Below are 71173 nucleotides of genomic sequence, written 5' to 3'. Positions count from 1 at the left end.
GGAAGATTTGAGCTCAGAAAAGAAAATAGAAAATAGAGAAAATCCAGAAATTCTCCATTCTCTCTGCCCTAGCCTCTGACAACCAACGTTCTACTGTCTGTCTCTATGAATTAGGCTATTCTTTGGTCAGATCTGATATAAATAAAATCACATAGTACTTGCCCTTTTGTGACTGGCTTACTTAACTTTGCCTAATGTCTTCAAGGTTCATCTATGTTGTAGCATGTGTCAGAATTTTCTTCCTTTTAAGAATATTCCAGCCCTAGCTGGTTTGGCTCAGTGGATGGAGCGTCAGCCTGCGGACTCAAGGGTCCCAGGTTCGATTCCGGTCAAGGGCATGTACCTTGGTTGCAGGCACATCCCCAGTGGGGAGTGTGCAGGAGGCAGCTGATCGATGTTTCTCTCTCATCGATGTTTCTAGCTCTCTATCCCTCTCCCTTCCTCTCTGTAAAAAATCAATAAAATCTATTTTTTTAAAAAAAAGAATATTCCATTGTGTGTATATATTATATTTCGCTTATCCATTTATCTGTCAATGGATATTTAGGTGGCTTCCACCTTTTGGCTATGCTGCTATAAACATGGATGTACAAATGTCTCTTCTAATTCCTGTTTTCAATTATTTTGGAATTTTAACCCAGGAGTAGAAATGCTGGATCCTATGGCAGTTCTATTTTTAATTTTTGAGGAACATTCATAATTACTTTCCACAGCGGCTGAACCATCTTACATCCCCACCAACATTGCACAAGAGTTCCAATTTCTCTACATCCTCATTAATGCTTTGTTTTTCCTGGATTTTCTTTTATAATAGCCATCCTAATGGGCATGAAATGGTGTCTCACTGCGGTTTTGATTTGCATTTCTCTGTTGATTAGAGATGTTGAGCATCTTTTCATTCTCTTTCTGGCTATTTGTATATCTTCTTTGGAGAAATGTCTCTTTAGGTCCTTTACTCATTTTATAATCAAGTTGTTTGCTTCTTTTTTGCTGGGTTGTAGGGGTTCTTTACACATTCTGGATAGTAACCCTTTGTCAACTATGTGATTTGCAAAAATGTTCTTCTAGTCTGTGCATTGCCTTTTTACTCTGTTGATAGTGTCCTTTGATGGACAAGGAAACTTACTATGTTTTAAAGATAGTTGTCTTTTCAAAAACTTAATGAGCAAGGATTAAAATACTATGTGGAAATTAAACAAGATTATACATATAAAATTCTTAGCATATCACCTAACATGTTGTGTCCAATTGTTGTTTTAGTGTACTGCATACTTGCTCTAATAGTAAAGTTATGACTTAAAATATTCAGAACTTAAAAAAAAAAATCCTTTGGGATCATCTTATAAAAGACATTTTTAAATTTTCAAAAATAATCAGTCTCCTGATTTATAAACACAATTTATTTGAAGTCACCAAAATAAATAGTATTGGTTTGTTGGTTATTGGATTTTGCATTTACATTTTCTTCACCTGCTAAGTGTGAATAGTCTGGGATAGTTCCATACAGTAAATCTACCCTCAGCAAGAGAATACCTGCTGTCACTGCAGTGCACGAAACAGTAGTGCCATGTAGATTCTGGTGATTCCGAATCTTCAGTGTCACAGGTTAAATGGACCTTAGTTTAAATGCCCCTCCCCACTGGAAACATCATCTTTAAGAGAGAAAATATTCATTTAGAATAAAATATAAAAGTATACTTCTAGTACAGTCACTATGCAAACAGCAACCTCCTCCTTTCCTTGTATTACTCGAAAACTCCACTACTGCTTGGATTTGTCACTGTGGCATTGACACCCTCTGGTCCTCTGATGAGCCTGGATGTGAGCCATGTTTTTCCTCCTCCGCCCTATCTGTCACCAAGTCACACAGCCAGCATCACCCACCATTACCATCTGCAGGATTACATGACCAGCCAGATATATGGATGGGAAAGCTTCAGAAACCCAAAGGTGATTTTGATGCCATGCCATTATTGAGCTGTGATTGGCACTCTTTGTCACAGACAAAGCTCTGTAGAAACTTGTAGAGAAGAGAACGTTGTTCATTTATTCAACCAATAACTCTGACCCCTGGCAGTGCTTCATCCCAGACATCAGGTGTGACTGGGTAAACAGTGATTTGATCAAGCTGAAAATTCTGTGTGTTCTTATGGATACCAAGAAGGTCTGCACTCCTCTTGTTGTTAAATTGCACAGAACAGGAGAAGTCCTGTTTATATCTGTTACCTCAAGAAGAATATTTTTGACTGGTTTGGTTTATCCAGCCAATCATTCAATTATATGCTTCCTAGAGAATGATTTGCATAACTCCATCTGAAAACACAGAAATGAGTGAAGTTCGAACATGCTAGTCGTTTGATCTTTGTGTTCTTACAAAAGTGTTGCCTCACTAGCTTCAGTGCCTCTATTTGTGCTTTGTCTTCAGCTCCAAACCTTTAATAATGATATACTGTGAGAGAGGCGCTGGCACAGTCTGAGCAATGACACAGTATTCTCAGCCAAAATAAATTCAGACAAAGAAATCGAAGCCTGCCTGGTTGAAATGCTGTACGCTACACAAAGCCAGCGGTGTGCACAACTTACGGAATCGAAGCCAGTGGATTCCTCAGCCGACTCACCATCACAAAATCCCAAAAGCCCAAGAACTAGAAGAGCGCCAAAGAACATAGCTCATATTACATGATACACACAGGGTGCCAGGCGCAGGAGATCAAAGCACAATCTCCAGGAATGAAATGCAGCCTAATGTGGAAGTTGGCAACCAGAGTTTGAGTAAAGGTTGATGAATGAGATGATTCTTCTGGAAGCCATTCTATTACCTGTTTATTTTAATCCATTATCAATGTACAGAAGTGTATTTGGAGAGATTTTTTAAATTATTTCTGTCTTGAGACTAAATAAAAACTGGATAATATTCCATTTATAGTTGAGGAAGAAATATGCCACTGAAGAGGCAAGCTTGTTTTACACAGCAGTGGTTCCCAACACCACTCAGCCACAGAGTTCTCAACAGTCTGGGATAAATATAAGAAATCAGAAAAATGTAGTGTAGGTGGGTTTCAAGTTGCCAACCAAGCATGCTTGGAAAGCACTCGTCTTTCTTCTTAGATAACACTTTTCTATGGTTTGGAGGTTAAAATGTCCTGTCCTTTATAAAAGTTGATGATAGTATTTAATAGTAGTTGTGTTCTGGTTTTGTTTATTTTTAACTAGAGGCTCAATGCGTGAAATTCATGCAAGGGTAGGCCTTCCTTCCCCTGCTGCCAGCCCCGGCCCCACCCACCGCCTGCACCCGTCTTGGCCTGGTGCTGCCCACGTCCTCCACCACACACCTCTGGTTCCCCGTTTCCACAGAGCCCCCAATCTATTGCTCTGCAGAGGGTGGCCCGGGCCTCCCTCTTTGGGGAGATAGTGGAGATCCCTGATTGATCTCCCTGCCGACTGGTGGCCTGGGCCTCCCTCAGTGGGGCAATAGTGGGGCAATGGCGGGGCCCCCAACCAATTGCATGGCACCAGCTTTGGCTGGCCTGGTGCCAGTGCATATCCTAGCGTGGTCATCTGGAAGGTCGTCCAGATGGTCTTTCTGCTGTTCAGTCATTCGGTCAATTTGCATATTTTGCTTTTATTGTTATAGATGTCTTTTTTTTTTTTTTAAACAAAAGTTGTCAGCTTTTCATCCAGCCTACAAGAAAGACACTTATTTTATTTACCAGTTCTTGAAAATTTTGGTTCTAATCTATTCCTGGAGAAAACAATGTAAACTGTGGTACAAGAGCTTGGGTTTGAGCCAAGTGTGCAGAGACAGTGACGAGAAAGAGGCAGAGGGAGGCAGGTCACAGGAGGAGAGATGCTGGGCCAGGTCCTCATCCCTGTGACTATAGTCAGTCTCTGTGGACTAGACCCCTCTCCCTGGGCCATTTACTCCTCTCCCTGGGCAGGCCCTTGTCTTTGACATGAGAAAGATGCACTGAAAGGGAGAAGCTATGGAATTGGAGAGAGTCTATGGCACTGGAAAAATTTTGGCACATTGTTCCTGACAGATGAAGAGGTCTCACAAAGGGGAGACAATTCTCTTTATTTCAAGGGAAGTCAAGCACTTTTGTTCATCATTCCACACTTCAGGCAGTGTAGAGCTGACAGATAATTTCACAGCCTTGGTCACATACTACCAGAAGTATACATATCTGGTGGACCAAGTACTATCAGAGCTGCTTTGAAAAGCCAGCCAGCTCCACCATGAAAAATGTGGCCACCATGCTGGGTATGGAGCTTCCATTTAACCCCACAAACAATTTGACCAGTTATAGCAACCATAGTAGCAGATACAAAACACAATGCAGGAATATCAGCGACTTCCAAACTCTGATGCCAACGACCTTGAATTGCTTTGTGTCCTGCTGCTCATCCTCTCTCAGCTTGACCAGGGTCAGGTGGCCTTGTCACACGCCGTGGGACCCACTAGAGGTTAGCTCGGTTCACCAAGCTCTTGCAGCCAAACATACCATGTACGCTAAATTCTCTCATGCTATCATACTGTGTTGACTTGCCCAAATTTTCCCTTTGTGCTATCTCAGTGGATAGGACTTGAAAGGAAGAAGTGAGGGTTAACCAGAGAAAGCTAACAAGAATGGGGAACTCAAGCTTAGGCTGACATTCTTTACCCTCAAGTTCCATCATTAAAAATGTCATGTGGAACCATGGAGTCAGCTAGGAAGGAGGCTGAGCTCCCTTGCCAGCCCCACTGGGCTACAGACACTAAACCAGGAATAGACCACTGCTTGAGAGCCAAGGTCACACAGACAAGTAGACACCCTGTAAGCATCACACTGTTGGAGGGGCCAAAGGAGCATGGCCCCTCTCATTGAAGAAGCTCTTAGCAGATAAGGCCTTTTTCGAAGTTGATTATGGGAAGTTGCAAATGTCCATCAATCCTGGAACCCTGTTTATGGGAAGTCCTAGGAGGGACTTCTGACTGGACTCAACAGATCAAGGGTACTTCCTTAAACCATTCTTTTGGTTGTTATCTCCTGGACACATTACATAGCTAGTTTACTGTTTACATGTGTGTGTGTGTTTTTTATTATTGTTTGTTTTTAAGTAGATGATGAAAGCAGGAAGCAATGTGTGGGAAGTTTATCACTCCTGCCTCCTTCCAGTCCCATTCTTAACCACTTTTTGTCTCTCTTTCCCAGCCCTCACCCGTTGAATTATGCTAAATGTCATTTCATGTTGACTGGGAGGCACTTCACATTCTCTCAGGAACATCATGGGGCATAACTAAAGTGTAACTGTTATTTGAAAATTTGATTTGGAAATGTTTAGGGTTTAAAATGTACACAGGCAAGGAAAAATCACTGTTTGTATTAGGAAAATGTTACATATTTATCAAAAAATCAAATCTTGCAAATTGTAATAATCAGATAGCAACAAAGAAAAAAAGGGAAACTCAATCTCTCATGAATTTGTACATTTTGAATTTAAATATATTTTGTTAACTTCTTCCAGACAACACACAGCAATAGATGGCATGTGGCAGTGCAGGCATGGACCCACCAGCAGCCCCTCTGGCTATCACCCTCAGTGAACTGTTTTCCTGCTTAAAATATGGACATTTTATTTCCATCTAATTTATATTTCTTCCCATCAGCAAGGTTACAAACTTCTAATAGGTTTGCAGGCCAAATGTGTGGTTACTGCTGTTATGAAGTATCTGAACTTTGATTATTTTTCTATTTGGGGGTTTATGTCCTACATTTGTAGAGCTCTTTTTGTTGTCATAAATGTATTTTTCCCATTTTATTATTTATTCTCACTTTATTTTTTATTTATCCTAAGTAGACTTCAAAATTTTATTAGTCAAATTTTTATTCCTTTTCAGAGTCATTAAAATCCATATTTTAAATGCCTTTCCCAAAACCAGACCGATGTTACAAAAATGCACTTAATTTTTTTCCTGAACTCCTGTGGTTTCAATTAGAATATTTTATTCACCTTAAATTTATTATTTTTGTAAGATTAATATTTGTATTTTATCAGATGAATTTTTCACCTAATATGTATTTTTTTTCACATAATATATATATTTTTTCCAACCCACTAGTCCAAATTCTCACCATGGTGTAAATATCCTACCATTACCATTTTCTTGTTAACATAAGTGCCTCCTTTGTAATCTGTTTGATACCACTCTGTATGTCATCCTCCTTGGAGTAGGAATTCAGTTCTACTCATTGTTCTGTCTTTTCCTAGACAAGTGCTCTAGTTAATGACTAGAACTATTTTGTAAAGTAATACAAATAACCCTACAAGAAGTATTTAACAATAAGTCATCTATGGGTAAAAATATGTAATGACTTATTGAAAATCACCCTAAGCTGATAATAGAAAAGTCAAAGGGAAACATTTAAATCAACAGCTGGAAGAAGACACAGAGCCAGGATAATCAAGTACCTTGTTGACAGTAGTTGGGAGAGATCACTAATACTGAGGAACAGAATCCGACTCTGCAAAGCAAGCAGGGGGTCAGGCTTAGCAGGTTCAGGTCGAGGGATAACTGGAGTGCGATACACTTAGGGCTAGCAAACTGACTCCTCTCGTATTGGGAGGAAAAGCCTGGGATTAGCACGGCCTCTTGTGAGAAGACAGAGGGGTTTAACTCACCACAAGGGCAACATCAGCCAACAGGCACATTTGGGTGGCACCAGCAGAATCAGTCTTGGAGCAGACAAGAGCGGACCTGAGCTTCCCACTCCGTCTGGCCCTCATGTTGCCCCTACATGACATTTAACTTTGGATCCCCAGTAAACCAATAGCTTGGGGGCAGGGGTTTGCTCTCTCTTTCTAGTGTAGCTCTTGATAGAGACCCAATAAATATTTTTGGAAGTAATAATCTGTCTTAAGCTAGAACTTGCCTACAAGTGTTCTCTCAAAACTATGTTTTTAGAAAAATAATCCTTTTGCCAACTAAAACTATGATATTCAATAAGACCGCTAACTACCACCTAAATACCTTTTGGAAAGGGTGCTAAGAATACTCCCATCTCTACTTCCATCAACTAAGTTGAGGGCAGGTGGTAGGAAAATTGAGCATGACTTTATGTGTCCTGAAGGTAGAAAGCTGAGAGTTTATTGTTGGAAGGAAGGAAGGAAGGAAGGAAGGAAGGAAGGAAGGAAGGAAGGAAGGAAGGAAGGAAGGAAGGAAGGAAGGGAAAGTGAAAAGAAAGGAGAAGGATGAGAAATGGGGAAGGGGGAACACCAAATAAAACTATCAAACCAACTTATAAAGACCCTCTACATGCTCAGCTCCTGAACCTTGGTTCAAATATGAGCCCCCCAGACTGAGTGAACTGCTTCAATCACAAACTAGACAACACAGTCTTCTGCAGGCTACCCAGAATAGTGCCCTCCCTCATGTGGCTCATATGCCACCTTGGGCACTCGGCATCACCTTCCTTACCCTCCACCACATTCTCTAAGAATCATTGGGGCTTCGGCTAGAAGCAGTGGTGTCTCGTGCACCTTCTCCTACAATCAGCTTTAAGGCAGTCAACTGCATTGAAAAAGTCAAGATGAGTATGGATTGGCCCTGCAACCCCATTTTCTGAAACTTGCAAATGAACTTTTGGAATTCAATCCATTCATAAGCTGAAGCCTACCCATCTTTCCCCAGCCAGAGTGGCTCAGTGGTTGAGCATTGACCTATGAACCAGCAGGACACGGTTTGATTCCCAGTCAGGGCACATGCCCAGGTTGCAGACTCGATCCCCAGGAGGGGGCATAAAGTTAGCAGTCAATCAATGATTCTCTCTCATCATTGATGTTTCTATCTCTTTCCCTCTCCCTTCCTCTCTGAAATCAATAAAAAAATATATTTTTTAAATGTTTAATTAATTAATTAATTAATTAATTAATTTAAAAAAGACTGCCCAATTAGCCACGAACAAATTTGCACACTGCTGGGACAACCACTGCAGTGGCTGCGAGAGCCTCCTTTGATGTGAGCCAGTTGATTCCAAGTATTTCCTTTGAGAGCCTGGGGCTCAGAACTTTGAGTGGAGGTGCTAGGATCTTCTGGCGCTGAATCTGCTCTGAGTCCTGCTGCCTGCAGATGGGCTATGGATGTTCTTAGGGCCTGTAACCCAGATGTTAATGTGAGAGATGAATGTGGTCCATCCAATACTAAGTCACACAATTACCATGGGGGATCTCTTCAGAGCTCGTGCGCACTCCAACCCAGGCTTGTCATTATTTCAGCCATGTCAGCACTGCACTGGGCTCTGTTGCTCAATAGTTTTAAGTGACCGATAAAAGCCACACCGTTGCTTGTTTATTTGTCTCAACACAATTTGGAAAGTGTCCGCCTATAGTTAAATGTTTAATTGCTACCAAAATATTTGTGTCAAGTAAACAGTAATAGATAAAAGGAAGGCATTGTTCAGAAAATGGATTAATTAGCATTTAATTGCTAGAACTTGCAATTAATCTGTTAATATTAGGAATGCAAGCTTCTAACAAATTAGCAAGGAACAAAAGAAAAGCAACAAGGAATGAGAGATCCTTTGCAAGTCCCTAAGCCACCAGCTCCCAGCTCCTGCAGCAGGGACTCAGGCTGGTCAGGAATCTCAAGGTCTTCACATGGGTTAAAACTCAATTTCTCTTTCTAACCTCAAAAGGCATTTTAAATGGCTAAGGTGGATTTGGTACTGGTTTGGGTGACTCACCTGCAGGTGAGACAAGAGTGGGTGTCCTCATGGAGAATACATCTGAAAATAATTGCTTCGCCCGGAGGAAGCATTTAGTGAGGCGTGCTTGGGAGTACACAAAACCCTGAATGTTCACTGCCCACTCAGAAGCACTCTGGCAGGTCTGAAAGCTTGGGCTCAAACCAGGCACATCTTTCCAACTGCACCTCTGTCCTGGGAGGGGGCTGGACATCCTGCCCACGGGCCACTGCCGGCTCTGCTCGGGCTGTCCGCCCCACCTGCTCTGATGGCAGAGCTTGAGGCACTTTCGGGTGAACACATTCTCAGCGCCCATGCCAGGCATTGCCCAGGACACTGGGTGGGACCCCATCTGGCTTCACCTCACCCCGGCCCAGGGCCCAGCCTGACCCCTGCCTTCATCCCCGTGTGCTGACTTCAGCTGCTCATTAGGAAGCTGGAGCCCCCACACGACGGGGTTCACCGGCAGCCCAGCGGCTCCCTCCCACACGGTCCACCCACTGCCAGCTCTTAAAGGCCTCTCTGCATTGTTTGCTGTCAGCAAAACAAGTGTGTGCCCTACGATCCCACAGACAACAAAGCCCGCAGCAGCATTGCACACGGGTGATGTCACCCAGGTAAAATTGTACTGACAAGCTTTTAATTAAAGTTTTCCCACACATCTTTCCGCGAGTCCCCGGAGCGATTATTCACTATGCACCGACTGCCAGCCAATTGTGAGTTGGGAGGGAAGTGTTTTATTTTCAAAGCTCTTGCTGACAGCTAGAGAACACTTTGTTATACAATCTGTTTACGTTTTTTCACACACGCACTCACACACGGTCTTGCTAAAGGGGAAATGGCTACGCAGGGTGCTCAGCGTGCATGGCAGTAATTAAAGACATCTGGTGCTGAATGAACTGAAGAGGGGTGGCAGAGCTCCCTCTATAAACAGTCACCCCATCTCGACGAGAGCTCCCCCAGCTTGTCAAGGAAGATGACTCCAGGAAATCACAGGTTCAAACAGGTGCACGGAACTCATGGCTGGAGTGCGGAGGCGCCCGTGCTACCTGGGAGCAGTTACCAATGAGAAAAATGCACGTGCCGGTGGGTGCTGTGTATTGTGGAGCAATGGGCAGTTTGAAGCAGGCTCTGTCCACACTTGGACACTTCCCACATTTCTGCCACTGAGGATCTATTTCCATAGAAAGGGTCCCAGATCTGGAGAGCGGGGGGAGCTATGGATAGATAGGGTTCATGTGGTCCCTGGTTCCTGCTGATAGAATTTCTGCAGGACATAGACCCTGCCTGACACCTCTGCTTCACTCTCCAAAACCTGGAAAGGAAGAGGGGTGGCCCTGCCCAGGACAGGTGACTGGGCCTCCAGCCTTTTTATAGGAAGAAGTCACTTTTCTTGGTGACTGGGCCACTCTTGGCATCTTCTCTCTCGGCTGCCCGGCACCTGCCTTCAGGACTGGGCTCCCACTGTGGCTGTAACCATTGTTATATAAGAGACTTCATATGTAGCATGCCATCCTTAACCTCAGTTTCCCCACATGTAAACGGGACACAAGAACACCTGAGCCAGGGGCGGGTCATGACCTGAATTCAAAAGCGCCTACTAGTGTCCTAGTGGCATCTGCCAAGGCCACAGACACTGAAATAAGCACAGAAACATGTCTGAGTGGGAGCCCAATCCTGGGCGTCAGGAAAGGCTCCGACGAGGAGAGGCACTGAGAATGGGGCTGCGCTGCTGAGTGAGAATCACTCGTGTGAAGGAAAAGCAAGAGAAGAGGTCTCCATGCAAAGTTACTGAGGCCAAGGAGAGAGACAGAGAGAAAGACAGGATGGGGTGGGTGGGGAGGGGGGAAAGAGAAAGGAGGGAGAGGGAGGAGCAGAGAGGAGGGCATTGATCCCCAGTAAACACAGCACCACGTGCTGGGCTCCTGCCCTTGGCTGTTTGCCTGCCTGGCAGAATCCCTAAAAGTAATAAAGAGGCAGAGTCCACACAAAGAGGGGGACTCCATCACTCAAATTTTTACCACTGAGGGTCATATTTTCTGTCTGTGGAAGTGAAAGGCAGCCACAGGTGACAACCTCACATCCCTGCTGCCCGGGGGTACCACCCTGTGGCATTGCCCTATGACACAGCTCCCTACCCTCACCCCCGCCCCCCGCTCTGCCTTGTCCTTCCTTCAGGGACAGACTGAGCCATGATGTGGGGGCACACATGGACATTTGACACTGAGCACCTTGACTTCATGACCCACGGACTCATCATGGTCACAGCTGGCCAGTTTCTGGGTGTCCAGGTGGGAATGAATTCCTGATCGAACCACAGTGGTCTAAGTACAGTGGTTGGCAAACTGCGGCTCGCGAGCCACATGCGGCTCTTTGGCCCCTTGAGTGTGGCTCTTCCTAAGCCTTAGGAGTACCCTAATTAAGTTAATAACAATATACCTACCTATATAGTTTAAGTTTAAAAAATTTGGCTCTCAAAAGAAATTTCAATCGTTGTACTGTTGATATTTGGCTCTGTTGACTAATGAGTTTGCCAACCTCTTAGACTCTACGAGGACCCTGGCCTTGTGGAGATGTCCTCACCTGTCTGTCCACCCAGGGCAGCTGCTGATGTCCACCTCCTGGGAACCCTGGGCACTAGGCCTGGGGCAGCTGCCACAAGCAGCCTGGACCACAGACATGGCCTGAACTTTTGCTCTCAGGTGGGTAACTGCTGAGGTGGGGCTTTTCACCATTTTTTTTTATTTGTTTGCTTTTTGTGTGGTGAGAACTGCTTTTTTTTTCTTACATGCTTTCTTTGTTTCTTGCAAGAATACTGGAACCAAAAGCCTTGTTTTGGTTACTTTGTTATTTATCCATCAGATGCCTCCCTGGGTTTGGGCAGGCACAGCAACTGCAATCTCAGACTCATCGGCAGGCGAGGTAAGGAGTGAAGTATCCTTGGAAGTACCGGGCGTGTGGGTAATATCCAGAACCTGGTGCGAGGGGAAGTTCCAGGTGCAGCCTCGGACAACACCACTCCTTGGACTGAGTTTGGCTAAATGAGATCAACCAAGTTGACCTCGAAACTGGTGCTTTCTGAAGAACTGCCTGATATTAACTCCAAATTGTGACCTCCAGTTTCTCATCACTGATCCCATCACAGTGACAAATACCATAGAAAGATAAGAAGGGCAGGCTTCTCAGCTCCCCTGCTGCGTGTGAAATGTCCCCGTCACATCAGGGGGTGGACCCGAGGTGCCGGGCCAGCGGGCCTGGGGCAGGCATGTGCTCTACGCTCATGCGGCTGGCAGATGTGTCGGGGCTTTGATAACTAGGAAACCCCAAAACAATTCGTGGGGGGAAATGATCTGCAGATGTGTCGCAGGGAGAAGAGTCTAACTATTGCCAATAAATTAGTCAAAATTACATTTCCCCAGATCAGCCTTATCTTCTGAAGTAGAAATTATGGAGTAAGGCATGCAATCTAATTTTCCAAAGTCTTCAAACAAAAGGCACCCAGAGTCCTGGATGTTCTTGGCAAATCCGAGCTTTTCCTTAAAAGTACTCACAAGGGAACTAAGTGTGCTCCAGCGGCTTGCCATGTAATAATGGAGCTAGTTAGGCAACAGAGCAGGGGGGTGACGGGCTGCCCTGGGGGCAGAGCCAGGAGCTTAGCCTGAGTCACCCTGGGTCCAGCAAAAGCAGCTTCTCCTCCACTCCCAGGTGGAGCCAAGGTTTACCCACCTGACAGTAACCGTGCGCAGCTGGCACTCTTGCAGCTCAGCCTGTTTCTCATATGGCCTTTGTGTCAATCTCCCCCGGGGCAATGCTAGCCCTCATGCACTAATGCTACACTCACCCAGCGCCCCTGACATCATTATGGTGAACAGAGAGATTCCGTTTTTATTAATTCCCACTTTAAATGAGAGGAAACCAAAACACAGAAAGACTGAGGTCAAAAACCAGCCCTCTGGAGATATCTGGAATGAAGCTGGGCCAGTTTTTTTTCACGCAAGAAAGCTTTATTCTGGTGGGGACGATAATTTTTCAGAGCAGCGGCTCCTGATCTAAAATGCATCCATTATCTCAAAGGATTTTCAGATAGTCTCAAATTCCCAAGACAGAATGAAAAATAAAGCCCAAAGGAAAAAATTGAAGAAAATATGCACGCAAGAAATATTTTTTTACAAAATCCCTTTGACATGGGGTTTTAAATAGGTGACTTGAATTTCTGCCCTCGCCATAGAAACAGTGTTGATTGGTTTATTATGAAATACTTAACAAATTGACAAGATAAACATACAAGAAGAAAAACAAGAGCTGCTGAGGTCACAGCATTCTGACACCTCAGTAAGTCACCATTTAGGGCAACCTCACCATAGGGGGTCACAAAGTGTCCCTCCAAAAGATGCACTCACCTGGAACCTCAAAAGGTAACTGCTTAGTCTATTTCAGCTGCCATAACAAATTGCCACCAACTGGTGGGCCTATAAACAGCAGAAATGTATGGCTCACAGCTCTGGAGGCTGGGTGTTCAAGATGCTGCCAGGGTGGCTGGGTGTGACAGAGGCCCTCTTCCAGGCGCAGACAGCTTCCTTCCTGCTGTCCTCACCTGGCGGGAGGGGAGAGGGAGTTCCCTAGGGTCTCTCCTATAAGGGCACTAACCCATCCTGGCAGCTCCACCCTCATGATCTAGCCACCTCCCAGAGGCCCACCTCCCTACACCATCACCTTGGGGGTTAGGATTTCAACAGGTGAATTTGAGAGGGCAGTGACCTGATTCACAATAAGGGACTTTGCAGATGTAAATACGGTAGGGTTCTCCATATGAGACCTTCCAGAATTAGAGTGGGCCCCACATCTAGTGGTGGGTGTCCTTGTAAGACACGGAAAAGGAGAAGGCACAGAGGAGAAGGCGCCGTGAGAACCGAGGGCGAGATTGCAGTGATGCTGCACTGTCTCCATCCGCAAGGGTTGTTGGGTGAAGAAGAAAGACATCAAACCAGGCACTCTGGGCAGTGAGTCTATCTGTGGGGGAAGTGGCTGGGCCCTTGTGCCTCTCTGGGGTACCCAGCAGAGGCCACTGAGCCATCAGGATGGGTTCATTGAGGATGCAGAGAGCAGGGACAAAGGCGGGAGCTCCTCACTGTCTCCCTCCGCGCTGTGGCTCCAAGCTGTCCTGGGTTTGAGCTGACCTCATCTTTCTCACCCCTAATGAGGGAATCAGGGAAAACTTGGGATCAAACTTCTTAGGAAAATAGAGCAGAGAGAGAGAGAGGCGTGGATGGAAATTCGAGGCCTCCGAGGAGACTAAGCAAGACACTGAAAGGGGCGTGGTCAGACTCGAAGTTGCTTCATGGGGGGAAGGCCATCCCCAGGACAGCTGGTGCTGCCTGCCCTCTGCCCACCACACCTGTGGCCCATCCAGGGTCTGAGGTCGGGTCTGTTAGGGCAGCTGGGGTTACCACCCACACGGGAGCTTCTCCTTCAACTTGGGTCAGGAATTTGTTTTCAGAGTCGCCCCTGCACAAGCCTGTTCCTCATTGACCCATTTGTTTTGTGTTCTATTCATGTCCTGACACACAGGACAGCTCTCCCGAGAGGAAGGCAGGGGACTGACTGGGAAGTGGCAGGACAGGATGCACAGTGAGTAAGGGGCCCAGCAGTGCTACCACACATACAGAGACCCCAACACCCTCCAAAAGGCACGCAGCAGGCTCACCAAGAGGGTGCTGCTGTGCACTTCACGTGGTAGGGTCAGGGCATGTGCACCCCCACAGAGAAACCCATGGTTGGCACCTGGCCAGGGTTCCACATAAAAACAAGGAACCCCCAACCCATCTCTACAGGGCACCCTGGGAAGGCGTCCCGGTCTGCTCCCCATCCTGGCCCAGGCCTGCACTGACCCAGATCAAACCTTCCAGGACTGCTGGTATTCTTGCTTCCCCTTATCTCCCAGCCACGTGGTTCCCTCAGCTCCACACATCCAGGTACAAAGTCAGAATCAATGGGGACACATGAGCCTGCCATACCTGCATTTTAGCTGGAATAAAACCTTTCTTAGTAATGACTTGATGCGTCTGGCCCTACAGAGGTGGAAGCCGATCCAGCGAGAGCCCAGCAGTGAGTGGGCAGATTGAAAACCCACAGCTCTAAATTGGACCCATTTCCAGCTTTCACATTCAATGCTCCTTATCTCTCCCGCCTTCCCCCCTTCATCCTCACCCCATCCGAGCACACTCCCGGGCTGTGATGGTTTTCAATCAGCATGAGCTGGGAACCGTGCCTGTGACAGCACTGGAGGGAAGTCTGTCCTCCCCTCGGTAGTTAAACCTGACTCCCATGCCAGCCCTGCCCAGATGCCAAGAGGTAGTCCTCCTCCTGACTTTCCTTCAGGAGCTCATCCTGCCCTCCCCGCGCGGAGAGGTGCCTGGTAAGGACACTGCCACATTCACACCACAAAGCCTCTGCAACACCTGCTTGAGACAAAAAACGGGATTCTTTTTTCATTCCCTCCACCAGGAAGGCTTCCTGCCTCCCCATGCCTGGCAGACCCAAGCAATCCTTTCTCCTGTCCACAGCACTGCACCTGGATGTACGCCAGACCCTGGAATAGCACTCTTTTCTCAGCCCACCAGCTCCTTGAAAGAAAGAACACAGGGTGTCTGTGTTTGACTCTGGGCAATAGTTCCCCACTCATTCACTCATTCATTCAATCATTCATTCATTCACTCACTCACTCTTCCATTCACTTGGCCATTCATTCATTCACTTGGGTGGGCTTCAGTGGCACCAACTCCTGCCCTGGACATGAGAAGGAGCAGTGAGGAGACAGGTGAGGCACCACCCCTGGAGCTCACCCATGTCAAGAAAGCTGACACCCAGGTAAGTGCAGCGATGAAATTTATGCACATGTTAATGGAAAATGCCCAGCTCCAACGATAAGATGACTAGATCTTAACAACATACTTTTGAGAGAAAGAAAAGCAGGTTTTACATACACTTTGATCTCATGGGCATTAAACAAGGAAGATGAGAGTCTTTTCTATTGGCAACATGCATAAGCAGTGTGTGCCTACCATACGATTACACACATGCACAAATTCCACCCATTTATACCTCTAAGGTGTTCACCCACCTTCCCAAATGATCACAACCACATCAGCTAACGTTTGCTGAGGGCCTTCTCCACCAGACCATGCCCTGAGAAATGATCGTCTGCACCTCCTCTTTCTGTCACCATGTGAGGTGGCCCCAAGTACCTGACAACTGCCCCATCTCCTCAGGACCTGGACCAGGCCAGCCTGTCTCATAGGAGGAGAGTCCAACTCCTTTGGCCAGCACCCTCCCTGGTCTCCTCTTGTCCCTGAGACTCAAGGAGCCAGGCTGGCCTCACAGCCCAAAGAGCAGGACTGAGTTGGCCACGCTGCTGGACGCCTTCCTAACTTGTGCTATGGGAGTTTATGTGTGACACACACAGGGCCCAGGGAAGTCAGAGTGGCAACCTCTCCCCAGTCTCCCTGGAGCCTGACCTCAGAAAGAATGGAGCCCCAGCACAAGTGGAGGCCCAGCCCCCCAGGCCCTTGCAGCCGGGGGTCTTTCCAGACAAGACAGGCTGGAGCCGCGGCAGAGACCACACTTGGCACGTGGCCCCCAGCGCCGTTCTGCCCCATTGCCTCATGGCGAAATGAAAATAATAATAATTCCTAAGACTTTCAGATTCTGGCCCCAAAGTACTTTTCCAGGAACATACTCTGAAAGAATGCCATAGAAAATATGGTTCCTGTGACACTAGACTTCAGGCATCCTAGTGATTTAGGGGGCGAGATCGCTGAGGGGCTTCTGGAAGAATTTTTTTGTTTCTGACATTTCAGAAGAAAAAAAACACCTTTGAGCTGAGCCCATTCCATCAGCATTCAAAATTTCACGTGAGCGTTGCTTAGCCAGCGCCTGTTACAAGTATAAAGGAAGTATTGGCTGTGAGGGTCTGTCTGGCTCTCTGCAGTCACTCCCCTCCTAAGGGGAAGTTGGATCTCAAGGTGGTGTCTAAAGTACAAAGTCTTGTAAGATTTCTGTAAAGCACAGAAGAAAATATTTCAGCACAATCCATGTGTGTGAGTGAATCACAAAGCATTTCTTGGGGTATATGAGATGGCTCCAGGATGCGTGTACAGACTCTAGGTAGAGTGTGATTCACCCAAACATGCCCCATGCATGGAGCAGTTATTGAGTGCCCACTGAGTGCCTGGCTCATGCTAGGCTCCAGGGAAAAAGAGAGGAAGGGTGGAGGCTGTGCCCTGCAGCCGCTTGTCCATTCAGTGGGGACTCACACAGTTGCCTAGACAGGGGCCATGTGGAGTGAACGCCCAGAGGGACGCAGCGGGCACAGGGCCACACTTTCATCCTGACACCGGCCAGCACTCAGTGACACTTGAGTTCTCATATGAGAAGAGTTTTGCCTTGTCGGAGGGAGGAATTAAAGCTGCTCTTTTCTCACAAATTGACCACGAAGCTACAAAATGTTGGAGGAAGAACTGGCACTTCAGCCTCCCTGAACACAGCAGCAGTTCTGAAAATTCAATTCAAAAACCCCCGTCAGCTGGCAGGGTTTCCCACGGCTGTTGATCTAAATTCTCATTCCTACCCACACATCCTTTGCAGCAAAATGTTGAAGAGAATGATACCTTTAGCATTGCCCTCATCCTTCCCTGGGAAACAACATTAAACAATGAAGAAAAATACTTAATTCTCTCAAGAAAATCGCAAATATTTCTTGTGTTGTAGATGGTGGCCCTGCCTCCTCTTCCCCACATCCAGCCACACAGGGAGCAGTTGGGTCCCACTCAGTGGGTGCGTCGCTGGGAAGCCAGCTCTAGGCCCGCTGACGCCTCATCGAAGACCTGCCACAGCCGCATGACAGTGATACTGTATCTTATGGGTAAGGAGACAGGACGATGGGCTAGGTTAATACTTTGCCTTTTTAATCTATTAATCTTCCACCTTTGGGACATGATTTTAAATCCACTCCCGAGCAAAGTGACTGAAAATCATTCTGGTCTGACAGCTTTAAAAGATCACAAGTGAAATGTGTTAAGAAGATCTCAACCCGCTGGTGCTACACCAATGGCTTCTGGAAGTTTCCCTCACCCTGGCAATGGTTCTACACCCTCCCATTGGGAGTCTGAAGCAGACAATCATGCGCCGACAAGAAAATGTTCCTTTTAGACAGGGTTAACGGGAGGAGCGCCTATTTTGTCAGAATAATCTGGGTCCTGTGTGCTCATCACTGTGGGTGTAAAGATGCTCAGAGTTCCTGGGGACATTTGCTTCCTTCTTCCCCAGGTGGTTTCTGCTGTCACATGAGGCAGTTGGCAGGGGGCGGGGGAGGGGGGTCCAGGTCTCCCTTTGTGGACAGAGTCATGCTGTGTGACAACATGTAAAACATTTTTTAAAGCTTAAATTTTGATGACACAGACGCAAAATGTGTCTGCATTTTTTTAAAGATTTTTTAATTGTTTTTTCTAGAGAGAAAGGGAGAGGGAGAGAGAAAGAGAATCACCAATGTGAGAGTGAAACATCAATCAGCTGCTTCCTTCCTGGATTTTGGCTAATTTACTGAGGATCAAATTGAAACCCATGCATGTGCCCTGACTAGGAATCGAACCAGCAACCTTTTGGTGTATGGGACAATGCCCAACCCACTGAGCAACACAGGCCAGAGCTGCGTCTGTGTGTGTGTGTGTGTGTGTGTGTGTGTGTGTGTGTGTGTGTGTATATAGATCTCAGAGAGGAAGGGAGAGGGAGAGAGAGATAGAAACATCAATGATGAGAGAGAATCATTGATCAGCTGCCTCCTGCACCCCCCACTGGGGATCGAGCCCACAACCCTGGCATGTGCCTTGACCAAGAATCAAACCATGACCTCCTGATTCATAGGTCGATGCTCAACCCCTGAGCCACGCCAGCTGGGCAGCGTCTGCATTTTTAAAACAAAAGATTGGGCCCTGCTTCCCTGTTCATCCTTGTGTTCAACAGCTTCAGACGTCCCCGCGGCCATGGATGATGTCCCTGAACAAGTTCTGCAGCCTGCTCCTCCACTGTTGGAGATACACCAGGTGGTCCCCACACCACAGACATCTCCAGCCAGCCCTTAGCACGGGGTGGGGGGGGGGGGGGGAGGCGGATCCGTGAATAAATACTCCAGCTTGCTCACCTGCTGTGGGCCCCTGAGGCATGTCCCGAGGAGAACCAATCTTCTATACCTGACCAGGCCTCCTGGGTCACACCCCAGACAAACTCCCCACCCTAAACGCTTCCCTCAAGCTGCTCTGGGGAAGCCGAGTATAAAAGATTTTAAAGCATGGATGAGACATTGTGAAACTTTTATTAAAATGCCTCTTGGAAAAAAACCAAAAGGGTTAGTATAACCGTGTAGATGGAGAGTGGGGATGATGTGGAGTCTTCCTCTGAGGAATTCAGGGGATACTCAGAGGGAGAAGGGTCAGAGCAGAGTAGAGATACAGAGAAAATGTCCATTTTGTGACACTTAAAAAATTATGATGATGATAAAGAGAAAACATGAGAAATGCAATTACTGCAGTAGTCAAAATTACGTGACCTTATTAATAATAAGAAGAAAAAAGTTTGGATTAGGCCAAATTTAGGACACGGAGCCCTTCTATGATATCTGCACACTTTGATTCGTGAGTTTATGTGGATTTGCACACGTGAGTAACACCTTTTCTTCCATCCAGTCGCCCTGCGTGTTAAGAAAAACAATTGCTGTTTTCCCTTCTCTCTGGATGTATTCCTAATTAGTTTTCTTTTTTTTAATTAGAAGACACTCTCTCAACCTTCGCATCATCCCCCAACTTAATGAGCTCCTCCAGATGTTGAATGAGAAACAAAAAACCACAGGGGGAAAAAAAACAAACAAAACAGCTGGACATTAAATACAGCGAGAATTACCAGCAGCTTATTTTGGAAACCAGGCCACATTCTCACATATTCTAAGTAACCACTGGTGTGACATTCTCCCCCTAGAAGTGATCAGCAAGTGGCGCGGGCACGTGGCGAAGACGCGCTCCTGGTCCTGCGGCAGCTGTCCCAGCCTGTGTGAGACCTGCCTGCAAGGCTCTGCTGATGACATCGCCCAGATTTCTCACTTTCCATCACGAACACTGACCTCCTCCACCCGGCGTAGAGGAATTTGACATATTTTTTTCTTAGAAAACCAACTCTTTCGGGTGACAAGGGGGGCCAGCATGTGTGGTCACTAATGACTGGCTTGCATTGTTATGGAAGCCTGGAGTGAAGAGCCCCTGCAGGACAGGGCACCCCGAATCCACACTGCAGCTGTGGCAGCTTCCCGGGGGTGCTCAATGAATGGTGAGTGACTCTGTGAGCCCGGGACCCGCACCCTTCTTCCCTCTCAGATGGAGACCAGCTGGGATCCACAGCGGAAGCCCAGTGCCTCTAAGGCCTTTGTCATTGGTCACACGGGGTTTTCTTTGTCAGGGGACCCACTCATCCAAGAAGACGAGGAATGATCTGGTGGTCACTGTTAGTATCACCTCCTCAGAGCCTGGGACACTGCAGTGTGCGCATGGGATAGTACAACAGGTGGACACACCATGGCCAAGAAGCTAGGCCACTGGCAAACTCCATTATTCATGCGGTAAAATCAAAGATATGTTTCCATAGTTTTCATAAGTGTGTAACAAATATGTATAAATAAACATGTAAAAGTAAGTAAATATATATCAATATATTCAAGTTTGGCTCAGTTCATAGCTATAAATGAACTCATCCATTACAAAAATAAATTGGAAAAAAAGTAAAATCACCTATGTGATTTGACTAGCTCTTAAATTTAATCTCATGGCACACATAAACTAATTACTAAAATTCTTTGGTATACAACACAATATGTTATATTTTTTGCCAATGTGACAAAAAAATAGGTATAGTTTTGATTCATTAACACCAGACAGCTATTGTTGCATTGACTGTTTTCATTTTTTATTTGGTGATCTAAGGGAAAAGAGGTCAATGCCTCTAAACCAGGAGTCCTCAAACTACGGCCCGCGGGCCACATGCAATACAAATATGGTATTTGTTCCCGTTTTGTTTTTTTACTTAAAAATAAGATACGTGCAGTGTGCATAGGAATTTGTTCATAGTTTTTTTTTAAACTATAGTCCGGCCGTCCAACGGTCTGAGGGACAGTGAACTGGTCCCCTGTTTAAAAAGTTTGAGGACCCCTGCTCTAAACAGTCAGGCACTGCATGTTTTAAAATTCTCGAGGCACACCTGTTGCAAGTCATTGGCTTAGATCTTCCATTTCAGTGTCTTTTCTATATATGTACATGTTTCATTCCTTTTACTCACTCTTACTACAAAATTATATGTTAGGCCTTTGGCCAATTATTTTTGACTTAAAAAATGTCTTTGATGTTTGCTATCTTTTGCTATCTGATTTATTTTTAGTTTATCTTCTCTGGGAATCTGCAAGATATATTTATCCTGCCTTTAATTCTCCACATGGCTACTTTAAGTTTAGAAATTGCTTAGTTGATATTTTTACTATTAAAGTTAAAAATTAAAATCACTTTATCTCTTCACAAAAGATAAAATTTTTATTTTTAGAAACAAAGGAACCTTATTTACAGTCATGAGAGCGTCCCCCATGAGTACACAAAATGCACATAATGGGTACACATACAAGTGAACCTTTGAAGTCAATTCCTTGCCATGTGCCTGGGTGGCAGTGTCCTCATTGCCCTCTCGGCACCATCATCACTGTGACTTTGCCCCCAAGCCCAGCTGCACCACCTTGTGGGCCAGACTGTTGCAGGCTGCTTCATAGCGGGCTTGAGTGGCGGGCTTCCCTTCCTGGCTCTGGATCTTCTCATCCTCTAGGCAGACAAGATGAAGTTCACAGCTTCTTCTGGGGTAAGACCTTGAAGAGATAAAATTTTAGTCCATTTTTACAATCTCCCAATATCCCAGCTTTTCCTGATGAAACTTGAGAGCCAAGACACACACCACCCTCCTTTGAGGAACCAGGTTCTCCATCTTGCTCCCATTGGCCACCACCTCTCCTGCAGCATTTTGCATTTACTCAATGTCACTTTCCAATGCTCTCTGCTGAGTCTTGGCCTGTCCTCCCCATTCCTGTTTGCTTCAACACCTACTCTTCCTAGGCATCCTAATATCAAAAAGTTCTTTTTTTCAAAAAAGTAGCATTCTGTGTGAACCGTGTGATCCAGGTGGCATGCCTGTGTCAATGAGAAGTTTTTGGCTATAGTAACAAAGGCCCTACACCAAGGATGTCAAATTCTCAGCCTGCGGCCGGCCCACAAGGAATATTTTTGCAGCCCAGCCAATATAACGATAGGTAAGAAACGTTTTAATAAAAATTTCGTAACTTGATTTTTACAATATTCCACTACAATGTTTGCTAATGGCTGATTACTATAATCATATTGCATTCATTTCCCTTATGCGCCTTACACGCAGGCACACCATTTCTCTCCACTAATACTAGCAGTGAATATTTCAGCAGCCAATTGCCACATCATTAGTCTTGGACTGACTTGTTTGGTGTGCACAACAGGAAATATTTCGCTTTTGGAGAACAAGAAAAATAGGTTTATTTGTATTATGCTTATTAATTTGTGCAGTTATTCAGTGTCTAGTAAGTTAATGTTCAAGAAAAAATATCAATTTTTATTAAAATGTTCTATTATTTTATGTTAACGATTACTCATTTATTTCAGCCATTTGTATTCAGTATGTCTCTATTGAAATAAAACTACGTTTCTATGAAAATTTAAGCTTTTGGTTTTTTGCTGCCCACATAAACTTAAACCATGTTTATTTGACCCATGTTAGCCTTTGAGTTTGACATGCTTGCCCTACACTAACAGGCTGGAACAAGGGAGACCAACTAGCTGAGGTCTGATCTGCCTCTTGTGCTAAGACAGTGGTTCTCAACCTTCTTAATGCCGCGACCCTTTAATACAGTTCCTCATGTTGTGGTGACCCCCAATTTCATTGTTACAATTGAACATAATTAAAGCATAGCGATTAATCACAAAAACAATATGTAATTATATATGTGTTTTCCGGTGCTCTTAGGTGACCCCTGTGAAAGGGTCATTCGACCCCCAAAGGGGTCACGACCCACAGGTTGAGAACTGCTGTTAAGACATGGAGCATTAGTGTTGTCCCCGGCTGGAAGCCCTCATGGTCACAATGGGGTGGCCAGTGTCCTGCAGCACTGCAAGCTTCCTCCCTAGTCCTGCCCTCTGGATGGAAAATGGCTCTGTGCCACAATCAGAATGTTTTCCCAGCAGCCTCCACAAATCTCTCCTAAGGTCTCACTATCTGAATTGGGTAAACTCTCATGCCTCTTAGGGGTCAGGCACGGAATGGAGTTAGTCCTATAAAAGTCAGGCCTCCTGCCCTCTGGGCAAGCAGCCAGCCCTCTGAGCCTCATGGCCATACAGGGGAGGCACAAGGGGCCACCTGAAAACTCTGGAAAGGGGGAATAGGGAACACAGGCACTCTCCATGACAACAGTTTTCCTTTGTCTTCCTGCATAAGCAACTCATTGGGTATAAGATGTTAGAATTAGAGTGTATTTTCCTCAGTCTCTGTGCAACTTAAAATCTGCGGGTTTTTCTTCTTTTTTTTTTTCAAGAAAAAAAACAATTTTCTTTAATTTTATGTCTAATTATGCTTCTCTTTTATTTGCTTGAGCTTTTTCTATAAGGACATTTATAATTATTAGTCTAGATTCTGTTTCTTTACCTTTCAATCCACTTATATCATCATTTATTGACAAAGAATAAAACAATTAGCTTCATTTATCCTGCACATTTAAAAAAGTGTGTCCCTTATGAAATCAGTCAATACCAAAAGCTAAACAGTGAACACACTCCATTACCAGGGCAAAAGTAGTCTTACTATTATATCATGTACTTTTGCTCTTTGTTCTATGTGATAATCAATTCATGTGTTAAAACCATCATAAAATATTTCTTGACAACATATTATGCTGGCCCTAGACGATATTCTGCTGAGGGTATACAGAGTACAGTGCTTAAAAGTACTCAAAATGGTTATTTTTTCTTCCGTACTTATATTAGTTTGCTATACAATTGACCCTTGAATAATGCTGAGATTAAGAGCACCGACTATTCTGGCAGTTAAAAATCCACATATAAATTAAGTTGGCCCTTGATTCCCAACTGTAAATTGAAAATAAACATTTGTTCCTGTTTGTGTTCAGTTGTAGGGTTGTCCTTTATATTTTTAAAAATGTGGTTATATTTTTGAGCACATAAAACATTTTCTTCTTGCAAAAACCCTCATTCTTTGCAGAGTTCTCTCTTCCTTTCCATCCCCTCTCCCATCCCCACTCATCTCCTGAGTGATAGTTTCATCATCGGTACTTCATGTAGTTTAGCTAGAGAGTGCCCAATCCCCTCCATAGCGTAATAGTTCTCTTACTACAAATGGCATTAAATATATATCCATGTTTTAAGAAGAAATTTGCATGTTTTTTCAATAAAGTGTCACTTCTTGATGTTTGCACATTTTTCCATTGACCGTTTCACTCTTTTGTTTCTTGATTGCTTAAAACATATTATCAATTAGGGTTTTTATTAGTACCACTAATAAAGGGCTAAAATGAGGGTTTTGAGCCCTTACAGGAGGGCAAGAGCTGTTAGTACTTTCCTCAGTGTGCCATTGATTTTCATCATACTGTTCTAGGGTGGGAGGAGGGAGGCAAACATTTATATACTGTTGACTTCATTAAATTTTCTTCATTTAATCTTTATTTGAGTTCTAGTTGGAAGGTTTCACTACTCAGGTTTAAAAAAATGCCCATGTGTTCTTCTAATAGGCTTCAGGTGTCATTTTAATTTTTTATAGTTCTCTGACCATTTGTACTTTATTCTGTTGTCTGGAGTGAGATATGGATCAAATTTTGTCATTTTTTAAATTCCTATTTAGTTCCCTTGATGTTATGTATTTTTGCCTTGATAATATGAGATGCCACCTTTATCAGAAACAAAAGTCGCTTATTTTCTTGATCTGTTTCCTCCTCTGTCCCCCTGGCCCATTTGTCTAGCCATGCTCTAGAACCATATCTGGTAGGCCTGGCAATCCCCTTCCTTCTTTCTCGTCTTTTATAGAGATTTTCTAGAAATTCTTGCACAATTACTTGTCCATAAAAATTTAGAATTAATTGCACCGCTATGACAAATACTGGCATGTGTATTGGATTGGTGCTCAATTCATATGCTAACTCACATGGAATTGAGTCTTCCTATCCAAGATCAAGGGATACCTTCCCATTGGGTCAAGTCTACCACATAGGCTTTTGAAAGTATTTGAAAGTTTCTCCACATAGAGTTTGCAATTGCTTATCAAGTTTATGCATAAGAATTTCATGTTCTTAGTTGCCATTTTAACTGAGACTTTCTCTTTTCTTATGTCTAAGTGGTTGTTACAGGTCCATAGAAAGACTATTGATTTTTATGTGTGTCACTTTTTATCCTCCTAAATGTTCCCAAGGCAATTTTTAATTATTTAAATAGCTTACTCGTATCTCAAGGTCATGTTGATGAATGGAGATCTCTTTAGAGGCAGTAGATACACACAGACACGGACACCAAATACCAGAACAATCTCTACAACTTACACTTTAGACTATTAGTGAGCCAATCCCCCAAGAAATGAAGCAGACCCCTCCCTTCTGAAAAGTAGATTTTATCAGCTGTTTTTTTGAACAGTAAAACAAAGGTAAGAAAATATTATGCCAAGAGTCTCAGCACAACTTCCAGCCCGGCGACTTCCCAGCAATCAGATCCTTGGGCTTTCCTCACAGCATGGCCCCCAAACGCCAGTCCTCGCTCCCACCTCAAAGGAAGAAACTGACTCCAGCCCCCAAGCCAGACCCCTCAGGGCATGCCAAAGGGAGAAAAAGAACAGGAAGAAGCGACTGAACATATAGAAGTACAAAATGAAATGGACAGACTTAATGAACAAGCCAGTGAGGAGATTTTGAAAGTAGAACAGAAACATAACAAACTCTGCCAACCATTTTTTCAGAAGAGTTTAGAATTGATTGCCAAAATCCAAAACTTTGGGGTAACAACATTTGTCAACCATCCACAAGTGTCTGCAATGCTTGGGGACGAGGATGAGGAGGTGCTGAATTATTTGACAAGAGTTGAAGTGACAGAATTTGAAGATCTTAAATCAGGTTACAGAATAGATTTTTATTTTGATAAAAATCCTTACTTCGAAAATAAAGTTCTCTCCAAAGAGTTTCATCTGAATGAGAGTGGTGATCCATCTTCAAAGACCACTGAAATCAAAAGGAAATCTGGAAAGGATTTGACAAAACATTCAAGTCAAACACAGAATAAAGCCAGCAGGAAGAGACAGCATGAAGAACCAGAAAGCTTCTTTACCTGGTTTACTGACCATTCTGATGCAGGTGCAGATGAGTTAGGAGAAGTCATCAAAGATGGCATTTGGCCAATCCATTACAGTACTACTTGGTTCCTGACATGGATGATGAAGAAGGGGAAGGAGAAGAAGATGATGATGATGAAGAAAAGGAAGGATTGAAAGATATTGATGAAGAAGGGGATGAGGATGAAGGAGAAGAAGATGAAGATGCTGATGAGGGGGAAGAAGGAGAGGAAGATGAAGGAGAAGATGACTAATAAACACTGATGGATTCCAACCTTTTTAAATTTTCTCCAGTCCCTGGGAGCAAGTTGCAGTCTTTTTTTCTTTTTCTCCCTGCCACACCCCCCTCCCCGCCCTGCCCCGCCTTGTGCTCTGTTGCCCTGTTTTTTGAGGTCTCTTTTCTCTCCTTTTACACCATAGTTTTCACCTTATTTGTGGGGGAGGGGGGATGTACCTTGAGCATATACAGTGGGAAAAGAATCTTTGCCCTTTTCTGTTCCAAATTCATTTTTATCCCTTCCTGTCTCAAGAAAAAACTTAATGGAATCAACACCACCATGCTCTGTGGGGAAAAAAGAAAACCTTCTGCTCTCTTAGCTCTGCTGGGAGCTGGAGGTTGCTAGGCCCCTGTGTAGTAGTGCATATAATTCTAGCTTTTTTCCTCCTTTCTCTGTATATTGGGCTCAGAGATTACACTGTGTCTCTATGTGAATATGTACAGTTAACATTTACCAACATGTATCTGTCTACTTTCTCTTGTTTCAAAAAAAAACACCCAACTTTAAAAAAGGGAGGTATAGATTCTATAGAAGGTCAGCAAAGGGGTGGGCTTGAGATGTTTGGGTGAGTTAAGTGGGCATTTTGACAATATGGCTTCTCCTTTGGGATGTTGAATTGTGACGTTTAATGGACATCCTTGCAGTCGAAGATGATACTTTTAAAATAAAATTCTCTCCTAATGATGACTTGAGCCCTGCCACTCGATAGGAGAATCAGTAGAACCTGTAGGATCTTATTTGGAATTGACATCTCTCTATTGTAATTTTGTTCCTGTTTATTTTTAAATTTTCTTTTTGTTTCACTGGAAAGGAAAGATAATGCTCAGTTTTAAACGTTAAAAGTGTACAAGTTGCTTTGTTACAGTAAAACTGAATGTGTACAAAATAAAAAGAAAATATTATGCCAAAAAATTAGAAGCACTGGCCTCTCCCATTGTACGTGTAGAAAATATTTATAGAGAAAGCCTGTGCATGGACAGAGACCTTGTGGGCAGAGGACAGAGAGGGCATCCCAGAGAGGTGGACACAATGCAAATCTTTGCCATCAACAGAGGGAAGAAAGGTCTGGAGTTAGGGTACTGCCCAGCCCCTGCCCCAGCCACCAGAGATCTCCCCAGTGCTGCAGACAGGAGGGCTGGCTCTGCAGTTGCATGGACCCAGAGTGTCCTGGAGGGAGCTGAGAGCCCTGGCCACCCAGCTCACCAATGCTGGGATGGGCTCCTGAAGTCAGAAATACACTAATACAGCACATTAGTGTATTTAAAATATGCTTTTTCCAAGGTGGCAACTCAGCCAGGGGCCCTCCTCCCTCCACAGGCACTAAAGGACCGATGACAGGAATCACTTGGCAATTGCTCACGGACCCTATTCAAGAGCATGATATTAAAGTTGAGAGTATACCTCTGCCCTTGGTGTTATTTGCAGATTTAAAATAACAAAGTGCTAAAAATATATATTATAACAAGTTACTCCCTACCATAAATGCATCAAGGCAGCTGGAACTGACTATATTTAAGGTATTAAAATTGAAGTTGATGGTGACCCCACATTATTCATTACATCAAATGGAGATGACTTTAAATTTATATTAAATTCAATTTAAATGCCATCAAAACCATGGTTGACAAAGTCCTGACAGATGAATATTTTAGTATGATTCAATAGCAGTAAACTTTATTTTCTTACCTTGAGGCAAGGTGATGCCATTTTATATGCAGTAGGGTGAACTGGGATTGTAGTAACATGGCTTATGATTTCCATAAAATAAAATTTTATCTTTAAAATGATTTTAAAGGGTTTAAGTCTTGAACTCTGAAAACATCTCTTCAGGGTGTTTCTTGCTTTGCTCATTACTTTATACTATGAAATCCATTAGCTCCCTTAGACCACTTTTCAAAATATCTTCTGGTTTAGAATTAACAATTAGTCATCTTAAAGGTTTTATGTTTGATGTTGACATTCAGTAATATTTCACTTTGACTTTTCCACTTACAGCTCTTGGTCATAGGAGGAAAATTGCCTTGCCCAGAAATTCACTTGTCATTGGTGTTGAATTCTTAGGTGTTTAATGAATAAATGAAATGATTAATTAATTGATTAGTTAGCTAGTCTTTGTAACTGTTTCCAAGAAACAGCCTCCTGTCTGCCCACTAGAATAGTTCTTGACATAATAGTTTACAAGCCACGGCCATTCTCCCTAAAGTGTTTATTAGTGAGATACATTGACTCTATATCAATAAGAGAAATAGCTGACCATCTCTGCACTCATAGAAGCTTGGAGACCTCAGGGAAGGATTTTCTCTTAATATTTGGTTCCTAGAACTGAGAGTCCTAACTTCCCAGTCTGTAGCCTTTACTGGAGATTTACAGAGGCTCCCTGGGTTGGATCACATCCTATAAAATACCCTTAATGTACTGGGATTGTCTGTAGCCCAGTGAATTTTTAATTTCTGTGAATTTGTGTCTAGCTAATGGCCCATTTCTCTCTAAGCCAAAACAGAGGAAGTGCAGCTTTAGAGTCAGAACAGATGAAATTAAAAGTCAAGAAGCCATTGCTCAGCTTTTAAAAAGCAAACAGCCTTTAAAAAGCAAACAAACAAAACAAAACAAAAGGTCCCCACTGGATTTGGGAGCCAGAAGGTCAACTGCAAGAGCCAAGTCTTGGAGAAAGAAAAGGATTTCTTGAACTCCAAAAATTCCCATGAAACACCAAGAATCCAAGTCTGGTGGGCAGAGGACAGAGAGGGCATCCCAGAGAGGTGGACACAATGCAAATCTTTGCCATCAACAGAGGGAAGAAAGGTCTGGAGTTAGGGTACTGCCCAGCCCCTGCCCCAGCCACCAGAGATCTCCCCAGTGCTGCAGACAGGAGGGCTGGCTCTGCAGTTGCATGGACCCAGAGTGTCCTGGAGGGAGCTGAGAGCCCTGGCCACCCAGCTCACCAATGCTGGGATGGGCTCCTGAAGTCAGAAATCCTGTGTGCTCAGAACTCAACCAAGCAGAGCAGCAATCTGGGCCAGGAGGGGCCGAGTCTTGGGTTGGGTACAGTAGCTGAGGTGTGAAGTCACACATGCCAGCTGCAGAGGCTGCCAGGGCAGAAGCAGAGAGAGGAAGGAGAGGAAGGAAGAGCCAGACACTCTGAGAGTCTCTTATGCTCTAGAAGAGTCTGGAGTCTGGGTCAACCTGGTAATGACTGAATACAGCCCAAGCTAAGAAGTTACCCTCCCACCACCCACACACATGTGGCCATCAGCAACAGAAGCAACTTCTAAGGAAGTTGATCTGATACAGAGAATGGAGCTCCTTATCTGTGTGATGGGACAGTGACTGCCAATTTTAACTCAAAAGCTAAAATCTGAAAAGGAGATGGCCCCTTGCTTTTTTGTCTCATCTCTGTCATGAAGGAAGGCAGTACAGAAGCCCTGGCTGCTTGAATGTCAGGGTGCGGGTGGAGATCAGAGAGACAGAGGATGACCAGGTACCTTCAGACCCAACATTCCTTTGCATCTGAATAATGGTGCCCAGCAGGCCATCTTCACATGGCACACTGGTGCTATGTGTGCACACGTCCCTGTGCCCTAATGTCCTGGTGTCATCTTTGAGGAAAATATTTCTCCTCTGGGAGCCTCATCATGAACTTCAACTAGAGCTATTTCAGAAACAGCAGGGAAGAAAATGCAGAACTAAGTTTATTCCTTTGCTAAAAGTATTTCCTGAACACCCCGAGAAAAGAAAATGTGGGGAGGTAACAAACACAGCTGCAACCCACATTTCAATAATAACCATGTGATGAATGTGCGGTGTCTTCTGCCTGTTCTCCTCAATGCTCTTTAGGTATTGACATGAAACTCAGATTTCACAGACTCCATAGAAAGAAGGAAGTGGAGGCTGAGGGTGAGGAGGCATCTGATGATGTCAGCCACAATCCTCTTGCAAGCTGTGATTGGCCCTATAAATGTGCCAGACCAAGTAGCGGCCCCACTAGGCCCACCACTGCCTCTCTCCCAGGGTCACAGGTATAACATCCCTGGTAATGAAAGCTTGACCATTTTATGGAGATACTATGCAGACAAGCTTTCATTTTACTCCCTGTCCTACGGACTCCTTAGGAATGCCTCCTGCCAATAAATGATCATGATCATTGTTGCAATTAACATCATTCATGATTTCATCTCCAGAACAGGAGGGGTGAGTCCTGGTGGCCCAAGGCAGGTTTTCGATTCTGGAGTTCCACACTGTTTTCAAGGCTAATCCGAGGGGCTGCCCAGTTGAAAGAGCAGCCGCTGATCCAACATAGTTTTCAGTGGTGACCATTTCAAGTGCTTCATTTGGATTATTCCATTATTTTTATAAATGCTTGGAAATTTTATTCCAAAAATATTTTAAAATTAATCCAAAATGGGCCATTTTTAAAACTGTAGTCGGGGAGAAAGAATCCATGTGGAAAGACGTTCAATTTCTGCACAAAATCAGTCACTTCTGGGTGGAAAACAAAGATTTTTGACCCCACAAAGCAGGTTTCATCTTCTTCTCCTGGTTCTGTGGTACCCAACTTGGACTCAGAAGTAAAAATAACTTCATGATATGATGGTTCGCCTAAAGTATTGCATTTTGCTAACTTTTCACATGATTAATTTAGAGTAAAATTACTATGTTATCATGCATATTTACACATTATTTGTCAATTCAAAACTATATTTTAAAGGGATGTTTATTTTCTCTATGTCAGATCCAAATATACACATTTATGAAATTAATTACCAAGTCCATTTGATATTTTTGAGTAATCCTAGTACCCAAAGACTATAGAGAGACACTGGAACTTAATGATTCTGGGTACAATATCCCTGCACACGCATTTAAAAATAGAAGCCATTACATTTTCTATCTTTTGCCAAATTGCGAATAAGTGAGCAGAGTGAAGGATGACTGTGATGAGTCAGTGCCGACTCAGCGCCTAGAATATCCTCAACCTCAACAAGTGTCAGAATTATCCTGCGGCCGTCACCTGAGTCATGCACAGTCCAGGGGAGCACCCTCCGGGAATCCAGCACCACTACCCCTCCTCTGGTAGGCACAGGGTTCTCAGACCTCACTCAGGTAGGCAGGCACCAGGATCAGGCTCATCCATGCTTCTCAAGTATCTTTGAGAAAAGCCAGCGGTGCCCAGCTCCTAAAGATGCCTGGATGTTCGTTAAAACAAGCAAAACCTCAGTTTTCTGTTGATTTCCCACCATATCTCCCTGCCCACGCCTGAAGGAGGCAGTCTTTGGGTGATCCAGCACTGGGAAGAAGTGCTTTACACATTCACACTCTCACGTAGACACAGGGCGTCTCCCTCCGGGCAGAATCTCAGGGAAACTGAAGGTTCCACAACCAGGAGCTCAACTGAATGTAAAATTCCAGGGAGTAAAATTTCATGAATTATTCTGATATCGAAAACTCCTAACTCAGAAGGTCACATGCTCGTGCTGGTCTGTATTATTCAGGAAAAAAGATAAAGGCTTATTATTAATTATGTCATTAATCACATTATTAATTATATCATTAATCACATCAATCAGATTCATCGGTTAGTGACACTCCTGTGGTCACAGTAGTCACAGAACCCTAGCATTGCCTTTGAGACTGTAACTATGAGTCATCTGTGACTGCATCTGTGGCTTTGGAATTGCGGGCCATGGGTGTTGGGGACAAGTGTAGGAAGTAGCAGATAAGATGGGCTGGACACTGGTTGGCCCTCCCTTTCTGGACACTGAATTGCTGCCCCTCCCCATACACATGCTCTATCAGTCCCACCAGTGGGGCTGATCCCATTGCAGGCATGATACATGTGGCTGGTCTATGTTCAGGGGCTGGTCTGGGGCTGGGAACATGGCACAGGCCAGGTGATCAGCACAATCCCTGCTCTCAATGGCCACAGTGATGGTCCAGAGATGAGCATCTCCACTGACAGGCCAGTTAGTGGCCACAGCTGGGAGGGTTGCTTCATCCTTCCCTCAGTCCACCTCTCTTTAAAACATCAAGGACAGCTGCTTCCATGTGCAGACAAACAGGGAGCCAAGGTCACCTGCACGTTTTGTGATTGTGCATAGTGACCATTGATGGTCTGAACATGAGGAAAATGGGCTTCTGTAGGCAAGGAGTCCCATCATTCTGGGATGGTCCCTGACCTGGTGGACAGGCCCCTCTTACACTCTGGTCACCTCTGGGTTCACAGACATCCCATGATACCACGCTCTAGTGCACATGAGCTGCCATGCACTGGTTTCGACAATTGGGCACATCCTATACAGCCCTCCTGTAATGGTAGCCAGAGAATGTGTGTCAAGATAAAGTTCCATTGCAAAGTGAGCATCAGAGACACATTTTTTGAGGGAAAACATTTTTCATATTCTGAAGTAGACTGAAAGAGATTACACAATATCTCACAGACACTGGGCACGTGAGTGAGACATCTACTACACGTGTACTTAGCATGCTGGTCTCCAACCATCCCAGGACTTAAAGTTCAATGGATTTTAAGAGTAGATGTACTTGACAAAACAAAGACTTAGCAAAAAATGATTTGCACATCTCCAGAACTTTAGTGTGTGTGATATGCATTAAAACGTGTCAAAGTTAAGCCTGTAAGTCTCAGACCGGCTCCTGGATTCAGGGACAGGTTTCGGAATGAAATGATAAAAGTGGGATTACATCGCAGAGCTGCAGTGAGACCGCGAGAGTCCCGAGAGTGTCTGGCTTCTCCCTCTCCGCCTTGTCCTCAGCCGAGTGGCAGGAAACAGCTGGCCGGAATTTCTGAGTGCCCTTAATGAAGAGGGCTCTGCGTTGCTCAGATCTGCTGATTAAATAGAATAAGACTAATATTCCTTGGTGGTTCCCAGAAAGAAGCTTGCCTGGGATATCAGTTGAGTTTCCACACCCGCTCTGGGTTCCTCTTGGGGGGAGAAATCACACTTGGAAATTAAACTTCGAATGGCTTGGTCTTTGTCAGTAAGCTTTTTTTCTTTCCACGTATTTTGAGCAAGTTTCCTAGATTCAACTCAGAGGTCTGGGCTGTTTTACTTGCTGAGACCTCTGTCGTCAGAACGGGAACCCAGGGATTTGTAGAAAGGTCTACACTATGGCATCCGTGGAATGATGGAGTGAACCCACAGGGCACATAAGACAGAAACAGGCAGTCTGGAAGCTTCCAGAAATGAGGACTTCCACAAGGGCACCACAAAAATGTTTCTAAGCCCTGCTAAACATGGTTTGGGCACCAGGAGCCCTCTCTCCCTGGCAAGAGAAGACATGACAGTCATGGGTCATTGTTAGTAGTTTGTACCCTTAACTGTTTACTGAGATGAGAGACCAATCACCACAGCCCCAGTTTTTCCCCCTGATTAGCTAGATTCACTTACGTTTTGGGGGCTATTTACTCTTTTTATTGATAGGCGTGCACTATCCCCACCTCCTGTCAATAAAGGATGCCCACCACATACAGGAAATGGCAGAGGGTGGACTCAGCTGTAGGCTTGCTGACCCTGGAGCCAGGCGCACTGGCTTTGCCCCCACTGAGTCCCACAGAAGGGAGGGTCCCAGGTAGGTTACAACGGCAAATACCAATAATCAGCTACTGACAGATCCACCAGTCACTCCTGAACTGTTCACCATACCCTCAGAAAGAAACATACTGTAGTGCTACACACATACACACACACCCAGCTGAAACACAGTTCACAAACCTATCCAATTATATTTTCTATTCTATCCTACTAGAGGCCTTGTGCACAAAATTTATGCATGGTGGGGGAGGGTGTCTCTCGGCCCGGCCTATACCCTCTCCAATATGGGACTCCTCAGGGGATGTCCAAACCGGCAGTTGGACATTCCTCTCACAATCCGGGACCTCTAGCTCCTAACTGCTTGTCTGCCTGCCAGCCTGATCACCCCCTAACTGTTCCCCTGACAGCCTGATTGACGCCTAACTGCTCCCCTGCTGGCCTGGTCGCCCCCAATTGCCCTCCCCTGCTGTGACCCACCTCCTCTGCCGGAACCAGCCTCCTCCACGCCACGCCACGCCAAACCGTGGGATTCCCAGGCCTCACAGTGTGGAGTGGCTGCTGGGCCCGCCTCCACTGTGCATGCAGCCATCTTGTGGTGGCCATCTTGTCTTGGCTATCTTGTGACGTCATGCATGAGGGTGTGACGCCACCTAGGCTTTTATTAGTATAGATTTCATCTAAGAAAAACTGCTAATTGAGCTTATAACCCACTATGGGTCTCAACCCACAGTTTGAAAATAAAACTAAATTACTGAGTCCATCTCACATACCCATGAACACGTCAGACCATGGTCAGAAGTTCATGTCCATGTGACAGTTCCTACATGAGTGAGATATTTCTGTTCCTATAGCCACGCCCTGTCCTATGCCAGGAAGACACACTGACTGAGTAGCTATGTAATGAAACTTATGACATGGCCTTTTATCCAAGGTAATTTAAATAACTTAATGGACAAATAGATGTTATTGGTGAACTTCATACAGGACTTGCTTTGTTCAAGGAGCTCTCATTACCTTAAAAGATCACACATCAACCCAGATAACCTTGGGATTATAAATTCTTAGATTTAGAGGGATTGCATTGATGCTCCTTCCCAATTCTTGTTTAATATATTAAAAGTACAACACCTATAAATGGCTAAATTGGAATCCAGCATCAGGAATACAGTTAAGTGCAGTAATATGAGTTGAATTCATTAACATGCTGATGTGGGCAAGGCCACAGCCACATAGATTGAGGCATGAGATTGAGGTCCATACTTTTGATCCGAGACTGTGCATGTGGGAAGTTCTGTTTTATACTCTGGGTTTCACGGTCTGAGCTTGCCTTCCCTCCCAGAGAGGAGCTTCTCACCCATGGTTAAAGGCACTCCCACTAGAGTAGACAGAATTACAGACACTTCGAACTACCTGAAAATTCTTGAGTGGTCTCCAGCCCTCAGAATTGAGAGATAGGATGGGGATTGTGGCTCTTAAAATGATTTCATCTTGCTCTAAACTCAGAGAAGTCAACCCACAAGCCTAATCTCATTAGCTCTACATTTTGTGGAGGCCAGATTGGAAACAAAAATAAAGTTGGTTTTTTAATCCAAATTCACACCCATGAAATGGTATCCCCAAGGGAAGTTAAAATGAGACTTTGAAATGAAAATTATCAAACAAGGGCCATGCAAATGCTATAAAAGGATTGGGACCCACTGGGACCCTTCTGCCTACTTTTCACTCACCCCTGGATGTGGTTGGGACAATTTTTCATTTGTAAAAATCCAAGGTCATTTTAGTCACTGGTGACGTGCTTGTGAAGAATTATTAATAGAACTTGGAACAACACTACTCAAACAGAATCATGATCTATATGCCTATGACAAGTGCCATGTTAAGGATTCTGAGAGGTTTGGATAACAATAGCTGGGTTTTCTCATAAAAATGGAGCACCTGTCAGCTTTTCCAGTAAAGAACTTTCACTCCGAGCATACTAAACTCTTCCTTACCCACCTGCCATCACCCTGCCAGCCTGGGAAAGGTATTTTTTTTAAATGTCTTTCAATCTATTTCATTACTTCTAAGTGCAGCGGGAACAGTCTGTCCATGGGTAAAACACTTAGAGTCTTTGCTGCTAGAACAGTAGAATCCTCCTGCAGCCAGCGAGCATTTGAGAGGTGGCAAGCCATCACCTGATCACTTTTGCCTTTTTTCTTCAAAACCTCTTCATGAACATGCTGCAATCTGGAAAAAGGGGTTCTTCTCAAGGGGAAAAAGAAGCCAGATTCTGGTTCCCAGTGCAGTGTGTCCTGTGACCCAGTGTGCTGTTAGGGACTGTGGTCACAGCTCCTCCCCAGCTCTGCGAGAGGTGCCTGTGCCCTCAGGGAAATCACATCCTCTCTGGGATGCAGTTTCTGAGGCAGCCTCCCATGGCTGCTGGAGCATTAATTAATTAATATTTGTAAAGTACTGTGAGGGTCTCAGAGATCAGGAATCCCGTTCCTCCCCTCCCAGACTACAAACACATGGAGAAGAGACACGCAGACATGAATCTGGCTTTCATGCCACCGTTATGTTGTAAGTTGCAACCCCCCACTGATTCACTCTGTCCCTTGAGTCCTGCACTCCCAAGTATCCTGCCTAAAACCGGGACTCAGAAGTTCCTGGGCCCACCTGGGACATCCACGCAAACAATTTGCTGATACTACCTTTCTACTGTTCTAGCAGCAAAGGCTCTAAGTCAGTGGCGTGAGTTTACACAGGCTTTCTTTTCAATGTTATTCATCTTCTGCAATGTCTCTCTTCTGTCCACTGTCAAGAGAACATACCACTATTGAAGGGTTGGATTGCTTTCATTTTTAAACATTTCCTTTTAAGTTTGGAATCTTATTCATGAACAGTATACCCAACATTCATTTGTAGTTTAGAAGTTTTGTGAACCATTCTAAGTTATTTCTCTAGTAAAAATTTCTGTAAATAGTGTGATAGAGTTAATATTCAATGTTTTGAATAAGATACTAAATAATTATTAAAGTATTAAAAGATCATCTGATTTCTGTGTGCTTCACATGTGCTTTTTTATAAACATAACCTTTTCTAAGAAAATAATCCCAAATCTGTTACTACAATGTTCACTTCTCAACCAAGAAATTGGTAATGAAAACATTTCATTCGGATAATAAATTAATTGCTCTGTCATCTGATAATTTTTAAGTTTTGTAGAACTGCCTACAAATGGGAAAAAAAATGAAGTCACACAGTTTCTTAGGAGTGGTTCTGTGGGATCCTCTCCAGGCACAGGTGAGGCGGTGAGACTGGAGAAGTTGAAGGATGTGGCTACTGGAGCTGGAAAGTGGGCTGTCTGACATCTATAGCCAATCTGCCCTTCCCACAGCTTCTCAGATTACGGGACACCAACTAATATACATTTAAAACACAGTGTTCAAAATATTCACTCTAACAGTTATTCTTTTGAAACACATGCACCTGGCACTGTGTAGAGCATGGAGTCACACAGCTGGGCCGTGGGCAATCCGCCCTGGACACTTACAGAGAGGCCTACAGGGAAGCTCACTATGACCTGCTGGCCACCGAGGGGGCTCTCAAGGAGGCCAGGCAGTGCAGCCAGGGCCCCCTTGGTGAGGATGGCTCCCATGAGAGGCCAGTGGGGGCTATGGCGAGGTCACCCAGCCAATGGTGGGTGCACATCTGCAGGAGGATGTGCTCAAGAAGAACCGCCCACACTGCTCCTTACTCTTTCAGAAGCAACTTGTTTACTGACCCTCAAGCAGTGCCTTTGCACTTCATCCTAAACTTGAGATGTTTACTTCTCAAAACCTGGATATATGTGCCCACTGAAACTTGGCATGCAGGCACCTCTTGCCCAGCTCCTGATACATGTGAGACAGCCGAATGAAAGGAAGAGGGGCTCCACTGTGCCTTGCAATTTCTCCAGGCAGCTGGTGCTAGACAGAATATGCCAACTTGCTGACTGGTGATGACTGACAGTCCCCAAATATTCCTGAAATACACGGTCAACTTAATACGTCTTGCTTAAGGGTTGTTAATCCATGTGAAATAACGTAGACATAACTCCTGCTCTAAAATTAGATTGTGCAGGCGAAGCAGGAATCACAGGGGATGAGCCTCGGTGTGCAATTAGGGGAGCAATGCAGTCTCCTCCAGGAACTGTGTGTGGGGGGAAGGGGGAGAGCGCAAAAGGCAAAGATATTGTCTGTGATGTTAAAGACTTAAGCGACTTCAACCAATGTTTGAGCCAAGCAAGCTCAGTGGAAAAAAGGGAAAGAGTTTAACAGAAAGTGCGAGAGATGGGACATGCTTATGTGGGTTATTCCCTCAGTTCAGTGTAAGTACTAGAGCCTGGCTGGTGTGCCATGGAATCAAGTCAGCAAGAAGCCAACAGTGCACTCATTACAAGAGAGAAAATTAAAAGAACAGTTGGCATAAGCCACAGCTCTATATAGCTCATCTCCCTTTCAGATTTTGAGTTATTCATGGAAATTTAAACTCTATGGGCAAGAGGAAAGATAGGTAGAAGGAGGGTAGAAATAGAGATAGAGAAGTTTATAAAATCAAAAAAGTAAAGGTCTCAGAAATGAAAACGAGGGCCGAGATTTTAGTTTCAGGTTCCAGAAGAACAAAGTCCAGAGCACTTTCTTACTCTTCATTTGCTGAGCTCTGGGTGAGCCTGGGGTCAGTCCCAGAAGTGTCCCTGCCCCAACCAGCACCCTTATATGACATAAGGTGGCAGCCACCTGGGCCTGAGAGCTGAAACACTGGTCATTGCTACCTTTTTGCCTAGCAATGGGTTTTGGATTATACAGTTTGCTTGTGTGTGTGTGTGTGTGTGTGTGTGTGTGTGTGTGTGTGTGTGTTTTCAAATGCTAAAACCCTTTTTGTAAACTTGTTGTGGAGTCATTTAAGAAGGATCGATGCTAGCAGCTAGCTACTCTACTCTACTGAAATCAGAAGGGACGTTCTGCCATTCCCTATCTGTTGCATATAGGATGGAGTTTGTGTTCATTTTCCTTTGCTGTATGTTCACACAAAATTATAGGTAGGCACTTACTGAGAAGATTCCCATTGATGATGATGAGAGCTTGGAAAATCCTCACCCACACAACCCTGGGCTGGTCCTGGCCCATTGTCTTTATTTCGTCGATGACAGTCATTTGCCCAAAGACTAGTTAGCGGCAGGGCCAGCTGAGGATGGGGCCTTGAGGGGTGTGGCACAGGGAAGGAGAAATTACCCTGGAGGAGCAGACTTTCGGTGAAGGCTTAGCTGGGCTGTGTAGAGAATCTAGAGCCTGTCTGGCCTGCAGTGGAATCCAGAGCAAATGCCTTGCCCTGGGTTAATCTGGGCAACTTCCCAGCCTCAGTTTTCTCACCTGTAAATTGGGGATGACAGTCATCACTGTACTGTAGCACTGTTGTGAGGATTAGATGACATCATACATACTAACTGCACACAGTAAGCACTAAGTGAATGCTGGCGGTGACTGCCTTGATAATTAGCTGAGTGTCCTTAATCGCTCAGAGCCTCAGCGCTCTCCTGTGTGAAAGTAAAGTAACATCAACCCAGACACCTCAGGGGTTTGTATGAAGTTTATATGAAGCATGGATGTGATGTGCTAAGTAAACAATCTACTGCTAAATCTTGGCTGATTCCACAATTTGCATCAACTCTCGGTCTGAATCAATACTGTTGTGAAGCATCTCAAGCCAAAAGCCCCCTTTCCAAGCAAGTTACATGAGAGAGACCCTGATCGCTCTTCCAAAGTGCTAAACAACCCCCAAGCTTCTTAACTTTACCCTGACCACTGGAATTAACCCAGGTTTTAACATTCACCATAAAAGATATGTGTGTTTGTTAAATGAATGGTCCTGTCCAGCCAGTGTGTCTCAGTGGCTGAGCATTGACCCATGAACCAGGAGGTCACAGTTTGATTCTTGGTCAGGGCACATGACTGGGTTGTGAGCTCAATCCCCAGTAGGGGGAGTGCAGAAAGCAGCAGATCAGTGATTCTCTCTTATTATTGCTGTTTCTATCTCTCTCTCCCTCTCTGTTCCTCTCTCTGAAATCAATAATATATATATATATATATATATATATATATATATATATATATATATATATATATTAATGAGTGATCTTATATGGGACAAAGAAACCATGTCATAACAAATGATAGTCTGGCTATGCCCAGCTGTGATGTGACCATGGATCCTGAAAGAACAGTCTCCCTCATCATTGGCTGCTGTCAATCTACCCAATCTCCGTCATCCAAGATTCCCCCCGCCACACCTGCTAAGTCAAAGAAGCCCAGGGCAGACCCATTAGTGGAAGTACAACTTAGTTCTATCGTAATTATGCCTTCCCACATCCCCAAAAGAACCACCCCAAAATAAAATGTCCTTGGAAACCAAAACTTAAACATGAGCATAATCTATTTGTTCCCCAGCCCACAGAATGCTGGCTCAGTTTGATACAAATGATGTTTGTAGCCACTAATTAAACAAATAAAATATTAGGCTGAGAGGAAATTTTTCAAATGCATTTATCTATTGAACTACTCTTTCAAGGCCATTCATTAAAATTAATAGCAGTTAATGTTCATAAAAATGGTTTTGAATTTCATGAGTTTCTTTTTCATCTTTGAGTCTCCTACCCAATCAAAAGATCTCTGTGCTAAGTCTTATGAGCAGGGAAGAGGGTCTGGAAAATGATACTATTCTTTGAGGGGAGGGGACCTAGCAGTGTCTGCACAGGCAGACATGCCCACGCTTGCACACACACATGCACACAGAGACATACACACTGTTCCAGCCCACTTTAAATTTTGGCTATAGCATATACATAATGTATTTATAAGCATAGTTGTCAGCTTAATTGATGTCATTGCTAAAATGCCATCCCTTATTTTGTGGCAGTTAAAAGCCCATAAGTTCCATGAAGTAGTAATTAAACTTGTTCTACCAACCTAAGTTCCCTTTGCATTTGTACCTAACAGGGATTCAGCACTTCTCACAGAGAGTTTTACTAGAAGACATCTCAGTTAAGAAAGCATGTTTTTTGCTCACTTTCTGCATAACGAAGAGCTGGAGGCATCACTGTGGTGGCAAGTTAATTAACTGTGAGGAGCTGTCAGCAAGAGGAGGGGCTGGGAATCGAACCCCAGCTGCTGTTTCTCCCCTCCCACTGCTCCCTGGTACTGTCCTCTGCTTCTCACCCCGCACATATTTTAATCAGTGCATGGCATTTCAAGGCGCCTTGATTATTTAACAAGTATTTAATAAGAACATATACCTAGAATAAATTCTAATTGTCTGCAGTTAATTTAAATAGCCCTTAAGAGCAGTTGAGCCAGTTTCATATGAACAGGTCCAATCCCATTAAAGAGATTGCACAGATTTCTTGAGAAGATGAGAAGGACAAAGAATGTGAGTTTGAGGGTCCAGCCTCCTGCACCTGACTGTCTACCTAGCCTCCTGAACCTGCTTGTCTACACAAAGCCCCTGCAAGTTGTCATCTACACAAATATCTTGAAGTTATCTGCACAAGTTTCCTGCAGTTGATTGTCTAGACTAGGCCCCAGAAGGTGGCTGTCTGCACTGCGTGCCTGCCACTAGCAGTCTGCACAGTGTCTCAGCACAAAGATGTGTTTTTGAAAAAGAACCAGCCAGAGAAGATGAGGGCAATTATGCAAGAGGTTGGCAAGACCCATGTCCTACTGCTGAGGGCCGAGAGTCTCTGATTCTGCAGGCAGGGTTCCTCTTGAGCCCCTTGATCAGGCCGGTGTCAGGTCTGCAATCTGCTTCAGGAAGATGTTTTGGAGTCTGGGTGTGGAATGGCTTGGTGAGGGAAAGGTTTTGAGGCAGGAGACCAGCGTTTGGAGGCTGTAGTGGGCAGGTGACAGAATGAGGGCCAAGGGGAGGGTTGTAGTGGGAGATTGGACAGGCAGGGAAAGAAGAGAGAGGAGGCAAATACCAGTATCTAGGCATTGCCTTTTCAACTATCATATGTCTTCCCTTCAAAACAGGTAAAATGAAAATGTTCCATTTCATGTGGGTTCATGGCTTAGTGTATCTCGTTTTACCTCAGTGTAAGTTTTCTGTTTAGGACATACTAAGCAGAAAGTCACATAGTCTATGAACAAACTTGTGTTTCCACAGACCACAGAGCAGGCACAGCAAATGAGGAGCAAATAGAACATTGTGCTGGATGGGGGACCAAAAACCAAAGTTCAGTGGTCTTCCAAATAAATAATCTCAAGGACACAGAGTAATTCAAATCCACTGAAGCTGACAGGAATCTCTTAGGAACGTTGTGTCCCCTGTAGGATGGTAAGAAGCTCATTGACAGCACTCGTGGCTTTATGAGTGGCGTTGCACAGCATCACAATGAAACTAACAAAAAATTATTGAAAACCCCAGTTAGCACCACTGGCTTTTTGTTATTGTTGAATTGAAAAGTGGGCACTTTAAAGACACTCTAGCACAGCCAGTATGACTCAGTGGCTGAGCATCGACCTATGAACTAGAAGGTAACAGTTCAATTCCTTGTCTGGGCAAATGCCCAGGTTTCTGGCTCGATCCCCAGTGGGGGGCATGCAGTAGGCAGCCAATCAATGATTCTCTCTCATCATTGATGTTTCTCTCTCTTCCTCTCTGAAATCAATAAAAATACATTTAAAAACAACCAATACACATGACTACGCATCAAAACTGCACATTTCAAAGAGTACCTCATGACCAAAGCTATGGCTTTGATTGCATCATATTGCTTCTTGCCTTCTCCATCTGCAAACACTTGAGCTCACACATATTCGCTGTGTGATTTCAGGTCATTGCACACCCACCAGTGTCCCTGCCCACTGGGACACAGTCTGATAAATCAATCCAGCTCCAGAAAACAGGCCAGGTCCCAGATTTGGATGCTGTCATTCCTTCTTCCTGCTGAGTGTGGGGAAAGGTGGCCATGGGCCCACAGCTGAGTCAGGGCTAAGGAGGTTTCCAGTACCAGGAATCACAGCCTGAAATAGAAGTCTTCTGTTTTATTTGGCAACTATGTTATTTAGCATACTTATATATTTATGTGTCCATTGTATTATATTTTTAATGTACTTATTTGGTGATTGGCTCAATTATTTCTCTCAGATGTCTAAAAGACACCTCTGAGGTCAGGAAGAGGTCTATTTCTGTGCTATATAAAATCAAACGTCAGGACATTATGCATTTGTCAACATCATAGAATGTGCAACAAAAGGATGAACCTTACTGCAAACCTAAGGACTTGGGTTAATAGTAATGGGTCAATATTGGATTGTCAGTTGTAACAAATGCACTACACTAATGAAAGATGTAAATAAGAGAGGAAACTGTTTCTGCACTTGCTGTGTTGTGTTTTGTAATTCTAATACTACTTAAAATATAGAATCTATTTTAAAAATTAAACATATAAGATGTACCCATGCTAATATTTGATTTTTTATATGATATGAGCAGTACAATGTGAGAGCAGGGTCCAGCTTCCTGTGTGTGAAGTTAATAGCAAACTGAGAATTCAGCTAAGAGAGGCTGCCTTTGAAATCACACCTCTGGTGAGCTGGTGACAAGTGCTCCTGCAAAGTCAGAGGTCCTTGACCACCTCCAGAAAAGGGGTTCAGAACTCAGAAGCCTTAACTATCCCAAAAGGCACTCCTGAGTATGGCTGTACTGCACCCAGGCCAACAGCTGTTCACCTCCAAGGAAATAAGTGAGCTTCAGGCCCTCTCTGTGTGACCCTGTCTCCTTTTAGGGCATTATTGGCCTCTGCTCCTTGGCCTCACACTATCTAAAATTACCTTGTTGCCCACCCAGCCCACACCCATTGATGTCCAACCCCTGGTGTCTTTGAAACCACATTCCCAGTCTTGCTCCCAATTTCCCCACTACACCTTGGCATTTAATCTTCCTTACAGCACTGGTGACCTGGCTTCCCATATGCAGAAGGGCAGAAGGAGGCTCAGCAGGGATGACCATGAACTTGCTCTCTACTGGGCCCTAGTGGAGCGCTGCTGCAGAACGTGAGGGCCTTCTACCCATGCCATCTCCACTACCTCCCGTCCCTCTGTGGGGTTCCTCAGGCCTTTCCCTATTGGGGATCAAATGCCGCGTTAATTTTAAAGTTTTTATTAAAATTTTGATATTTATATATTATAATATGTATGTTGCCTTTAAATTTTAATAGATAGGTTAGAATATTTTAGAGGAAGTTAGATTTGGGGGGAAAAACACAAGTTGGTTATTTTTATTTCTTACATTTCTCTGGTTTACTGTACAGTTTCTATTGGAAATATACAAGGTGTCCCCCCAAAATGTATACACACTTTGAATGATTATAAAGTTGGTGTTTATAAACACACAGTTCATTTTCAAAATTTAAAAGAATCTACAGAAGTGAATAACTTTTTTGTCAATGCCTGTTTTCAAACTGATGACCCTTCTGGTCCAGGCACTGCTAATAATGCAGAGCAATGGAATCACAAACAACAAGAATTATTTAAATCCATATTTATGAAACCTCAATCTGTCAGTTGTTGAGGTTTTGTACTGTAGACTTTATCTTTTATGTATCCCCATAAAAAAAAGTCTAGTGGCAATTTAGATTAAATGTTCTTTGTTCAAAGCTTAGTTTGGCTTCACCCATTATTTCAAATCAGTTAACCCCGAGAAGAAGTGAAAATTAAGAGAGTTAAAGCATGTATACATTTTGGGGGGACACCCTATATTTAATGTACACTTTCAATGAAACTGCTTTTGAATTTTTGAATAATTATTTCAGTGGAGCACAAATTATATGAACATCTTGATTACTATAAGGTAAGGAGTGAGTCTACTGACAAAAAAAAATCGATGGAATAAATAAGTAATTTGTGAATTATTCTGTCTTCATTTTATTACAAATTCAAACACTGCCCCCTCCCAGGACAGAACGCTCAGACATGCACAGTGACCATGACAGTCCGTCCTCTTTCGTATGTCAATGGCTTCCATGCAAGTCATATTTTGTAATTTTGTCATTAGAAGGTATGTTTTCCCAAGTAAGAGGACAAAGCACATCATACTGAGCAGTTTCTAAGCCTGAGTTCCAGATGTTCACTATTCAGATACCCGGTGTGGGACTCATTTGTCCTCTTGGCCTAGATCCAAGTGGGTATCTCTGGGCCTCGGTAGGGTGAGGTCTGTGAATGGGACAACAGGGGCAGTGGGTGATGATGCCTGGGCTGTGTGGGAGGAGGTGGACTTTGGGAGGAGGGCCACTTGAGCCACTCAGAGAATCACACAATGAGAGTCTTGAGTGTTGCCGCCTCCACTTCCAAAGGTCATGGATGTCACTGTCATCATAGCATTGTCTGGGGCACCTTTGCCCAGCAGCACCCACCTTCAGAATGCATGTACTACCCCTTCTGCAGGACCACTGCCCGGAGCCAGGGGTGGGGCCAGGCCAAGGCAGTCACCTGGCCTGTACAGAGCTCACACCCCATCCACCTGGAACACACTCCAGGTGATGACCCCACACACTTCTCTGGGCCTCTCACACCAGATGGTTTAGAACCATCACTGAGTTTCTGCCAGTAGCATTTTCAACCTCAGAGTCACAGGCTGAGTGCCCTGGCCTGGGGTGTGCCAGCCCTGCAGCCCCAACCCCAGGAGCTAGCTTTCCTGTTTACTGTGCCTGGTATGCACTGTGCACCTGAACACTTGACGATCATACGGTCAGTAGAAATTGTTTACAGTATAACTCCCGTGAGGGTCTGTCCCCAGCTTTATCTTCTTTCAAAGCACAGCTTTAACTCAGCCTCTTTCTTTAGAAAACATCCACCCCACCAAAATGTTAAACTGTCTCTCTCATCCTGGCTTGGGCTCAAATTCACACCCCCACTCCCACCCCCATCCCCAGCCAGACGTCCTTCTGGAGGAGGCAAATACACAGGGTTGGGCCCTTCCAGTAACCCCTGTTTATTTCTGGGCCCATTACCACCAAGGGCACTTTTATTTGAGGAGCTGAATATCACATAATTTTGAAACAAATGTTTTTTTCACTGCTTGAGAGCCAGGAAGAATAAACCTGGAACCCGCCTGAGTCTCCTGTTTAAATAAACTAATGTCATCGCTTGGTAGGCAAGGAACCTGATCTTGCCCCCACATTTGAGTTGAGCCCCCCTCCTCTGCCTGCCAGCCTTGGGGAGCTGGTCCCAGGGCACCCATCTGTCCCCCATTCCTCCATCTTGGCTCTATGGACACCCAGGGATCTGTTACCCCCAGGTGTAATTGGGGGTAGGATAGGGCTGAGTTACCTCACGGCCACAACTTCCCACAGGTCAACAGCAGTGCTCCCCCAAAGGTTACCAAGCACACCACCACCCCAGATCCTATCCTCACCTGCCCTCAGCCCCAACCCAGGGCCTCCTCTGTGGCCTCCTATAGGTCCTGCAATCAAGAATCCTCTCCAACCTGTGGGAGATGTAGCTCCTAGGGTCCTGCACCTGACCTACCAGCGCTGACCTCCCAGTTCAAAAGAGTTTTCCTATCCGGGTCCCATGAAGAAAAGGGTGGGGAAGGGACTGGGTTGGCGAAAAGAATCAGATGTTAACATTTCCCCCTGATTCTGTAGCCTGCCCTTGGGGGCCTGTCGCAGGGCGAAATCCAGGCGATCTAGAGTGCTCGCGGGCGCCCCCATCCGGGCCGCGGACTGCACTGCGTCCACGTTGGCTCAGTCACCACCTCCAGGAAGCCCTCCAGCCGTCTTTTTTAGGAGGAGCGCAGAGAGGGAAGGAGTGTGTCGAGGTGACTACATTCGTGTTGTGGAGCCTGACATGTCTGGAAAAATTTCCTTAAAAAGAGAAACGTCACTGGCCACTCGCCTGCGGGAGTCCTGCGGAGACGCCAGAGGCTTACTCCCGGCTCTCGCTCCGTTTGTCTAAGGGCGTCCCCGCGAACGCCGCTCGCGGGGCCGTCCTCAAAACCCCGGCTCCGCGCGGGTCCCCGTGGTCACTGCCCGCCGCGGGCCGTCGGGGCCTTGCAGGAAGGCCTGTGCGAACCGAACGGCAGCTACAAGAGTGTGTGTGCCGCTACCCCGCTCGACGAAATGGGGTGCACGCAGGGGGGATTAGGAAAGGAAGGGGACAGGGGGAAGGCGGGAGGAAGGTGCCCCGTCCTGGACGCGTGGGGGGCTGCAGAGGAGAGCTGTCCCCCAACCTGCGTGATTGCCTCCAGCTCAACCTAGGAAGCCAACAGGCTTTCGATTCGCGGCGGCGGCCCGCGGGGGTCCCTCTGCCGCGCAACCCCCGCCTCCGCGCGCAGTGGGTACCGCCGGGTACCCACCCAGCACTCCCGGGAGGGGTCTGGATACCTCGACCCCCCCCCCCCCCCCCCGGGAACTGGAGGCCGGGAAGCGGTGAAAGAAAGGGGAGCAGGGGAGTTGCGGAGGGGAGAGCTCCAGAGAAGGGCCTGGGCGATGCGAGCACCGAAAAGAGCCTGACTGGGGCCAGGAGCTGGATTGAGGGAGCCCGAGGAGGGCCCGGTTGGGGGTCACTTGAATGCAGCCTGGGGCGGGAGTGGGGGAGCCCCGCGTGGGGCCTCCTCCAGGAGCTCGGTCCTACAGGCATGTAGGTGGCGGGAGCTGGGGGACCCCAGACACCCTCTCCCTTCGAAGGGAAGGAGGCCTGACAGTGGCGGGAGAACATCAGCAGGCGCTGGACCCGGGCCTCAGGTCCACGGGGCCCTGGGGGCGCAGCCTCCTGCAGGGAGTTTCCCAGTGTCCGGCTCTGCCCTCTTCTCCACGCCCCCCCCCCCCCCCCCCCCCCCCCCCCCCCACACACACACCCCGCGCTCCGCCGCCCTGGCCAAGCGCTCCCAGCTGCAACCTCGCGGCGACGCGAGCCGGTTGTCCACTCTGCCTTGTCCTGCTGCTGCTTGGTCACCCGCCTAAGTCCGGTCGCTGCCTTTCAGGGCCCCCTTAGGACCAATGAAGCGCACACGTGGCGGCGCTGCGCTGGCGGGCGCAGGACAGCCATGGGTCTGGGGGTGTACGCTGAAGGATGTCCCAGCTCGGCCGACCCAGGGCACTGGAGAGCGGGGGGGGGGGGGGGGGGGAGTCCCCTGGGGAAATGATTACAGTTATGTGGGAACAAAATACGCGCGCTCGGCGCCCAGCCTGGCGGGGCTGTACGTGCATTAAGGAGGCTCGGGCACCAGGGCTCCCCGGGATAAGGTGGGCAGGGAGCAGGCCCACCGCGATCGGCGGGCTCCTCCGGCGCCCGTACCATTGCCCACGGCCGCTGGCGTTTGGAAGGCGTAAGGGCGACAGTGGTGACAACCTAGGTCTTCCTTCTGCGCAGCGGAGCGGCTCCCAGGGCTGACACCGCCTCTCTCCTCCACGTCTCTCCGGCACCGAGCGGCCGCCCCGCCTCCCGGGCCACCTACTTGTCCTCAGCTAACCTCCTACTTCACCCCCCAACCTTCCGAGGAATCCCTTCCGCGCGGCCCCGGGCGGTAGGTGAGGTGGGAGCGGAGTACACTCGGGACCTGCACCCGCGCCGAGCGAAAGCAGAGCGCCCTTCCCGTCCGCAGGCCAGACCGCCGCCCTGCCAGAGTTAGTGCGGCCTGGAAGTCGAGTTTGCAGGGTCCTCCCCGGCCCACTCCTCCCCTATTAGAATAAGTCAGGGGTTAAATGTCCGCTTTGCCCTTTCTCTTGATCTTGGAGGGAAGGCAAGAACTGCTGGCACCTTTCTAGACCTCAGACCTGCGCTGCTGCAAGCAGTCCCAGCCCCTCTAACTTTGATCAGCCTTATTAATTCCAGCTGCGCCCTATTTGTTTGTCATTTTCCCCTTTTCCTCTAGAATCATTATTTATGGCAGGGAGGGGAGGGGGAAGGTGCGGTGTGGTAGAATGGAGACAGGCAAGGGATGTCTGCGAACAGGAGGGTGAATGTGAGTGTTTTCCCTAAAGGTCATCAAAAAGGAGGGGCCCAGAGGGCCTGGTCTCCAGGTTCATTACTCAAAAGCATTAACTAATTACCGGATCAGAGAAAAGAAAAAATAAATATGAAAATAACCAAAGGTAATTATAGCCCTGTTGTTGACACTGAAGATTAATAATTGATCAGGAGTTACACAGGATAAATTGTCAATTTATCTCCCCACAAGGATGCACGTGCTTGTGTAGCATTGTTTTGTGTCTTCCCTGTGGGCATTTCCTGTGGAGATCAACTCCGCTCACATTGGGAGGCAACCCCAAACCTCACAGTCGCTTCTTTAAGAATATTACATTTCATTTGTCTTCAGTTTCTTATGGAACAAAGTTACTCTGGGACACCTTAAAAACAAACAACTTTTCCCTTTTACCTTGGGGCCAAACTTAAACAAAAACATTCTTCCTCTTTCCTTGTTCCTGGGATTGCACAGAACAGAGGAGAGTGATTGCATAACTCATTTCATTTTCACTACATTACCAGTATAGTCTTCCTTTGTAACATCTTCAATCTCTACCTTTCTTAGAAAGAGGGAGACCGCTCTGTCCTCAGGAGAGGGAGGGAACACAGGCCTATTCTGTGTGTGTGTGTGTGTGTGTGTGTGTGTGTGTGTGTGTGTTGGGGGGGGGGGTGGGCTCTCTCTCTTTAAAGGAGTAGCAGGTGAAGCATGCAAATAGGGGGTGTTTGCGGGTAAAACTGGGGTTATAGGTTTCTTCTCCCTCTCCCACCAAAGGCTGAAGTCCAAGTGCATATCATCAGATACCATTTCCCTAGAGTTCCAGCCAAACCAAAGGGGAGGGCTGGCCTGTGCTTTCATTATGGCCAATAGAAAGTAATTTTCAGCAACTGGAAAATTATATTGTCATAGATTACTTCTCCTTATAATAAGCCTTTAAAATATCTGCAGGGATTTGTCACATAAAGGTTTGAAAAACACATCAAAGGGACATGTCTCCTTTGCAATATGTAGAAATTCAAATGGTGTTAATCATAATAGCCACGTATCACAAACGTGTATTGTCCCCAAGATTGCCTCTTGGGTTAACACATTTTAAAAATGCTTGAAATGTTATATTTTGTAAAACAGTTAAAAACACATATTTAAAGATCTATTTAAATCCTTAATTTGTAGTAAAAAAAAAAAAAAAAAAAAAAAGGACGTTTTCCTTGAGGTTTCAATGCACTGGATAACTAAAGAAAACCTACAGGGTGGATAATCATTGTATATTGCTTTGCTACTCAGGAGAACTTGCTAAAAATTCAGTGTATTTAAATTTGAAAAGGGTTGACTCTGAAAAGAGAAATTGGCTTGGAATGTTTTTAAACTTATGTCTGTTTACCTCAACTCTAGCAGTGGAAGTTTAGGGCACATTTATAACGAAACATTAAAAAATGAAAGGTCCCCTTTACTCTTTTAGCCTTTTTAATAAATAATTTAGTGCAATTTTAAATGACCCTAAAACTCAGTCGGGTTTTGCGCGCGGCTGCTGCATTCCTGTGTTTTGTGGGAATTTTTTTGTTTGTTTGTTTTGCAGTGATTTGCACCGCGCAGAGACCCCAGTACCCGATCAACGCGTGCAGAGCATAGCCCGCAAGAGCTCCAGCGGCCCGCGAGGGGGTGAAGGCAGGCGCCCCCTGGACTCCAGGCAGCGCAGACAGGCCCCAGTCTTCGCCCTTCGCTCCGCCCCTCCCCTCCTGCCTCGCATCAGACAAAGGTGGATGAAGTTCTTTTCAAGTTTCAAAGGCAGTGGCTGGGCAGCTTTGCAGAAACAATAACTCTTTTATTGGGAACAAATGTTGACATTTGATGGGCGCGGGAGGCAGCGGCCGCCGGGCATGCGCTCCCGGTGCTCTGGGCAGCGCAGGGCCTCCTGGCCCACCTGAGATTAAAGCGCGAATTCCGATAAATCAGCCCTAATGAACCCCGGACTGCAGAGGGCAGAGGGGCCACGGAGCCCGGAGTGTGATCAGGCCAGCACCCAGCCGCTTGCGTGGCTCCGGTTCCCCTTGTGCCCGCCTTCGGGAACAACTGCACATGGCTGGCGACTATATTTTTAATTAACTAGATTTTAAAGCAAAAATAAAATTAGACCCCATTAATCCTTCCCCAATGAAAGATACCTCCTCACCCCCACCTCCCTTCATCTTAACTAAAGATCTGCATGGCGAAGAGCTCATAAATCACTCGACATTTCTTTAAAAAGATCCCTCTAAACACCTGCAGGTTTTATGTTCTTAGTGTACATTTAAAAATCAAGTTCTCCAGGAAGAAATCCAGGTCAGGAGGCAGGGTGGGTAAGTTATGGAAATCTCTGATAATTTGTTGGGCATATAAACATCAAAGAAGATTCGTTAGCCTGGGCTAATCTCCTGAGCTGCTTTGAGTTTTCACCAATTGAAAGGTGCAGTTGTCCCTGAGAATGGGGTCTGTCTGGGGTGTGTGCCTGTGTGGGGGGATGTATCACATGTCCAGGTAACACAATCTTCTGCTCCAAAGGGAGGCAGCTTTTATCCAGGCTTCAATTTCTGAACATATGCGCGGAGATCAATTTTTGCTGGGGTTTTCTACTCGCACTCGCCACACTTTAGGAGATGGAGTGTCTCCAGCGTTGCATCTTAATGAGGCTGTGTGGTCTTCCAGCGTTTAATTTGTTAAATATTGTTAACTTTCATCCTTTTCACTGAAGTCTTCAAAATACTCTACTTAGAATATTACATAAAACAGAGATATTGCCGCCATGTGTGTTGTATTCCCTGCCGATTTAGGAAAGATGGCTAATATTAATAAAAGCCAACGACTTATCAGCTTCATACTGTAATCTAAAAATGCTATCTGCTGGGCGGGGGTGCGCGGGGGGGGGGGAATCATTATCTTCACAGAAATTCTATGAGGTTTTATGTCTCAAACAAAAACAAGCAAAGTCGCTCCCAGCAGCTCCCTGTAACTTCCACAGATGGGCATTTGTTTTCCTCCAGACACACTGCCCCAGTGGCCAGGCACCCATGTGAACAACCCTCCTGTCCCTGAGAGAGAGCTCAGCTCCAACCTCTCCTCATCTATTACTAGGGGAGGCAGGAAGGAGTGAAAAAGAGTTCTGGACCCCAAATATTCACTTTAAGTCTAACCTCCAAATGGTCATATATCCAAAGCCAACAAAATGCCTAAGAAGTCACAGAAAACCGAAAACTGAATCTGCTCCTTTCCTCCACAAACCACAACCGCTCCTCCCATGGCCCAGTCAGTGTCCAGTTCACAGCCTCCTAGCTTTGCCTCAAGTACCCAAGATTACTTTCAAATACCCTTTCTAACAAGAACCCCAGCAAGAGGCCACTAATTTCTACAGCACAAAAAGCCACTGGAGAGAGATCCGTTTGTCAATATCAAGCGGTCCAGCAATTTCCCATCCTCAGACACATGGGCCTATCTGAGCTGGCAGATGTTTAGACAAGATTTTATAAATTGTTCAATATCAGCCCATAATGAACCCCAACTGACCATTCCAAAGCAGCTAAAAGCACCCGGGACGTCCCCCGCTGGGATGCAATAATGTGCTCATGCTGCAGCATTATTAATCACGGAATAAAATAGATGAACCTCTTGAAAAATAAGTGTATGATTGATTAAAGGGCAATCTGAGGAGCTATTATTCTTGTTTTATAACCGTAAGTTATATTCACTCAATTTATCTTTGCAGAGGAAATAAATGATTGTTCATTTCTTTTCTGAAATTATATTATATGGATATCCATATAATTTTGCTGAAAATTAAAGTGACAGGTTTCCTGCTTTTATGATACTAATCAAAGGAAATATGTTACTTGCCTACAAATTCTAGACTTGTCCTATAATTAGATAGTGAGTAACACAATAATGAGGCAATAGTCTAAGGGTGTTTAAGCTTTTCTTTTCCCCCAGGGTAAGGGTAAGAGCCACTGAGAGGAAAATAAATCTCTCCTCCCAGTTTTCGCCTTGTGTTTAATGTGAGTTATACGAAAAGGAGAGTTAAGAAGTCATTCAATAAATCTGAATAATCTATGCCAATTTGGATAATTTAGGCTTTAAAGTTATTTAAAATAAATAATCATTTCCATCAGTAATTTATGGTGGGGGTATAACTCTTTATTATCCATGTTACCACAATTTTCCAGTTTACTTTACTGAGGAGGTAATAAATATTAAATGGATCCTCAAGCACAGGGATGTCAGGTCATTTTATTTTGCCAAGCTTAAAAAATATTTACACTAACAAGTATTTTGCATATTCAGAGCACAAAATTTTAATTTCCTTGCAATACATGTGTATATAAATAACTTAAAAATCACAGATATCTCCCTACTGCTTATTTCTCTTCCATCTGCCTTTTTTTATGAGCAGAAAGGGGAGGTTATTTTACACATTATCTTTAAAAAGCCTGAGGTCAGATCACCTGGGGTGGGGACTGCTGTCACTGCTATCCCTGAGGCTCTCTACCCAAAGCATTCTTTTAAGAAAAAGGAGCCCCACACACCATGTTGCTGTAGTCTAGTCTGTTTTTATTTACAATTTAAGATATAAATTAGTAAAGAATTATTGTTAAACAACCAACAAAGATTGTATAACCAGCAATGTTCAAATAAAAACCAGGCAGAATTTATTTACAAAAAGTTTAGATTCCATTGCAATACAACTTGCATAAATTACTAGAAGCTTTATATCATTATAAAAATAAATATCAAATTTGTTTCCACTTTTTAAGTACTCAAGTTCTTCAATCACGTTTTATTTCTACTGTGTACATCTTTTACAAATAAATTTTACAGTAAATCCTATCACACCTATAGCATATATACCGTGGCAATGAAGTGATCAATTCAAGATATCCTGAGAAAAAAGATTGTTTTCAAAAGTCACACATACATTGGGGAAGCTATACTATGCCAACAAATTCACGTCTATCCAACAAATGTCTGTTCGGTTCGGTTAGTCTGAGTTGACAATGCTCTGCGGCTCCTTCCTTTACAGTGGCACAAGATGCGGTCCGGGTGAGCGCGGCTTTTTACGTCTGTGTATTTATGAACTTGGGAAGAAAGAATGGCCTGCTGACTTTTTTTTTTCCAAAGCAATTGTGACACCTACCTGTGGACCAAGGAAAAAACCAAATCATCCCAAATCTTTCAGTTCCACACCAACATCATCACATTATAAAAAGGAGTCATCTGAAAGGGCTCGGCCTCTTTCCCACCTTTAAGAAGTGAAATAAGTAATTTTGCCTATTTGTAAAATAGGTATTTTTTTTTAAAACTGCTGTGAGCCAGAGGATCTGCAGGGTCCTATTGAGTCCATCTGGACTGGGGGGGGGGGGGGGGGGGGGGGATGGGCCTGATAACAGAGGAGTGCTTCTTGTCTCTCAGTCTTACTATGCAAACATCATCTAGAAAGGTTTCTGATACCAAGTTTCAGTAACACTAGCTCATCAAAGCAAGTGTCTATTCCGTGTCTAGTGGAGCAAACGTACTCCATATTGCACACAAATTCCCAGATTGAGAATATATATATATGTGTGTGTATACAGAGAGAGAGAGAGAGAGAGAGAGAGAGAGAGAGAGAGAGAGAGAGATTGATTGATTCTTCAAAGCAGAACTTCAGCAAAAAAAGAGGGACACTATGAAAGAGAACAACTCCTCTCCCACTTAAAGGAAAAAAGACCAAGAAGATTTCAATGCTGTCTTCAGACCCCATGACAAGAAGCAAGAAATAGACATTAAGCAAGTTTTCAGAGCAATTGGTGCAGGGAGGCTCCCCCAGGGTGGGCAGAAACACCAGGAGGCCCACTTACTTGTATTGCTGTACACATGGCCCTTCTATAGGTAGGACTGGATGCCCCCACCAACCACGGTGCAGCCCTCACTGGCATCTGTCAGGGGAGGGGGCAGTTAGTCAGAACCAACCCCGTAGCCATCTATCTCCCAGACAGCAGCACACCCAGGAAGCCTGCTCCCTGTATGGGGCCAACAGTAAGAGGAGCCTGAGTGTCCACCACCACTGTGTCAGAGGCAGATTTTGGTCACATTTCTGAGCTCTCATTTTTTTTACCCCCTTGAGCTCCTTTTACAGGTCTTATCAGCTCAAGTCTGAATTATGAGCAACAGAGGCAATATAGAGAAAGGGAGAGGAAGGAATAAGGCTCCGGTTTTCTATTTTGAAGAACTAAGGCCTCTGGGAATAACTGGAACGTTTTGTTTCCTTCCAGCCAAAGGCAGAAGGAGAGACTATTAACAACAGAACACACCAAAGCCGAAGCTCAGTGGTGGGGAGACAAACTACAATTCGAATTTCGTGACAGTCTGTGTTTGACCAACTAAAACTAGCTGCCCTGGCCATCATAATAAATAAGTAGGTAGTAAATAATAATGAGATGGGTCTCATTATGGATCACTTGGCCCTTCCCACCTCTTTTTGGAGTCATTACCCCCGCCCCCCCTTCACTTCTCCTAACTTTTAGTCAAAGTGTGGTGCATTCTGTGTTTTTCCTTTCTCTCCTAAGTGACAAAGGTTCCCCCTGCACATCCACAGGTCTCCCAGCCCCTTCCCCGCTCCCTTGGGAGTGCTGACTATCCGGGCCCTGCTGGCTGTCCCTCCCAGAGGACCCGTGGCCCCAGCAGCCTACCTTTCTTGGGCTCATAGCTGCCGCCCGGGGGCCGGTAATGGGACTCCAGCGGATGCGTGCCTGCCTTGCCCGCGTCGCTGGCCGCCTTGGGCGCCACGTGCAGCGCCTCTCCTGGGCCCGCGGCCGCCGCGTTGTACCGCAGGAGCCCCTGGCCCTGCAGCGCCGCGTTCAAGTTCCCGTAATTTGTGTAGTTGCCATAGAAGGGCGATGTGTAGTAGAGGTGGCGGCCGAGCAGCGGGGACGCGGGGTAGGGAGAGCCTCCGGGTGGCGCCCCCGACGAGGCCGGCGCTGCGGCCGCGGGCAGCCCTGGCGGCGCGCAGCCCGGGCCCACGCTTGGCTGCTTGAGGTCCGACGTGGCGATCTCGGCCAGAGACCACAGCTTGGGCTTGCTGGCGGGCTGCGGCGCGCCCGGCGACGTCCGGCTGCCCAGGGGGGTCTTGCCACCACCGCCACCGCGGGGCGCGGCCTCGGGCGGAGGGCTCAGCAAGGGCGCCTCCACGCCGGTGAGCGGCGACGAGGTCACGGCTTTGGATGGCGCCAGGTCCCGCTCGCCCTCCTCCTCGTCCTCTTCGTCGTCCTCCAGGTCGTCATACTTATCCTTGCACTCTGAGCCCGATTCGCACAAGGGGTCCCCGGCACGGCAAGGCAGCTTCTCCCCGTCCGACTCCGCAGAGCAGGAGTGATCCGTGAGCGAGTCGACGTGCAGGCTGATCCCTGTGGGGACGCGGGCACCGTTGTGGCACGTGGGGCAGCCGGGGCACCCGGGACCCCTCTGCCCCCACGTCCCAGTGTACCAGGCCCTCCCCATAAGATTCCTCACCTCCACCCAGAACCTACCAAGGCCTATGGGGAGCATGGCCTCCCTGAAAAGCACCCCGAGGAATCTTTAGGCCCACTAGCTGCCAGGCCCACTCCTTGCCAGGCAGCTGTAAGGCCAGCAGCATCCTCCCCTCCCTCAGCTCTGCGCCCCGCCTGGGAAGAAAACTCCCCTGGACTTCCAGCCCACCAGGTCTTGCTCACCTTCGTCCTCCGCCGATGTCTCGGTGCCCTCCTGCGACTTATCCAGACTCTCCTTGCTCCTGGCTGCGTCACCCTCCTCCTCGTCTTCATCCTCGCTTTTGTTCCTCGGGGCCCACGTCATCTTGTTCTCCTTCTTGAGGCGCCGGCGCGCGTTGGCGAACCAGGTGGAGACCTGCGTGAGGGTCATCTTGGTGATGATGGCCAGCATGATCTTCTCGCCCTTGGTGGGGTAGGGGTTCTTGCGATGCTCGTTGAGCCAGGCCTTGAGCGTGGCCGTGGCATCCCGCGTGGCGTTCTTGCGGTACGCTGGGTCATTGAGCTGGTACGGGTAGGCCGCGCTGCCATACGGATGATAGCTGATGGCGCCCGTCATCCCAGTCGTGTGCGCGTCGTAGGGCGCGCCCTGGAACCGACAAGAGCCGAGTGAGTGGGGTACGCGGGGACCTGGCAGGCAACCTCCAAAGGCAACCCCTCGGCCCTCCCGTGGCCGCCTTTCCCACGGTGAGTCTCCCGCGGTGGGGCCGCGCTTCCCGCAGCAGCAGAGCAGAAAACAAAACAAAACGAAACAAAACAAAACAAAAAACACGCAGCGCGTTATTAAGGCCAGCTGTTGATCACAAAAAGCGCTGCAGTTTTATTCCCGAATTTTGAACTATTTCACTTTCCTAAAATGGTATATCTTCCTCTGCAAATTTCCTGGGCCGCGAGTATAGACGCACGCAAACACGCAGGGCCGAAGGTAGTTTCTTGATATCTAAATTTTTCTGGATTCTCAAGCACTGAAGCCTCCCCCTTACCCCGCCCTTATATGGTTAAAAAATCGCCCCAGCCCCTGCTCCGCCATTCACCAGTCTAAAGCTCCGCAAATCCAATTTGCAACTCAGAAGCCAGTCACCGTTTCGAATTCTTCAAATACGCGGCAATTAGCATTTTAATTCAGCCTTTAACGTTTAAATTTGAGGCTTTTTGCAACCTTCACCAAGGCCCCTGCTACTCCGGCGCTGCCCTGGAATTCCACTGAGGGCGGGCAGTGTCGACCTAAATGCTACCATCGCCGGAAACGCACTCCGCCTCCGGGCCTTGTCAGGAGCAGATCCGAGGCGCGCGGACCAACCCCGGGTACGGGAGCAGGAGCTGCTTTCGGTGCCCAGGGAACCGAGAAGGTACTTGGCGGGCCACAGGCCCGCGGACACGTTTTTCGAAAGCACAGCCTTTGAGACAGTTTAAGAACCAGACCACGTCGGGCAGGGCCTGGCCCCGGAGACCCTGGCAGATGCTTCGCCCCTCCCCCATCCCAGTGACCCCCCCCCTCCCCCCAAGCCCCGCAAGTAACTAAGCGCCCGCAGCCGCCCCGGAGGTCCTAGTGGCACTGACCCTCGTTCCCCGCGCCAAAAGAAGCGAGCCCCGAGCCCGCTGCGGACCCCTCGCCAAGCTTCAGTGCCTGAACTAAGGACAAATCACAACAGATCCCGATACCAGCGTAGTCGCACTTTCCAGACTCTTCGGAAAGTAGCCTTAGGAAGGCGGCGCGGGACGCGGGTCCCAGCCGGACTCAGAAACGTTGCCTGCCGGCCGCGATGCCTCTCACCCTGGACTTTTGTCCTGCCAGCGGCGTGGCAGCCCGAGTCGGCGACGCCGGAGCCACCGCCCACGGCACGTTCCCCGCGCCCCCGTTCGCGGATCCCCGGGCCCGCTCGACTGCGCTCCGATCAGGGTCCCCAAGCCCGGGTGTCCCGCGTCCCCGCCCGCCCGAGCGGTTACCATGTAGGACGGGAAGCCGGCGGCGGCGGCGGCGTCGGCCGAGTACTGCAGCGGGCTGCCGAAGCCAGTGGCCGCCTGCGCCGTGAAGGCCGCCGAGCCCGGGTAAGGGCTGAACGCGGAGCCCGACGCCGAGCGCGCCAGCTCCTCGCTGCGCGGCGCCGCCAGTGCCGACGCGCCGTACGCTGGGCACGAGTAAAGCGCCAGCGAGCCGGGCGCCTGATACAGGTAGCCCTGCGGGTAGGACATGGTGGGCGCGGGGCCCGCGTCACGCCGAGCAGCGGGCAGGGCTCACGGAGCCCTCCATCCACGCCCGGCCCGGGCGCGGCGCGGCGGCGGGCGCGGGGGCCGCGGGCCGAGGTAGGCCGGCCCGGGCACTAGCCGGGGCCCACAGGCCGGGGGAGCTGCGGGACGGCGGCGGAGGCGGCGGTAGCGCGGAGCCGGTGGGCGCAGCCGCGCGCCAGGCCGGCGGTCGGGGTTTGGGGGAATCTGAAGTCGGGAGTGAGGAGTTGAGGAAGGAGCGCTCGAGTTTCCGAGGGACATTGGAACGCTGAGCTGTCCGTCACGCGCTCATCTGCATATTCGGGCGCCCGCCCCCTCCCCAGCTCCGCCTGCTAGGCCTCTTCCAGCTGCCTAGCCGCAGCTGGGGGAGGAGCTGGGAGCCTGGAGGGAGGAGAGGGGATCGGGGAGGAGAGGGAGGCGGGAGCGGGGGAGAAAGGAGGAGGGAGAGACGCGAAGGCTTTTGTGGCGTAGTCGCCTCTCGCGCAGCCCCAGCCCGCGGTCCGCGGCCCCGCAACCTGGCGGGGCCGAGCAGCGCGCCCCGGCGCGCACCCACTCCTACTCGCACGTACTCCCAGCCCCACTCCCGCCCTAGCCACCCCTTCTTACCCCACCCCTGCCATCCTGTCCCAATCCAGCCACTGACCCGCCCCCCAGATCAGCTCGAAATGATTAGGCTAGAGGCCGCCTGCATTCTGGCCAGGCTGGTCCGCTCCGGGGACGAAGGGCCTGAGCCCCCCTCTTCACCGGGAATAGGCCCACCCAGGTGACTTCCCTCAGGGCCCCAGTGTCCCAGCCGACAGCCTACGGGGTGATGGGGGGCGCTAAACGGTGGCACCGGCGGCCCGGGTCTTCCTGGGGGTGGCGTGCGCGGCTCTCACTTCCACCTTGCTGAGTCTACTCTGCCTCACTGTGGGAGGCGCCCCGCGTGGCCTCGAGTCTGGTCACCTACCCCGCGCCGACCAGCGTGTCCCCGCAGGACCCGGATCCGGGGCTCCTTCGTTGCGAACTGCCTGCCAGGAGCGCCTAGAGGTGAGCTTTCTGCCCCGAAGTCCGTGGTGAAGATTAGGTCCCTGGGTGTTAGCACTTTCGGATGGGAACGTTTTATCACACGCTGCCAGTGCTTCACCATCTAAAGGGTTTTATTTTGTCTTAATAACTTGAGTTCTCTTTCGGCCTGGTGTAAAACACTCAGGGGAATGACTGTCATTGGACAGACGACCTTCTCTGAGAGGACATGAAGCCTCGCTGTCACTTGGGCAGGAAGGAGAAAGCTGGTGGCTCCGGAGCAGTTGGCAGCGCAGGTAGCTCAGGTAACACGCGGCTCCAGAGGAGCCTCTCGGAGCACGAGAGAGGCTTAGCTAGGGACGCAGCCTCCGGAAAAACGCCACTCCCCATCCCTCTTCTACCCTTTCGCCACCAGGGTCCCGCAGAAGTGGAGGCCAGGAATCACCCTAGGGCACTCCCAGGGGCTCCACAGGGAACCTCGTGTGTGCAGGCCTGAATGTCGGCGCCCACCCAACAGGTGCTTCTTCCTCGGGGCCGTCTCGGGTGGGTGACCTATAGGGAGAGAACACCTTAGGCGGGAGGTCCGGCCTACAGCTCCCCTCCTCCCACACCGCTTCCGCCCCCACCCCAGCCCTGTTGGCTCTGCAGCTCGCACAAGGGCCTCTTTTATCGTATCCGAGTATCCATACGACTCCGAGTCGCACGGGCGCAGAGCGAGGCTGCAGCGCACGATCGATAGGCTCCAGTCGCCACCGGAACCTTCCAGGCACAGGCTGAGTTTGATCGTCATCGGGTCCAAGGGAACCAGTTGCAGATTGTACTCCTTGGCCTGCAGGCTTGTAGGTGCGGTCCAGGCAGTTACACTACTAGCCCCTTCTCCTGCTAACCCCCAACCCATTCGTCCTTCGGTCCTCCCATCCCGGCCCCCCATTGCTCCCCACGCCAGTACTCTTACAAACTACAGCCCTGCCCCCTCTACCCATCGATCTTCACTTTGCCTTCTAGCATAGCACTCCCCCCACCCCCCATTCTCCCCCCCCCCCACACACACACACCACTTCCCACACACTTTGGGCCACTGCAAGAACCCAGCAGGGGCGGTCCAACAATTTTTCCGCCCCAAGTAGAACCTCCGAGTCCAGTGCAGGGCCAATATTTTATATCAATTATTGCAGAGTGAAAAGGGAAAGGGAAAGAGAGCCCAAGAGAGGCCCCTGCCACCTTGTGGAGCATGCCACCGACTGGATCTAGGACATTGTTGGTCTTGGGAATTCAGCCAGGGAGAAGCCTTAAAAGAGTCACACACACTTGGATGACAAGCACTGGCAGCAACAGATCAGATTGCAGCCATTCAATTTGCTTCCAATTAAATAGTTTAAGTGAAGAAAATCAGGTCTAACTTTTTATCTTAAAGACTGGCCTTGAGAATTTCCATTTCTAAAGACCAATTCCTGCTGTGGTTTCATTAGCATTTGGGGCTGGGCCTCCTACCCACCCCCTTCTCCCCCAATCCATCTCTGCCTCTGGGCAGAAAAGAAAACAGCGAATTATTACAAAAACATCCCCAGTTTGGAGCAGGAGCTTAAGCTGGGAATACAGTCGATTTTGACATCAATTAAATATCTAACCAGACAAGTGCACGTGGCTTTGGAGGGTTTCTCAGTCACCCAGGGTGAGTCTCCAGAACACTGCCTGCTCCCTCTCTGCTCAGTGCTGCTGATTCCAAAGACAGCCTCTTCCTGAGTGTATTTTTCCCCCAGCAATTACACTCCTCCACCGAAATCTAAATTTTCCATACTGCTGCCTGCTACTAATAAAAACCGTCTACCTTGCACTATTAAACAGTCGAATCGCACTACATGCCGTTTTTATTGGTAGTGACTGTAGCAAATTAAAATGCCTACGCAGAGACATTAAAACTCACGGTCTGCATTGTTACTGGAATATATAACTCGGTTTCGATTTAAAGCTCCCTGATTTTGTAAAATCACTTTTCCTTTTCTTAGATTAAAGTTGGCTTGGCTTTCTCTTTGAAAAATCAATCGAAAAGACATGCGGCAAGTGTCGAGGCCAGACTCAATGGCTCCTGGCACGGCCACCTGCGAGGGTGGCCTGGACTCGCTGGAACTGCGTGTCCAGCCACTGCGGGGAGTGTTGCTCCCAGGGAGCAGGGGCCTGGACGCATCTCTTGTGGCGTCGGGCGTGCGGAGAGCGTGGGACGGTCTGGTACTTGGCTACTGCTTCTTTCCAGTTGCCCTCCGAGCTGGAATGGGAGAAATCGGGCAGGCAGGCGAGGCAAACCTAGGAAGCCCCTTGACGGCTCCGGCATTGGCAGTTGCGTGGGCCATGTGCACTTCCAGATTTAGGATGGGCCCTCCCCCGAGTATGCATTTTCAAAAAAGAGTTTAACTTGGTCAAGTTTTTATTTCTTGTCCCCACAGTGGCCGCTGCATTTAGGACAAGGCGGCGTGGACGTGCGCCTCTCAAGAAGCCGAGTTCCCCACGAGGCCAAGCGCGAAGAAACGCCAGAAACGCGGCCAGGACTTCAGGGCCAACCGGGAAAGCGGCAGTCGCGGGCCCAGGCGCTCTGCAGACGCGGACCTTGCCGGCTGCCTGGCCGCGGGGAGGCCGGAGCGGCGCGGGCCCGAAGTCTTGCGCGCGGGCGGCGAGGGGGCGCTGTGGCCCGCGGCTGAGGCCTCGTCCCTGCTGCGGTGGCCCCAGCAACGTTCCAGGCCACCGACGGGCGGCGGGCGCCCCTGCCCTGGCGCGCGACCTACCCCTTTCCACTTAGGTTTAATTCGGGGAAGAACAATTATATCAGGCATTGCAATAAAGCTTACTCAGCATACGACCTTTTTCTCTTTGTCTTATTGCCCTAACCTTCGCTGGACTTTGTGTAAGTTTGGTGAATATTTGAGGGCGTGCGTGTAATTTTTTTTTTTTTTTGGCAATTAAGATTAATACATAGCCCAGCCGATATGGCTTAGTGGTTGAGCGTCGACCGACCCATGCACCAAGAAGTCACCGGTAGGATTCCAGGTCAGGGCACATGCCTGGGTTGCAGGCTCCTTCCCCAGTACCTGGCTTGCAGGAGGCAGCCCATCAATGTTTCTATCTTTCTTCCTCTCTCTCTCTTTTTAAAAAAATCAATAAAAGCATCTTTTTTTGTTTAAAGTATTACATATGTCTCCCTTTTCCCCGGTTGACACCCCCACCACTAAAAAAAAACATTTTTTTTTAAAAAAGATGAATACATAGATTTCACATGGGTTACCTTTCGTGAGGTAATATTTAAAATATGAGTAATTTCAGTGTATCAAATTGACTGCATTCCCAATGAAGGCCCCTTTGGTCCCAAGATCCTCCTAGCTGTTTGTAGAGGGCGTGACAGCAAGAAAAATGGCAAGGAGAGTGAAAAGTGTGGTTCTGCAATTTCCTTTTCCTCTCTCTCTCTCTCTCTCTCTCTCAAACAGAAGTACGTGGTTATAAATTGTACGTGGTTACAAAAGTTAAGTCCAAATGAAAAGTTTCTTTCAAGCATGGGGTTCCTCTCTCTTGCCATTCCTTGAGCATGTTTTTTAGGAGTTCGAACACTGATATTCCCAGAGTCTTCAGATGCTGCAGCATGCGCCTGGAAAACTTGCTCAGAGGAGACAGCCCCCGTCCCCCAACAGGCTGTGGGGCCCCGCCGTTCCTGTCCTGGAACCCCAAAGGGGAACCCAGCTCAGAGGTTTTAAAAGGGGCCCGAAGGCTTGAGTCCTTCAGGGAGTGCCGGGGGGGGGGGGGGGGCCTTTGGAGGGGACCCAGAGTCAGGGCGCCGGGTCCCTGGACTCCGGGCGCGGTCCTTTAGGTTCTAAGACCAGCGTCCTCACTTCCAGGGCTCCTCCCCACCTAACTGACTCTATAGCTTCTAATCACTGCGAGGTCTCTTCCTCGCTGACTCGTCCCTACCGGTTTCTTTAGTGGGCAGCTCCCCTCCCAGCCTCTCCTCCGACGATCTGCCTCCGACTTGCATCCAGAAGGTTCTCTCCCCGCTGCGCCCAGAGAATCCGCATCTCGCCTTTTCTCCGCATCTCCAGCACCGCCTCTCTGTCCTCTCACTTCTCCGTCCTTCTCCTCCTCCCGTCGCTCCGATCCTCGCTCCTTGACCGAGTTTCCCGGCCGCGCTGGACCCGCATGCCCTGATCCCGAGCTCCCGGTCCACGTGGGCCCCGCCGGCGTCGGCAGCCCCCGACTGGGAGGGGGCCCTGGAGCACCGGGAGAGGGAGAAAGGGGGGCCGGCCGGCCGGGTCTGGACAGGCCGGTGTTCTCTTAAGGGATCGGAGTCACGGGAGACACGTTTCCACAGTAGCGAAGACCCGAGCGCCATGCTCTTGGTCTGCGGCTGGTTGGAAGGAGAAAAGTTGGAAGCGCTCAGCCTTTGCACTTGCACACCCAGCGCTTGGGCAGGCCCGGACCCTCCGACAGAGCGACAGACACGGCGCGCCGCTTCCAGGAGAGGTCCGCGCGGCGCCGCTGCAGCTATTCCGGGCGAGTGGAAACAGATGAAAAGTTGTGAGGTTTTTTTGGGTTTTTTTTTTTTTTTTTTGGTTTTTTTGGGTTTTTTTTTTAGAGTGTTTCTGCAAGACAGTCTTTGGAAGAACTTAGCTCACCTCCGTCCCCCGGCCCTCTGGCAGCTGCTCCTCCGAGGTGGCCCAGGCGACTTTCGGGTGTGCGCGACCAGGAGGCCCCAGAGCCGCGGGAGGCCGCTTTGCCCCGGCGGCGGGAGCAGGTAGGACTCCTCGGTCGCAAGAAAACAGCGGAGAAGAAAGATTTCCTCCAGTCTTTTGACAATTGCGTTTATCAAACAAGCGAGGCTCTCTGGAGCGTTTGTCTGAGGCCACGTTTCACATCCTTCTGCAAACACTGATTCTGTTTGAGTCGCCCAGACCACCAGTTCTGCAGCATGTGGTCGCGCGCCCTTGCCCCCTTCCCCTTCCCGAACTCTCTGGCACGCTCTGTTGCACCAAGGATTGTGTAGGTAAGGAAAGGGTGTGGGTTTTTTTCTCCTTTTTGTAAAAAGTTGGAGGGGAGGCAGAAAGAAAACTTTGACAAATTTGATCGTATTTAAAGTAAAAACTCAAGTTGAACAGAAACTAAGTTACAGAAACCGACTCTGAGAGAAGACATATGCAGCACTTATAAATGCCAAAGACTGCCAGGCAGAAGCCCGGAGAATTCTGACAGTCCGTGAAGACAAGACCCCAGAAGGAAAGTGGGTCAGCGACAGGCACAGACCCTCTCCCTAAGCTGCGCACACTCACTAGCGGTGGGGAAATTTCCAGACAGTATGCAAGATGCCACTCTACACCGCTCGATGACATCAACCTGGTCCCGGTCCGGGTGTGCAGAGCCAGGCAGCTCTCTCCACGGCTGCGCTAGTTTAAATGGCCATAAAGAAGTTGGGGAGACGTGTGGCAACAAACGAAAGACCAGGAGATGCCCACATCCCGTCACCCTGCAACTCCTGGGCTCATTGTCCACCGCGGAGGAAATGCCAGGCACAGCGCCTGCAGCAGTGTGTGCAAAGTGCAAGACTGGACATCTCCTGAATGGCAATCAGGAGAGGCCTGAGCAAAGAATGGGGCACATTGCATGCAGCAGAATGCTCCCTGGGGCGGAGAGGGAGGGAAGTAGCTCCACTTGTATCAACACGAATAAGTCCTGAGAGTGTAAATTTGGGTGGGAAAAATAATAATGAAAAAGAAGGATGCAGAGCCGATGGTGTTGATGATGGAGGTGTACAAACAATACTGTGCTATTTACAGGTGCGGGGGAGGGGGCTGTCCTCGGAAGTAGGACCAGCTCCCCCTTTGGGCACACTGAGGGCTCTTGAGGAGGGTTGTGGGGAAGGGGGTTGTCAGTTTCATTACTAATATTTAATTTCTGAGAAATATACCTGAAATAAATGACAAAAATGGTAATGATTATTAAACTTGAATGATGATTACTTGGGATTATGTCATTCTACATATTTCTAGTGTGTGAAATATTTTGTCTTGAAAATTAAAACAAGAAATAAGTACTGGCATTTGAAAGGAGTGTCCTAGGACAGAAGTGTAATCTAATTTAGTAGTTCTTTCTTTAAAAAAAATCTTAAAAGTTTGCATTCTTCATCTCTTTCTTCCTCCCTCTGTTACCCCACCCTTCAAAAAACATAAACATATCCTGGATCTGCAGTCTAGACCTTGAAACTCATGGTCATGTGTGTGCACGTCCTTGTGCCATTATTCAAAGCATGGCAGGAAGAGACAAGTAAGTGTCCTGGGCAGGGTGCAGGGGCTGGTCACTCGCTCTCTTCATGGAGGATGCACAGAGGCTCCCGGAAGAGAAGAACAGTGCTGGATGCAGCCAGGCCTCCAGTGGGCCACCTGCACCCCTCTGGGCTGGGGGGTGACATGCCTTTATTCTGTGTAGAATTCTGCACCTTCTCTTTAGATCACAGTAAACATATTTTATGGATGCAAATCAAGATTAGAAAGAGGGCCTGTCGAAAGACGAAAGACGGGGGGGGGGGGGGGGGGGGGGCTGAGAAGAGGGGCAGAACACAGTCTGGAAAGGTAAAGAAAATAGAGGCAGGGGTGAAGGAGGAGGACTCCAGGCTTATGGCAGGTCCTCCCCTCACACCTGCTCTCTCTCAGAATAAAAGGCCAAGCCTTTTGACCCCTTAGCACTTTCTAGAACCAATTCACTCTCTGCCCTCATCCTCCCCACTGCAGCCCAAGAAATCCTGAACTTCAAATACAAGTCTATTTGAAGGCCTTGCATAGAGGAAGAGGCCTTGAAGCCCAGTCCTGCAGCCAGGCCTCATTACATGACTACATGGTACCTGTGGGCCATTCTGTTCCTTAATCCATTCAGAGCCAGGCTGAAAGAAGGGCACTATTGCTTCTGCCAGTGGCTGTCAGGCTGAGGAATCTTCCTATCCTATTTATGTGGCTCCAGGAATCAAGAAAGTGTAGTGTGGTATTGGTGGAGGGACAAACATGTAGAGCATTGCAACAGAAGCGAGTCCAGGAAGTTAGTTTTCTTGACAATTGGACTTCCATACGAGAAAAAAAAAAAAAAAAAAAAAAAGACCGCACAAACAAACAAACAAAAATATCTCAACCCAAATTTTACATCTTAGACGATAATCAACTAATAATGGGTCACAGACTTAAATATAAAAATTTAAAACTTTTAGAAAAATATAGGAGGAAATCTTCAAAATCTAGGCCTAGACAAAGAATTCTTAAGACTGGACACCAAAAGCACAGTCCATAAAAGGAAAGTTTGATAAATTGTATTTCATCCAAATTTAAAACTTTTGTTCTGTGAAAGAGCCTGCTAGGAGAAAAAAAAAAAAAGAGTGGCAGACTGAGAGGAAATATTTGCAAACCCTGTATCCAGCAAAGGACTAGTATCTAGAATATATAAAGAATACTCACACCTCAACAAAATAAGACAACCAAAACAATCCAATTAGAATTTGGGCAAAAGACACAAAAAGCCATTTCACCAAAGAGGATATACAGATGGTAAATAAGCATATAAAATGATTTTTAACATCATTAGACATCAAGGGAATGCAAATTGAAACCACAGTAAGATATATGCTCCTATCAGATTGGCTAAAATAAAAACACAAAATAGCGACTACATCAAAGGCTGATGAAAATTCAGAGAAACTAGATCATTCATACATTGGTGGTGGGAGTATGAAATGGTACATCTACTCTGGAAAGCTGTTTGGCAGTTTCTTATAAAACTTGCAACTACAATCTAACGATTGTGTTCTTGGGCATTGGTCCCAGAGAAATAGAAACATGTTTACACAAAGCTGTGCACAGCAGCTTTGTAATAGACAGAGACTAGAACCCACCTCAATGTCCTCTAGTGGGCCAAGGGTCGAACTGCTGCTCAACTGGGCCAGGAGGGAACTATTGGTCCACACAAACTAAATAATTCTCTAGAGAGGGAGGTGGAGGGACAAAACTAATCCCAAAGGAATATATATATATATATATATATATATATATATATATATATTATATCTAGTGTACTAGATTTGTGCACTCGGCGGGGGGGGGGGGGGGGTCCCTCAGCCAGGCCTGTGCCCTCTCGCAGGCTGGGACCCCTCGGGGGATGACCACCTGCTGGTTTAGGCCTGCTCCCCAGGGGATTGGGCCTAAGCTGGCAATCAGACATCCCTCTGGCAGCCCGGCAGCCCTCGGGGGATGTCCACTTGCCAGCAGAGAGCAGACCTAAGCTGCAGTCTGACATCCTTAGCGCTGCTGAGGAGGCAGGAGAGGCTCCCACCACCACCGCTGTACTGGCAGCCATCAGCCTGGCTTGTGGCTGAGCAGAGCTCCCCCATGTGGGAGAGCTCTGACCACCAGGGGACAGCTCCTTCATTGAGTGTCTGCCCCCTGGTGGTCAGTGTGTGTCATAGTGACCAGTCATTCCCAGTCATTCTGCTGTTAGGGTCAATTTGCATATTACCCTTTTACTATATAGGGTAGAGGCCTGGTGCATGGGTGGGGGCTGGCTGATTTGCCCTGAAGGGTGTCCCGGATCAGGGTGGGGGTCCCCACTGGGGTCCCTGGCCAGTCTGGGTGAGGGGCTGAGGGCTGTTTTCAGGCTGGCTGGCAACTGAAGCTCCCAGCCTCTCCTTTTTTTCTTTCTTTTTTTTTATTCTGGGATTTATTTACCTTCTATAATGGAAACTTTGTTGCCATCCTGCTCGATCCAGCTCTGAGGTATCTGGGGTTTGTTTAGCTTCTATAATTGAAACTTTGTTGCTTTTGGAGCTGTTGCTTTTGGAGCTTAGAGTAGGCCGTAGCAGGCGGGGAACCTTGGCTTCCGCCATCACTGGAGCAAGCAAGCCTCCTGCTCGCTTCAGCTGCGTGGCTGCCGGCCACCATCTTTGTTGGCAGTGAATTTGCATATCTCGCTGATTAGCCAATGGGAAGTGTAGCGGAGGTACGGTTAATTACCCTTTTTGTCTTTTATTAGATAGGATATATCACAATTCTGCTTATAGAATGTTTTTAAAATTTTAGAAATGGAGAACAAGTTTGTGCTTGTCAGGGCTTACAGGCAATGGTGGGGGAATTGTGGGTGGCAAGAGGGAGGTGGGTTTGTTTATAAAAAGCAACAAGAGGGGTCCTTGTGCAATTGGGAGTGTTTAGTTCCTTGACCTCGTGTTTTCCGGAGATCTTCAAGGATGAATAGGGCATGGGGGCTGAAGAAGGTGTGAGGTCCATAATATATGATATATGATGCCCCTCTGAGCACAGGAAGAGAGGCATGTGACAAGGAGACAAGAGTGATGCATCCTCTGAAGATGCAAAGCCAGGAGCTAACTCAGTGTCTGTGCTGTGAGGGGACTGTGGTACAAAGAGGAGGAAGCCAAACAAGTTCAAGTCAAACACAGTGACCCATGGGCAACTCTAATAGGGAACATTTCTGCATTGTTCTTTTATTTTAAGGAAGGCCTAACAGAGAGATGCTCCTCCCAGGGCTGGCCAGTTCATAGGGCAGAGGTTTGGCCAGAAGAACTCTTGTATGTGCAAACTAATCAATCCTGTATATACCCCCACCTTCTTATCTGAGGCTCACACACCAAACTAATGTTACCGGGTCCTAAATTACCTCTAAGCAACTGGAGATCACCCCTGTGCCCCAAAGCCCACCAGAATTGTTCAAACTAGCCAGTCCTAAACTGTTGGGCCTGCCCAGCCCTGCTCTCCCACAGAAATGCCAATAAAAGCTCTGGCCTAGGCGCTCTCACCATTCCTACTTCTCTCTCCTGACCAGAAACTGCATGGTGTGCTCTCTTTCTTTCAGGAAAGGTGAGTAATACATTCTTCTTTCAATGGCATAACCCCTCTGAGTTGGCACTCAATCACCTCCATGAATTAAAATCCCACAGGTATGTTTCAGAACAGAGTGGTATTTCATTGTGGCTTAATTCAGATTTTCAAAACAACTAATGACCATAACCATCTTTTCACATGCTTTTTGCCCACCCATACATCTTTTTTGAAGTGTCTGTTCAGTTCTTGTGGTCATTTAAAAAGCTGTGATTACTACACATTTTATTGCTTTGTTTAAGCTACTGGAATTAATTTTTTCCAGTATATTTTCAAGTTGTTTACTATAAGTATATGGAAGTACAAGTGATTTTTGTATATTGACTATGTGTTCTGCTATCCTGCTAACTTCAGTTATTAATTATACTAGAGGCCCTGTGCACGAATTCATGCACGGGTGGGGTCCGGCCAGCGGGGGGAGGGGCCACGGGTAGTTGGCAGCTGGCCTGGCCCCCGATTGAGGTGTTGGAGGCTGATTGGGTGTGGTGCTGGTCTGGGTGGGGGGGTGGGGGGATGATCAGGGCTCAGATCAGGCTGGTTGGCTGTCTCAGTGTGTGTCATAGCCACCAGCCATTCTGGCTGTTCTGGTTGTTCTGCTGTTTTGGTCACTGGAGAAACATATATATATATATATATATATATATATATATATATATATATACACTAGAGGCCCGGTGCACAAAAATTTGTGCACTCGGGGGGGCGGGGGGGGGGGTCCCTCAGCCTGGCCTGTGCCCTCTCGCAGTGTGGGACCCCTTGGGAGATAATGACCTGCTGGCTTAGGCCTGCTCCCGGGTGGCAGAGGGCAGGCCCAATCCCTAGGTGCAGCCCCTGGTCGGGCTCAGAGCAGGGCCGATTGGGGAGTTGGGGCACCGCCCCATCATGCACAGAGCAGGGAGATTGGGAGGTTGTGATGCCACCCTCAGTCACGATCAGGGTAGGGCCGATTGGGGGGTTGGGGCACTGTCCCCTGTCACACTCAAGGCAGGGTCGATGGGGAGGTTGCGGCGCCACCCCCTGTCATGCACAGAGCAGGGCCCATCAGGGGGTTGGGGCACTGCCACCTGTCACTCAAAGAGCAGGGCCAATCAGGGGATTGGGGCGCTGCCCCCGTCATGCACAGAGTAGGGGCGATAGGGGAGTTGGGGCACCACCCCCTGTCACCCACAGAGCACGGCCCATCAGGGGGTTGGGGCGCTGCCACTCTCACACTCAGGTCAGGGCCGATGGGGAGGTTATGGCTCTAACCCGTCACACACAGAGCAGGGCCCATGGGGGGGGGGGGAGCTCCCCCCTATCAGGCACAGAGCAGGGCTGATCAGGGGGTTGGGGCGCCTTCTGCTGTCACTAACAGAGCAGGGTGGATAGGGAGGTTGTGGCCCCGCCCCCTGTCACACACAGAGCCGCAGGGCGATCAGGGGGTTTGGGCGCTGCCCCCTGTCACACTGATCCCGGTGCCGGGAGGCATATTACCCTTTTACTATATAGGGTAGAGGCCTGGTGCATGGGTGGGGCTGGCTGGTT

The 71173-nt window shown here is 47.3% G+C and overlaps 2 protein-coding genes and 1 pseudogene across 9 annotated transcripts; 2 read left to right on the top strand and 1 right to left on the bottom strand.

The window, feature by feature from the left end:
- Window positions 1-21321: 21321 nt before the first annotated feature.
- Window positions 21322-58971, bottom strand: IRX2 (iroquois homeobox 2). Of its 8 annotated transcripts, none has more exons than XR_004967540.1 (5): window positions 58470-58971; window positions 56709-57234; window positions 55689-56402; window positions 54858-55019; window positions 21322-21663 (listed from the first exon to the last, which is right to left on the bottom strand). XR_004967540.1 is itself a non-coding variant. In XM_036309075.1 (5 exons), the coding sequence occupies exons 1-4, from the start codon at window positions 58713-58715 to the stop codon at window positions 54883-54885; spliced, it is 1539 nt and encodes a 512-aa protein (XP_036164968.1). In that variant the 5' UTR covers window positions 58716-58968; the 3' UTR covers window positions 21322-21663; window positions 54858-54882. The 8 variants fall into 8 exon arrangements, 6 of the variants coding, with proteins under 6 accessions (XP_036164968.1, XP_036164965.1, XP_036164971.1 ...); XM_036309075.1 differs by having other exon boundaries at window positions 54858-54935; window positions 58470-58968; XM_036309073.1 differs by lacking the exon at window positions 21322-21663 and adding an exon at window positions 53240-54157 and having other exon boundaries at window positions 54858-54935; window positions 58470-58965.
- On the top strand, window positions 25607-26520 carry LOC118656176 (annotated as a pseudogene).
- Window positions 58972-59573: 602 nt separating the features above from the next.
- Window positions 59574-62604, top strand: CUNH5orf38 (chromosome unknown C5orf38 homolog; the record flags this gene model as incomplete). Its single annotated transcript, XM_036308609.1, has 2 exons — window positions 59574-59777; window positions 62195-62604. Coding segments are annotated over 2 exons (456 nt in total), but the record flags the coding sequence as incomplete, so codon positions are not given.
- Window positions 62605-71173: the final 8569 nt, after the last annotated feature.

The sequence above is a fragment of the Myotis myotis genome, unplaced genomic scaffold (genome assembly GCF_014108235.1).
Source record: "Myotis myotis isolate mMyoMyo1 unplaced genomic scaffold, mMyoMyo1.p scaffold_m19_p_5, whole genome shotgun sequence".
Lineage (NCBI taxonomy): Eukaryota > Metazoa > Chordata > Mammalia > Chiroptera > Vespertilionidae > Myotis > Myotis myotis.
Note: the sequence above shows the minus strand (reverse complement) of the source record. Positions and strands in the feature narration are given on the sequence as shown.

Excerpts from the sequence above, each read along its gene's own strand:
- IRX2 (XM_036309072.1), bottom strand. The coding sequence starts at position 58,715 with ATGTCCTACCCGCAGGGCTACCTGTATCAGGCGCCCGGCTCGCTGGCG. Across the intron at positions 56,403-56,708 it reads GACATCGGCGGAGGACGAAG|GGATCAGCCTGCACGTCGAC; the intron begins GTGAGCAAGACC and ends GCGTCCCCACAG. Across the intron at positions 54,158-55,688 it reads CAGCTATGAGCCCAAGAAAG|GTAGGTGTCACAATTGCTTT; the intron begins GTAGGCTGCTGG and ends CTTGGTCCACAG.